The following is a 72,089-nucleotide window of genomic DNA, read 5'->3' as shown; positions in this document are numbered from 1 at the left end:
TCGACGAAGGTGTCCACTAGTCTCCTAGCACCCTAAAGATGTAGGAACAAGGGTTAAACGAACCTTACGATTAACCCTAAACTCAATCAAAAGCAACATAGGCTAAGGTGGGGAAAAACTCACCTAGGTGAAGAAATTCTCAAATAAAGCTCAAATGGATGCCAAATCCCATCCAAAGCAACCTAATCCAAGGTTCTAATTTCATTAGATTAGCTCCAAAAGCCACCAAACAAAAAGCCCCAAAATAAACCCTAAAATCCAAATCTAGGATTTCATCTTCCAAAATCCACCAAAAATAGGTCTAGAGGGGAGAAACAAGCAACTAACCTTCTAGGTAGCTCCAAACCAAGCTCAAAATGCTCTAGGGTTAAAGATTGACCCTCTATCAAGCTTCTAGCCCAAGCTCCAAGCCTCCAATGGTGAGCAAACGGAGAGGAAGATGCTCCAAAGCCTCAAGATCTTGCCCTCCTTCAACTCCTTCTTCTTCATCTTCTTCTCCTTCTCTTTCTCTCTCTAAGGTGCAAAGGAGAGTGTGAAATGAGGGAGGAAGAGAGGTGAAATGGCCATATAGGTCATCTATTGTAACAAAATCCAGAAAAACCCCTCAATAATGCATCTAGTGCACTGCCCGAACTGGGCAATTTTCGGACTGAGGGACCGGTCTCTCCCCGCGTAGACGCGCTCGGGGACCGGTCTCACCCGCCAGGGACCAGTTGCCTCAAGTCCTGCCGCAGTACTGTTCTGAGGGGACCGGTCTCTCCTATCAGGGACCGGTCCCCGAGAGTGAAAACTCTCAGGACAATGCCAAAACTCCAGGAATCGAACTTTTAGATCGGAATACTATCTACGACCTTCCACCAAGTGTGGAAAAGTTCGGAATCCACATCAAACACTCGCTCGTAATTTGCAAAGGTCCAGTGTGCTACATGCTGCGACTCCAATGCAATCGTGAAATCGGTGTTGCGCAACGCACCACACCCACCAACTGTTCGATGAAATGCTCAAGATGCATTTTTCGACGGTGAACCTAACCTCCATATAGAGAGAGAGCGATGCCCTTCTCTTTATAAAAAAAAATGTGTCATCAAAAGAGAGAGAGCGGTGCTTTTCTCTTTGTGAGGTGCTCAACTTCAATAAAAAGCATAAAAATATTTTGCTTTGTAATTGAAAAAAAAGAAGTAAATTAGTAACACAGGCGTATCCATATACATTTTTTTTTAAATATCTATATATGTATTATTATATTTATTATTTACTTTTAAAATACTATAATTAAAGTAAAAAAAGAAAAGAAAAAGTTAATATAAACAAATAAGAGGGGCTAATTTGCAAAATCATATCCATGATCCTATGACCATATAAAAGAGGCCAAAATATCTCAACCTCCCACATCTCCCACAACCCCACTATATGCACGTTCTTTAAAAAAAAAAAATCCCAAGTAACTATAACTTGGCCCATAAATATCACCCACAAAAAAAAGAGAACCTACTTTTGAACCTACTCTTGAATCTACTCTCAACCTATTCTCAACAAAAAAAAAACACCCATCCTATTACCTATTCTCTCTTCACAAAAGAGAAGAAGAAAAATATGTAATAATAATTTTTTTTCCCATTGATGCTTCATGACAAAGCTCTCTCTCTCTTCTTAAAAAAAAAAAGTTCTCTCTCACTTCTAAAATAAAAAAGTCATCTCTCTCTATCATGGTTGCATGCCATGGCCTCAATTCTCATATTACCATAATTGCATCAATCTTGTGCGAGCAAGGCGAAGATGGTTGAGCTCAACACCGCCGTCAATGGAGTGCCCTAGTCCACTGCCCTCGACACCAACCTGCATGCTTTCCAACCCCATCTCTGATGCCGTTGCGCCTCGACTTACATGTCGTGACGGCCTTCACCTTCGATATTGTCGCTGCATCAACTCTATCATAGCCGCGACCTCCAACTCTACCGTGACCTCCATCTGCAACTCTACTGTGATTCCAATGCAATCGTGAAACCGATGTTGCGCAATGCACCACGCCCACCAACTGTTCGATGAAATGCCCAAGATGCATTTTTCGACGGCGAACCTAACCTGCATATAGAGAGAGAGCGATGCCCTTCTCTTTATAAAAAAATGTGTCATCAAAAGAGAGAGAGCGGTGCTTTTCTCTTTGTGAGGTGCTCAACTTCAATAAAAGCATAAAAATATTTTGCTTTGTAATAAAAAAAAGAAGTAAATTAGTAAACACAGGCGTATCCATATACATTTTTTAAAATATATATATATATATTATTTTATTTATTATTTACTTTTAAAATACTATAACTAAAGTAAAAAAAGAAAAAGAAAAAGTTAATATAAACAAATAAGAGTTATAGCTTCCACTTCCGGCAGTGCTGTACATTCAGCTCCGCGTTGCCGTAGTCTCTACCCCAACCTTTCGTACGTCCAACCACAGCTCCCGTCACCTGATCCCGTGAGGTAACTGCCGCCACAACTCGAGTTGGTAGAAGCGGAACGAGCGTGTTCTAACTACGTTAATACCATTATACTCTTAACTCCGGTACCGTACGTTGGTACTATCTCTCTCTACTGAAAAAATAAAATCTTCACTCTCTCTTGAAAAAAAAAAATTCTTCTCTCTCTCTCGAAACAGTACTTCGTAGTTACCCTTTTTTTTAATAATAATGTATAAAAAGAAGAAGAGAAAACACTTCTCTCTTATCCATTATCCTACCCACAAAAAAAAAACAACTCTTATCCAACTCTCATCTAAGTTCTCATCCAAGTTTTCATCCAAGAGAAAAAAAACACCCACTATAAATACCCGGTTCAATATCAATGAACCCTAAAAAAAAAAAATTTCTTGCACGTATATCACCCCAACACCCTCTACACCCTCCAACTCTATAAAACCGGAGAAAATATACCAGTATCCTAGTACCTATACTAAAACGTTTAATCGGGGAGAATAAACAAATATAATTGAAAAAGAAAAGAAAAAAATGAAATTAATATCATAAAATTTTCATTTATTATTTATATTATTATGTATATATCTATAAATTTTTTTTTACATATACCTATGCGGACACAATGATTAAATGAAGAAAAAAAAGTTAATGTTTCGTTTTATAAAAATACGAAAAATAACTTCAACTCGTGGAGTGTTTCTCTTTTCGTGGCGAGAGAGAGAAAACTACTGTGTAAAAAAAAATATTTCTCTTCCCGTAGCGAGAGAGAGATATACCTCCAATCCAAGTGGCAGCTTTTTACGTAGAACTCGTAAAGTAGCTTGTCAACCACCCACACCACGCAACGCGTTGTGGCTAAAGTGCTAACGTAACCTCAGCGTCGTACATCGTGTGACCTGGAAACGTTTAATGCTCGCTCACAAACTACACCTAAGGCTTGAAAAGGTGTGAACCACCTTCCAGCATCTATCATAAGGCTAGATTTTCAAGCTAAGGACCTCAAAACCGTAACAGGACTCTCAAAAGTGAGAGCCCCTGGCCAGGGACTATCCTCTCTGGCCAGGGGAGTCTTGTCATGACGCCGTCCTGAACTCCGTTGACCAGGGACCGCCCACTCTGGCCAGGGGCTCGCGCAGATGCGCCCCTCTCTGGCCAGGGAGTCAGGCTTTTAACGGGTCAAGCCCGTCACGTGATCTACGTAATAACTCCCCAAAAAGACCTAAAACAATGTTATCTACTGGATATACCGGTAAAGTGGAGAGAAGGAGGGAGTAAAGTGTGAGAGGAAACGTGGAATCTCTCTCTTTCTCTTCCTCTTCTTCTACTTCTTCTTCCTCAACTTCCTCCCGTTCTAGAACTCCGAAACCTCGTAGAAGGAGAGGCAAACGAGTGGTAACCTCCGAACCTCGAACCCGATCTTCGAACTATCTCCCAGTTAGAAATTGGGATCTCGTAAAACTCGAACCAAACCTCGATGGATCTTCCAATCAACGAACAAAGAGGGGAGATCTGGATAAAAACCACCTAAAACCTTCTACTTTAGGATCTAAACCTAAAATCCCAAATAAAACCCCGAAAAACAAACCACCGAAAACCTCGATTAGATTACTTTAATCTTGGAACCTAATCCAACGAAACCTACCCTAAACCGTAGGTAAACTCGAAATAAACTCTTAAAGAAGTGGATCCACTCAAAAAGGGGTGGAATCGGATACAACGAAAACTAACTCAAATCCCAATTAGCATTCCAAGCAAATTGGGAACAAGGATGTAGAAATCCCACGATCCTCTGATCACCTGTGGAAGCAGCTTCGAATGCTTCCCAAAGCCATGGATGCCACCCAAACTGAAGTACTTTTACCCCGTTTTACCGGGGACACGTAATGTATGAGTAGCATTTCAGAAAAACTTACATTTAGGTACGATCTATCCTAAATACCTTTAAAATCTTGGGAACTTTACGTACACGATACACATTCTACTTATAGTGAGATATATCATCTCGATATACACATCTGTCGTACGTATACTTTCCACACGTAGAAACGTTCAACTCTTGTACAAAGAATACGATCTTTACTAATCTTAATACATAAGTACTTGTATTAATAGTACGAACCTGAGCAACTTGTTTTCACAGTATTTCCCCGTGAACTTTGATCGTTTGATACTTTAACGTTATATCTCTGTATCACTATCCGGTAACCTGTATATGATATAAGGTACAATATCTGTACTACTGTATCACTATCCGGAAACACTGTAAGCTATGTAAGGTACAAGAATCTGTATTCCTGAACTCTGAACTCTGTCTGAATATACGTACGAACGGTAACACAAGTAAGCGTGTACGAAAACTACCAGCGAGGGATGTTCGGCCGTGAGGCCTCAATCGGTAACGCTATGTATAAGCGACACGCCCTAACCCGCGGCTTCACCTAACGGTATCCTTTCCGAGTAAGGATCTCATCCCTACAACTGATGGTGCCCTGGTAATCCGTGCCGTGGCCGGTTTGTCGGATGCTCACCCAGAATGTCCGATCTGTCGGAAGCCCACCCAGAAGTACGGTCTGTCGGAAACCCACCCAGAATATTCTAATTTGAAAATTGTCAATTTCACTATTTACCTGTAATTGATCTTATCATTTATTACTGTAGAAATGATAAACGTAGCTCCTGTAGCACAACCAACGTATGGGTACAAATATGTACAGTCAGTGTGAGTACATGTATGAACAACATCAACGAAATAATGAATACGTCAAGTACGATTCATCTCTATAGTACCATCTTATCATGAGTACCAATGTATGAACAAGGAATAAAGCGAAAGCAAATATAAACATGACTGGGAGAAAACATCGAAAACCCGGACCACCGCGTAAAGTGACTTCAGTCATTAACGGGTGACCTTTTTGATAATAAATTATCAAGAGTGCGGGAGACAAAATACCAAAGAAGTCTCGGAAGCCGTGATCGTCTCCGTGCCCTAACGCCGTTCCCACAGCGGATCGATCTATCTCTCCTCGAACAAAGCGAGGATCCACCAACAAGGAAGAAAGAAAGAAAACAACAACACTCGCTCTCTAAAACTCATGGTACATATCTCTCTGGTGGATACATGAGGAATACAAAGCGAAAACACAAACCCTAAAGGAAACATGATGAAATACCGAAATAATCACCTAAAGTCAAAATATGAATAGGGAGACAACATCTTGAATCAATTAATGAAACGAGACTATAGTAATCTAGGGAAACAAGATGATGAAATAAATAGTAAAATAAAATCTGCGGAACATACAATATCTGTATACCGCCCAGAGCCGTACGCGGCCCGCCCGAAGGCGACCCGGGGCCCCGCACTGTGTCGTCTCAACGTCTACCTCCAATGTCATCTCAACCTCCGGCGCCGATACTATCTCAACTACGTCACCGTTATAGCTTCCACTTACGGCAGTGCTGTACATTCAGCTCCGCGTTGCCGTAGTCTCTACCCCAACCTTTCGTACGTCCAACCACAGCTCCCGCCACCTGATTCCGTGAGGTAACTGCCGTCACAACTCGAGTTGGTAGAAGCGGAACGAGCGTGTTTTAACTATGTTAATGCTATTATACTCTTAACTCCGGTGCCGTACGTTGGTACTATCTCTCTCTACTGAAAAAAAATCTTCACTCTCTCTTGAACAAAAAAAAAAATCTTCTCTCTCTTTCAAACAGTACTTCGTAGTTACCTTTTTTTTTATAATAATGGATAAAAAGAAGAAGAGAAAACACTTTTCTCTTATCCATTATCCTACCCACAAAAAAAAACAACTCTTATCTAATCTCTCATCCAAGTTCTCATCCAAGTTTTCATCCAAGAGAAAAAAACACCCACTATAAATACCCGGTTCAATATCAATGAACCCTAAAAAAAAATTTCTTGTACGTATATCACCCCAACACCCTCTACACCCTCCAACTCTATAAAACCGGAGAAAATATACCAGTACCCTAGTACCTATACTAAAACGTTTAATCGGGANAATGTTTTAATGATCTAAAACTAGGCTATGGTTTTATCTTTTTATTGGATAGAAAATCTTCAGAAGTTTCTTATAGCTTATTATGTGGATTTTAGCTGTTTATTATTAGTAGTACAGTTACTAATATATCTTGTATGTGCACATCTTTACATTGGCGAAAAAATCAGTAACATTTTGGGACTTCTAATTTACGTGAATGAAAGCAATATTGCCTAGTTAATATTGTAGTGTTGCACTGTTGAAGGTTTTCGACATTTATTTTATTATATTCTTTATTCTTGATATATACTGCATTAATCCAACTATATGTAGAAGATCTTAGATATAATCTTCTTTTTATGGTTGGTGCAATTAAAGTGGCAGCATATAAGTATATTGAAGAACTTCCTCTTTCACTCATCCTTAATTAATTTAGATGTTAATTTTTCAGCATTTTACAAAATCCATTTTCTGAGATTTTTTGCAGATTAATTCTTTGGTTACTGGGAGTTAGAATTAATATTCTTACTTAGAAATGATTTGTAGTGTATATTTTAAATCAAAAGTTTATATCCCTGCGCATTGTCATTTGCCACTTCATTACATTTGTTACTGCAACTACCTCATTATTTTACATTCTTGGGCATTATCTGGACTGATTCAAAAATTCTAGTTAAATCAACGTTGCAAATTTGAGTTTAATTTTAGCATTAGTTATTACCTATTAATTAACTATTAATGGTGGAAGCACTAGACCAGGTGGTCTCACCCGAGCTCACGAGGCCACACCACGTGGCGAGGAAGTTCCAGGCCCGGCCGCAGCACGAAGGAGTTGACGCCGTCGTTAAGAGGAGCATCGGAAGGTACCTTACTTACATAGCTGCCGCATCATATCATCATCCAAAGATTACAATTGTTTTCTTTTTGTTCTAAATTAAATTAATTAAATATGTAGGTTCAAGCTCAAGTACTTCGATCCATTTCTTGTTTTGGATTAGTTCTCAGGTGCGTTTTTGTTGATTAATTTTTCCAATCGGTCACTCTAATTAATGAGATCATGTTTTTATTCTTCTTCTTTTTCTTCTTTTTTATGTAGCATTATTATTTTTATTTACTTTTTTAAATTTTTTTTCCTCTTTTTAGTTAATCTTAATATCCTTTTCTCTGTCCCCCAATATGTACAGTTACTGCTCCAGCTGGATTTCCTGATCATCCCCACAGAGGTACATAAATAAATATATATATATATATATATACACATACACAATAATTATGCAAGGCCCCCACGTGGGGCCCACGAAGCAACGAAATTGCAACAAAAGCCGATCAATCACAATCATGATCACCTTCACTTCCCCGAAACAGTACCAACTACTAAATCCACACATTATACTCCGACCAATAACAACTTGTGCTTACCCAAAAATATATCCACGCATATTTTGACTCTCTTTCTGTAGGAAATTGTTGGGGAATATGTATGTTAGTGTTTTAAAGGTTTACAACGTTATAGGTATTAGTAAAGCAACTTCTTGGATTTAACTTATAATCTTGTTGCACTTGAACTCAATATTTAATTGCTTTATTGATAGATGAATTTTGTGTGTGAGACACTTGTTATATCTCATATGAAAGTCTCTTAACAATTCATTCTTTTATATTATGTTGAGTTTATAAATTTTATATTGCACTATATTGAATGCAAATGATCTTTTTATTTCAGTTATTTTTCTATAATGGATAAAAGTTGGATGACCAAACCTCGAAATAGTGATGTATATAAAAATGGAGTCTTACAATTTCTGGAATTTGCATTTTGTAATGCATCCTATAGTGGCAAAATAACGTGTCCCTGTGTACGCTGTGTTAATTGTTCATTGCAAACATATGAGGATGCGAAGATACACTTGATATGTGATGGCTTTCTAAGGGGATATACTAGATGGATTTGTCATGGAGAGGACGTTTTATCTTTTAATTCCCCAATTAATACTGCCACGTCTTCTTCAGCTTCTCAGTCTTTACATATGCAAGAAGCTTTACAAGTGCAAGAGTGCATCCCTATTACCCAAAATTTTAGAAGATCAGATGACATAGATGGACTTTTACATGATGCTATTGGCTTAGCCGGTGAACCAACTAATGAAACAAATATGCCAACTAACGAATTTGATGAAAGGGCGGGCCCAGAACAATCTACAGAAGAACCGTGCATGGAACAATCTAATGAAGAGACTAATGAAAATCATGATTTTCATAAACTACTAAAAAATGCAAATGAAGAATTATATCCGGGATGTAAGGCATTTTCAAAACTATCTTTTATACTCCATCTGTTCCATTTGAAATGTCTAAATGGTTGGTCAGGAGAATCATTTACTATGTTGCTAGAGATATTGGCTGATGCAATTCCTAAAGGTATTTCAATACCACGTTCTTCATATGAAGCAAAAAAAATTATTAAGGCCTTAGGTCTTAGTTATGAAAAAATTCATTGTTGTCCAAATGATTGCATATTATTTCACAGTGAAAAAAAAAATCAGGAAGTGTGCGATGTGTGTGGGTCATCTCGTTGGAAAACTACTAGCACGGAAATTGCTCACATTTCAAATAATGAAGAAAATACTTCTAACGCATCTGCCATACCAAAACAAAAGAGGAAGATTCCAACAAAAGTTTTGCGTTATTTTCCTCTTATACCAAGGCTGCAAAGGCTTTTTGCCTCTACGAAAACATCAAATGAGATGAGATGGCATGAGGAGGGTCGTAAGAAGGATGGGCTATTAAGACATCCCGCTGATGGTGAAGCGTGGAAAGCATTCGATGAACGATACGTAGATTTCTCCTCTGATTCCCGCAATGTGAGGCTTGCTCTTTGTAGTGATGGTTTCAATCCATTTCGAACAATGAGTACTACTTATAGTACATGGCCGGTTGTACTGGTTACATATAATTTACCACCTTGGATTTGTATGAAACAATCATCTTTTATGTTATCAATGATTATTCCAGGTGAAAAAGGTCCGGGAAATAATATTGATGTGTTTCTACAACCTTTAATTGAGGAGTTAAAAAAATTATGGGAGGGCGTTGAGACGTATGATGCTTCAAGCCAACAAAATTTTCAAATGCGGGCTGCATTATTATGGACTATAAATGACTTTCCTGCATATGCAATTTTGTCTGGTTGGAGCACTAAAGGAAAGTTTGCATGTCCTTGTTGTGCGGAGCAAACACAATCTAGGTGGTTACGCCATGGAGGGAAGTATTGTTACATGGGTCATCGTCGTTGGTTACCTGAGGGACATATATTTCGTTATCAAAAAGACTTTTTTTGACGGCACAGAGGATATAAGGAGTGCACCTATTCGGATAGCTGGCGTTGATATATTAAGGCAAATGCATGACATGCAATTCAAATTTGGTAAACCACCAACTATAAATGACAACGGAATAAATAGTAAGAGATCCAAAAAGAAGAGACAGACGAGAAATGACAATACAACAAGAAGCGAATGTCTTTCTAGTTCAGAATCTATTGGCGCATTGAGGTGGTGGAAAAAGAAAAGCATTTTCTTTGAATTACCATATTGGCAATATAATTTGTTACGTCATAATTTAGATGTGATGCACATAGAGAAAAATGTGGTTGACAATTTTATTGGCACTTTATTGAATCTTGACAACAAAACAAAAGACAATTCAAAAGCACGACTGGATTTAGTAGAATTGGGCATTAGATCTGAACTCCATCCTCAGCTACTTGCTAATGGAAAGACAAGGTTACCTCCGGCTTGTTTCACAATGTCTAAAAGGGAAAAAAGAATTCTTTGTCAAGTTCTCAAGAATATTAAAACGCCCAATGGATATGCTTCAAATATTTCAAGATGCGTGAATGTTAATGACTGTAAAATTAGTGGTCTTAAAAGTCATGATTGTCATATTTTGATTGAGGATATACTACCATTGGCATTACGAGTATCAAGCCTATCTAAGGAAGTTACCTCAATCGCAATTGAATTGGCCTTTTTCTTTAAATCATTATGTTCGAAGGTGTTGGATGTGAATGAGCTTGACAAAATACAAAGCCGCATTACACTTACTCTTTGCCACATGGAAAGAATCTTTCTACCCTCATTTTTCACCATTATAATTCACTTAATGATTCATTTAGTAGAAGAGGCAATATTAGGTGGTCCTCTACAATATCGATGGATGTATTCTTCGGAGAGGTAAAAATTAATTAATTACTTATTTCTTATTAATTTAATTATGCATAATAAAGATATAAACTGTCTTAACTTTTATATTCTCTATTATTTTAGGAACTTTGTACGAATGAAGTCATATGTACGTAATAGATCTCATCCTGAAGGGTCAATAGCTGAAGGATATATAGCCGAAGAATGCTTGACATTCTGTTCAAGATATCTAGATGGTGTTGAAACAAGATTTAATCGACCCATAAGGAATCCCGACCCACCTAAAAATGGAACAGAAGGGTTATATTTATTTTCAAGTGCTGGTAGTCATATTGGAAAGATTGAAAATATTATACTGGATGAAAAATCATGGGTTCAAGCACATCGTTATGTACTTCGTCATTATGATGACCTTGAGCCTTTTCGCCAGTAAGTCAGAGTTATCTTACTTATTCTTTTAATACTTGAAATTTATATATAAATTGAAATAAAACTAACTTTATAAATTTATAGACAATTTATTGATTCAGAGAAAAGAAAACGACACCATCATACACGCCTCAGTGGTCACGATATAGAAAAATTGGTAAATGAGAGATTTCATGAATGGTTACAAAGTAAGGTATATATTATTTACCACTTGCAATATTTTTATGAATTTAAAGTAATAGAGTATGTACTAATATTTTTTACAATATAGGTGGTGAGGATGGATGATTCAACTATTTCAGAAGAAATGCAAGTTCTGGGTAGAGGTCCTAACAAATTTGCAAGAAGATTTAGTGGATTTATTATCAATGGTTTCAGATTTCATACGCAAGCTCGTGAAGAAAATAGAAAGACCCAAAATAGTGGCGTTGTTAATACTTCCGAAATAGGCGGCATAAACTATTATGGTCGATTGAAGGACATTATTGAATTAAATTATTATGGTCATTTCAAGGTTGTCTTATTCAAATGTGATTGGGTTGATGTTCATCACAGTATGGGCGTTAAGCATGATGAATTTGGTTTTACTCTTGTAAACTTTTCTCGCTTAATACATACCGGTGCAGAGTTGAAAGATAATCCTTATGTATTTTCATCACAAGTAGAACAAGTATTTTATGTGCAAATACCAAAAGATGAGAATTGGTCTTCAGTGGTGAGAATAAAACCGAGAGATTTGTTTGATATGGGTAGAGATTTGACGGATGACACTTTTGTAGTTCCCTCACATATTCAAACTTTAGATGAGAATAAACATCCAAATTGAATCAAAGTTAATGCAAATGAAGATGACAATGATGAAGCATAATTTTTCTTAGCATATATTGAAATATGACCATTTCTTATTCATTTGATAAATTTTCTTCTCAGGTTAGATTGATGAATATACTTTCATTCGATCTATATTTGTTAATATGCTTTTATTATTTTGGATATGCTTGATTTACATGCTGATTGATTGTCCTATGTAGGAAATTACAAAATGTCCTCGAGCTCTCGAAGATTGCGCAATTGCAATATTATCACTTCTACCTCTCAAGATGACTTACAAGGTCAGGAACCAGTAGGAGAGGAGCAAGTACCATCTAACTCGGAAAGCACGACAAATTCAAGTAACACCGAGATTGAAAATAATAATCAAAATGAGTTGTTTCTTTGGATCATTGGTAATCAAAAATTTGAATTTTTTAATTATGTTGTGTGTAAGCTTGATCAACTATTGAAAATAAGATATTTAAATTTATTTTCAGGTGCAGATAAAAATCGGCATAAGAAATGAGGAAGAACAACACTGGCAGATGTGTGGAACCTTCTTGAAGGAGAAAGGATTGATGTGGAAGTTGATAAATACGGGGTTNGTTCGATTTTATTCTCCACCTTCCGGGTGTCAGAATGGGCTGAAACTTTAAATCTAGCCTCATAAAAATAATTCTGACATATCCTCCAGTTTTCATAATTTTCTGACACTGTGCATTTTCTGCTAATTTATCTGCCCCATTCCTCACAGAAAATTCTAAATCTTCGGTTTTCGCTCCGATTTCAGCACAGTCATTCCCAACTTATACTTTACTTCTATGAGTCCAATAAAATAGTATCTCACACTATTTTTATTTATATTTATTTTTATAATAAACTCCGACATACTATCCTACCGTAACTTCCTATTTTCAGAAGTTTGGTATCCTACATCTAGCCTCATAAAAATAATTCTGATATATTCCCAGATTTTTGAAATTTTCTGACACTGTGCATTTTCTGCTAAAATAACAGCCTCGATTCATACAGAAAATTCAAAATCTTCTATTCTCGCTCCGATTTCCGCACGAGCCGTTCCCGATTTATATTTTACTTCTATAAGTCCAATAAAAATAGTATCTCACACTATTTTTATTTATTTTTATCCTTATTTTAAAATCCGATATGCTACAATTACCATGTTTGAAATCAGAGTTGCGGAAAACGTGCAATTTTTTTTTCTAACTTGGCCCACGTGATGTACAGATTCGCCACAAATACAAAGTTTCTCTGTCCACTCGGATAGAGTCTCCTTTGTATTTGCACGGCGTACCAACAGCTACATCAGGATCTCAACCACAATCTACATTTACCAATCAACTATCATCATGCCATGCATTTTCATACAGCTAGCAATCCTTAGAGATGATGCATGACTCTAAGCACTCCTTAGGCGCTGGATGATGCAATGCACAATATAACAGTCATCCTATTAAAAGTGCTCCCCATTCGGAAGCTTTGCTTTTAAAACTCTAATTCAAACATTCACGAAAACCAATTCGAAAATCTTTTGAAAACTGTTTCCCACACAGAAACTCTATTTTGAAAATCGACTACCTCGAGGGGTAGAAAACGATAATGTATAAATCCGTAAATATATAAATCGAGAATCAACTATCCATAAAACCAAAACTAAGAATCCGCAAATCTCTAATCTTAGATCCACAATCTCATGCATAGGAGGAAAACCAACTCATTCAAACATTCAAACATCAGTAATGATCATCTAACTGAACCATTTATTATTAACAACTACTAAGAGCAGGAATGAAATATAACCAGGGTGACGGTTGCTATACCAGACTAGCTAGATCGTCCTCCCGTCGAGCCCAAAATCTAACTCCTCGTCCATGACACCTGGGGGGAATGGGGGGTGAGAAACCGCAACCATGGTTTCCCAGTGGATATGACAGAGCCACGAAGGCAAGCTGTAATCACCGGAAGCCAAAGGAGATACATAAACAAGTATAGATGCTGATATACGAAAACAAACTACAGTAGTTATAACAGATATGAACATGATATAAGAGCAACTACAGTAGTAATAGAAACATGATAATAACTGAGTAAGAACGAAACTACTACTGTAACAAAAACCCAACTGAACGGATGCCTCAAGAGTAAATAGTCCAAAATCAAACCCAATCTGATGCTGCTATATTGGTCCACAGACCTCAAGCGTTGCCTTTCACAGAGTAGACACTGTCAACTTATTTATACATCACCGACGACCTATTCGGATACGTACACGCCTTGGTTGGTGGCCAAACCAACCTGGTGTCTAGAATACACAGTGTTGTGACTAAATCATTCTGATATGCTCAAAACGAAAATCGGCAAAAAGAGACCGGTGCCTTGGCTGAAGCTAGGTGCGAGGGCGTACAACACCGAACCACGATCAACCAGATCGAAACACACGACAAAGGAGTCGATGTGTTGCCTGGACCCAAGGTCCACAGAGATACAATATATATGCAACCTGCTCTACATGTCTATCCACAACTATCCAAATGCAATCAATGAGATACGATAAACAAACGATAAACAATCAACTGACATGTAGAGACTACGATACTGATATGAAAGAACAGAGAAGGGTGAAACGATCTCACCGACTACCAGCTCGAAGCACCCACCTGTCATAATTGCGTCGAAAAATCTGGATGCGCACAAGTCGATCGGACCTACGAAGATCCACTAGGTCAATATCCAACCCACTAACCTGAAGTACACTATCTCACAAACCCCCACATAGATCCCCGAATCGGTTCTCCAAAATCGATCACCGTAACTCACCGGAAGTCCCGAAAACCACATCGGGACGCCGTCGGGACCCACTAAGTGTCTCGAAACTCACCGACTCATACCACGAGTTACCCGCTGCCACAAAACACGCCAATTTGAATGTCTAGGCAGCAAACACAAGGTAACCGAACCCAACAATTATCGTCGGATAATTGTTCGGATCCGGATTCCCGGAAGTGTCTATTTCGACACCGGAACCCACCGTCGCTCACTCGTCATCACCAAACCCACAATATGATGATGGTGACTAGCCAACAAGGCTCAGCGACAATTTACAGGACAACCAAACCACGTCGGAAGAAATCCAAACCGAAACAGCGTTCTTTCGGCGAATTTTGCCGAAAAATACACCGAAATCGACTCTTCGATTTCCGCAAAAGCTAACGGATCATGGACAATCAGTCCAAAGGTCACCACACATGCCTACACACTGCCCACAGTAGCCACAAGGCGCACAATTGCACAAAAGCCCCTGTATTTACATAAAATCCTAATATTTTATGTAAATCGGGCGATAACATGGCTCGTTCACGCAAACCGAGAACTTTCAAGGTCCACCAAGACACGTACTGGCAGGTCTCGATGTGCCGGAGGCCGTGCTCATGGTCCGGAGCACATCGGCTCACTGTGGGAGGCGCGGGAGCAACCCGAAGTTCTCCGAAGAGCGCACAGTCGGGGAAAATCGGGCCGAACAGGACTAACCGGACTCTGTTGATCCAAACTGAGGTGAGCACTGTGATCGGCACTGAAAAAAGATCACTGTGCTCACCTCCAGAGGCATCAGGACAGCCTCGGATCGCCGAAAAAGTGCGCGCAATCCCAAAACAGCAGCCAAAAAGGCCCTAACGGGGTGACACCGCCGAAACGGCGAAACGAAGCCTTCCCGACAGAAACTAAGGTGAGCACGATGATCATAAATTTGCCACAATCATCATGCTCCGTTCCGCAAAGATCGGGGAGGCTCGGGTTGCTCGGAACAGCAAACCGCCAAGGAATAGCCCTATTTCGGGCTTGGTCGGAGCAAGCTTGCTCCAGCCGGCTTCCGGCGGCACGGCGACATGCGCGCAGGCTAAAGGTGGGTGTGGGGAATGGGAGGAGCACAGTGCTCACCTAGATCGGCGGCGGGGAGTGGCAGCGGCGTCGGCGAAGCAAGCTAAGCCCGTACGAAGGAAGCTCGGGCTCCAGGGGCCGTTGCGGCCACGGCGGCGACCGGGGTGCTCAGGGACGGCGGAGGGGGATTGCCTGAGGCTGGCAAGAGGTGGCACGGGTGGCTTTAGACGGCGGTGGCGCGAGGAAGAAACCTCGCACAAGCCTCGGCCTAGGCTCGGCTCTAGCAGCAGCAGGGTGCAGCGACGGCCGCGGCGGTGCATGGAGGTGGCGGCGGTCGGCGGGGAGGGACGCCAGGGCTCCGGGGAAGGTGGCGGGTGCGGCCACAAGCGGCGGCTGCCCGTAGAGAGGAGCCGCATGTTGCCTCGGCTTGGGCTCGGCCTGGCAGGTTGCAAGCTGGCAGCAACAGCGCGGTGGCGCTCAGGGCGGCTCACGGTGGCAGTGACTGACCACCTAAGGTCGAAGCGATGTCGGCAGGGAGCAGGGAGGCAATGCAGCCTCAAATCCTGTCTCAAACCCTAGGGAAAGAGAGAGAGAGAGAAAGAAAGATGGAAATGGAGGAAGATGGTGGCTGCGACGGCTGTTGGCCGGCCGAGGTTTAGTCGGCGGTGGCCGCAGGTGGAGCAGCAAGGGCAGGGCAACCAAAGGAGACGGCTGGAGGGGGTTAGCTTGGGCTAGGGTTAGGGTTTTCTTAGTGCAAACCTTAAAACAAGCATATATACAAGGTGCAATTTGCGAGTTAGCCCACTAAACCTCAGTATTTAATACTAAGTCCCTCACAGCGCATGTAAAATGCGCGAATACCCCTCCACGTGCGATCTCACGCAAAACGGTATATAAAATGTCGCGACTCTTGCGAAAATACCGTTTTGCCATCACCGTCCTCTCCTCAAACAACGCGCATTCTCCACAAATCCGTCCGTCAGATTTGCGAACGAATCACATGAGTGCGATCAACACGATGGAGACAACAAAGCTACGATTTTGTTTCGCCTCGAACGATCACGAATTCGCGACGAAATCCGTTTTCTCTCCAAAAGGCCAAAATGACGCACAAATACATATAGAACATGTATTTTCAGATTTTCTCAAAATTCATGCATCAAACCCAAAATCCGTCAGCGCCATTAGTTCCAGAATAGCTGAATCGTTCGAAACGAGCTATTGGATCACTATGAAAGGAGTCCGATACGAGCCTGAAGCCAACTTCACACCGTGGCCTCTCTGGAATACCGAGTTACTATTCACTTTAAGTGAAACTTGGAGATTGCGTAGAATCTCCGTTTTAACTCGTTTTCTCCCGAAACTTGATGAGTGCTTTTGTAATTAAATTACACACAAAAATATCGTCAATTGAGAGTTTAGCTACACTGCCAAAATTTCAGTCTTTACAGATGCATTTTTCGACGGCGAACCTAACCTGCATATAGAGAGAGAGCGATGCCCTTCTCTTTATAAAAAAATGTGTCATCAAAAGAGAGAGAGCGGTGCTTTTCTCTTTGTGAGGTGCTCAACTTTAATAAAAGCATAAAAATATTTTGCTTTGTAATAAAAAAAAAAGTAAATTAGTAAACACCAGCATCATCCATATACATCTTTTTAAATATATATTATATATATATATATATATATATATATATAATATAAAATTTTTTTTATATACTTTTAAAATACTATAACTAAAGTAAAAAAAAAAGAAAAAGTTAATATAAACAAATAAGAGGGGCTAATTTGCAAAATCATATCTATGATCCCATGACCATATAAAAGAGGCCAAAATATCTCAACCTCCCACCTCTCCTATAACCTCACTATATGCACGTTCTTTAAACAAAAAAAATCCCAACTATAACTTGGCCATAAATATCACCCACAAAAAAAGAGAACCTACTTTTGAACCTACTCTTGAACCTACTCTCTAACCTATTCTCAACAACAAAAAAAACACCCATCCTATTACCTATTCTCTCTTCACAAAAGAGAAGAAGAAAAATAGGTAATAATAATTTTTTTTCCCATTGATGCTTCATGACAAAGCTCTCTCTCTCCTCTTCTAAAAAAAAAAACAAGTTCTCTCTCACTTCTAAAAAAAAAGTCATCTCTCTCTATCATGGTTGCATGCCATGGCCTCAATTCTCATATTATTGTAATTGCATCAATCTTGTGCGAGCAAGGCAAAGATGGTTGAGCTCAACACCGCCGTCAATGGAGTGCCCTAGTCCACCGCCCTCGACACCAACCTGCATGCTTTCCAACCCCATCTCTGATGCCGTTGCGCCTCGACTTACATGTCGTGACGGCCTTCACCTTCGATATTGCTGCTGCATCAACTCTGTCGTAGCCACGACCTCTAACTCTACTGTGACCTCCATCTGCAACTCTGCTGCGACTCCAATGCAATTGTGAAACCGGTGTTGCGCAACGCACCACGCCCACCAACTGTTCGATGAAATGCCCAAGATGCATTTTTCGACGGCGAACCTAACCTCCATATAGAGAGAGAGCAATGCCCTTCTCTTTATAAAAAAATGTGTCATCAAAATAGAGAGAGCGGTGCTTTTCTCTTTGTGAGGCGCTCAACTTCAATAAAAGCATAAAAATATTTCGCTTTGTAATAAAAAAAAAGAAGTAAATTAGTAAACACAGGTGTATCCATATACATTTTTTTAAATATATATATATATATATATATATATATTATTTTTTTATTATTTAACTTTAAATACTATAACTAAGTAAAAAAAAAGAAAAAGTTAATATAAACAAATAAGAGGGGCTAATTTGCAAAATCATATCCATGATCCCATGACCATATAAAAGAGGCCAAAATATATCAAACTCCCAAATCTCCCACAACCCCCCTATATGCACGTTTTTTTTTAAAAAAAAATCCCAAGTAACTATAAGTACTTGGCCCATAAATATCACCCACAAAAAAAGAGAACCTACTTTTGAACCTACTCTTGAACCTACTCTCTAACCTATTCTCAACAAAAAAAAAAAAAACACCCATCCTATTACCTATACTCTCTTCACAAAAGAGAAGAAGAAAAATAGGTAATAATAATTTTTTTCCCATTGATTCATGACATAGCTCTCTCTCTCTTCTAAAAAAAAAACAAGTTCTCTCTCAATTCTAAAAAAAAAAGTCATCTCTCTCTATCATGGTTGCATGCCATGGCCTCAATTCTCATATTATCGTAATTGCATCAATTTTGTGCGAGCAAGGCGAAGATGGTTGAGCTCAACACCGCCGTCAATGGAGTGCCCTAGTCCACCGTCCTCGACACCAACCTGCATGCTTTCCAACCCCATCTCTGATGCCGTTGCGCCTCGACTTACATGTCGTGACGGCCTTCACCTTCGATATTGCTGCTGCATCAACTCTGTCGTAGCCGCGACCTCCAACTCTACTATGACTCCAATGCAATTGTGAAACCGGTGTTGCGCAACGCACCACGCCCACCAACTGTTCGATGAAATGCCCAAGATGCATTTTTCGACGGCTAACCTAACCTCCATATAGAGAGAAAGCAATGCACTTCTCTTTATAAAAAAATATGTCATCAAAACAGAGAGAGCGGTGCTTTTCTCTTTGTGAGGCGCTCAACTTCAATAAAAGCATAAAAATATTTTGCTTTGTAATAAAAAAAAAGAAGTAAATTAGTAAACACAGGCGTATCCATATACATTTTTTAAAATATATATATATATATTATTTTTTTTATTATTTACTTTTAAAATACTATAACTAAAGTAAAAAAAAAAAGAAAAAGTTAATATAAACAAATAAGAGGGGCTAATTTGCAAAATCATATCCATGATCCCATGACCAAAGAGGCCAAAATATCTCAACCTCCCACATCTCCCACAACCCCACTATATGCACGTTCTTTAAAAAAAAAAAAAAAATCCCAAGTAACTATAACTTGGCCCATAAATATCACTCACAAAAAAAGAGAACCTACTTTTGAACCTACTCTTGAACCTACTCTCTAATCTATTCTCAACAAAAAAAAAAAACCCATCCTATTACCTATTCTCTCTTCACAAAAGAGAAGAAGAAAAATAGGTAATAATAATTTTTTTCCCATTGATGCTTCATGACATAGCTCTCTCTCTCTTCTAAAAAAAAACAAGTTCTTTCTCACTTCTAAAAAAAAAAGTCATCTCTCTCTATCATGGTTGCATGCCATGGCCTCAATTCTCATATTATCGTAATTGCATCAATCTTGTACGAGCAAAGCGAAGATGGTTGAGCTCAACACCGCCGTCAATGGAGTGCCCTAGTCCACCGCCCTCGACACCAACCTGCATGCTTTCCAACCCCATCTTTGATGCCGTTACACCTCGACTTACATGTCGTGACGGCCTTCACCTTCGATATTGCCGCTACATCAACTCTATCGTAGTCGCGACCTCCAACTCTACTGTGACCTCCATCTGCAACTCTGCTGCGACTCCAATGCAATCGTGAAACCGGTGTTGCACAACGCACCACGCCCCCCAATTGCTCGATGAAATGCCCAAGATGCATTTTTCGACGGCGAACCTAACCTGTATATAGAGAGAGAGCGATGCCCTTCTCTTTATAAAAAAATGTGTCATCAAGAGAGAGAGAGCGGTGCTTCGGATGAACTCCATGCTAATCTGCTGCACTCATAAAAAAAATGTGTCATCAAAAGAGAGAGAGCGGTGCACCCCATGCTAATCTGCTGCACTCATCAAAATCCTCCAAAAGTGGAAGCCGCTTCGGATGAACTCTATATCCGGTGGGGTTGGGAAACAGGCTAAACCCAATTTGATATAACATGTAGGAGCGTGCTGTAGCTACAAGTACTCCTTCAGGGGCATCCAAATGTATGTGATGGTAATGCTGGTATAACCAATCCAGTCTAATTTGACCAGCTCTAATGTCATCCAGCACAGTTCCTAAAAACACCTGACAAATATCTGACCACGAGTGCAGTACAGTACCAGTCATGGGCTCACCATCCACACGAAAATCAGAAATAATCGCGACATCCTGAAGTGTAATCGTCATCTCACCGTGGCGGAAGTGGAAAGTTTGTGTCTCCATGGCGGCAGCGACCAGCGAGCGCTCCAAGAGAAGGAGGGGCAGAGAGAGAGAGAGAGCGAAAGCGAGAGAGTGTGTATGAGAGAAGTCGGGACTCGGAGGAGGTGGGGTATACCAAATGAAAACGGTGAACCATTCATCGCATTCATAAAGTGGTGAACGGTTCGCCGCCTCCATAATACAGTTCACCGCCTTCTCAAGGCACTTTTCCTGTTAATCACGTATGGTCGAGGACTTAGAGAAAATCTCTTAGGAAATTTTGAGAGGGTTGCACTAAAGACGATGAATGATTCACTGCCTTCAATAAGGTGGTGAACCATTCACCATCTTAAATAGTTATATTATAAAGACAGTGAATCTTTCACCGCTTTACTGAAGACGGTGAACGATCCACCGTCTTCATAGGAAGAATCCTACTTGGCTCTTACGTGGCGAAGAGAGGGTTAGTTTACCAAATATAAATTTGGCAGGGTTATTTCGCAAATTACAAAATTTTAGGGGTTATTTTAAAAAAGTCCGCTCACTACTCTCTGGCAATGACATCGACGAGGAATCATCAGATTCACCACCTGGGTTTTTTCCCAACTAGTCATACGAAAATTTATAATTCTAAAAATTGATATCACAAACTTTTTTTAAAAAAAATAGATTTGTTTGCTCCACGAGTGCTCCATATAAATATATTTTCTTTTCAAAATCGTTCAGGGCCTCTTTGGTTCCTTAAAAAATAGTAGAAAATTATTTTCGGAGAAAAATTTTTTATAAAAAGAAAGTTAGTTTCTATTTTTTATTTCTATTGTTTGTTTCGACAAAAAAGAAAATTAGTTTTTCATGTATGCATGTTTTGATGGCAAGAAAAAACATAAAAATTATTTTTTTATTTCTATTTCATTTGTTTAGTTAGTTGAAAATTTTGGTATATAAACACCTTCTACAAAAAAAAATGTAGTACTTCAGATTTTTATTATATAAGCAAGTTCAAATAAAAATAGTATGAGATACTATTTTGATTGGACTTAACGAAGTAAAAGATAATTTGAAAATAATTTGTGGTGAAATCGAAATGAAAAGAGAAGATTTGAAATTTTTTATAAGGAAGAGGGCTTGTATTTTAGCAGAAAATTTAGTAGCGAAAAATTATGAAACCTTGAAAGTTATCTGTACTAACTTTCTGAGGCATAATTTAAAGTTTCGTGTTATTCGGATATCCGAGCAGTGAAAATAGAGCTTAACAGCAATCCGTTAGAAATTTTTGTCGACATGATTTTTTAGTGATTAGAAATGGTCCTGCTGCGAGCCGAATTCTTTGACCACTGACTCGATCAAAACCCTCCTTCGGGAAGCGTGCGAAGAGGTAAAGCGGTTGCTGTAAGTGACTCTCGAAGTGTGCGCCCATTGTCGAATCAAGCGATTTGGCTGATGAGGGATCGGATCAGCTGAGTTCAATATTACACAATATTTTCTCGGTTCGGCTGGATCAGCTGAGTACAAAGATTGCATAGGATTTTCTGGTTCGACTGAAGAGCTGAATGATGCTTGTATTGCTAAGAATTGGAAAATGTTTACAAAAGACGGTGCGCCAGTATGACGTACAATTTCAAAGAAAAATCTACCATACAGACTACTACTAGAAAGATAGTAAATGCGAAAAAAGAAAAAGGATTGCAAGTAGACTACTCCTACACTATAAAAAAAGCGCTTGTAGAGATGGTTGTTATAACCGCCTCTAAGTTATAAGGCTTGTTTGGCCTAGCTTCTGAAAAAGTGATTTTGGTTTAGAGAAGTGATTTTGGTTAAAAGCTGTAAAACATTTGGCGGAGTATAGATAAAAGTGATTTTTCTGAATTGATTTTGAAAAGCTGTTTAGCAAATTTGTTTGATGTTTGCATAAATTAATATTTTTATTAAATTTTATTTTAAAATAATTTAAAATCTAAATTTAAATTTTAATTAAAATTGAAAATTTTAAATTTCAAAATTGTACAAAATTTAAAATTTGATATTTTAATTTAAAAAATAATATAAAATTTTAAAATTTAAAATAATTATGAAATTTAAAATTTAAAAAATATAAATATAAATTTAAAAATATATATAATTATGAATTTTAAAATATAAAATTAATATATAAAAATATAAATTTAAATTTAAATTTCAAAATTTAAATTTAGCATTTAAAATTTAAAATTTAAAATTAAATGTAAAAAAATAAATATTTATGAAATATAAAATATAAAATATAAATTAAAAATATATTTAAATTTTAAATTTCAAAATTAAATTTATAAATTAAAATTGAAAATTGAAAATTTAAAATTTAAAATTTGAATATTTAAATTTAAAAGTTAAAATTTTAATTTTCAAAATTTAAAATTTAAAATTGAATGTTTTAAATTTAATTTTAAATTTAATATTAAATTTTAAATTTTGAAATTTATAATTTGAAGATTAAAAATTTTAAATTTTTGCATTTAAATTTAAAATCTAAAATGTAAATTTTAATTTTTGTCTTAAATTTAAATTTGAAAATTGAAATTTAAATTTGAAATTTGAAATTTTAAAATTCAATTTTGAGATTTGAAATTTAAAGTTAAAATTTAAAATTTAAAATTTGAATTCTATTTTTCAAAATTTTAAAAGTTAAAATTTAAAAATTCAAAAATGAATCTAAAATTTAAAAATTAAAAATTAAAATTAAATTTAAATTTAAATGTTGAAATTAAAATAAAAATAAAAATTTGAAGTTTAAATCCAAAATCAGAATCATATTTCAAGAAGTAGCTTTTTTTCTGCTTCTGATTGTGGGGCTTTTAAAATTAGTTTCTGATTTTAAAAAGTAGAATCAGATTTTAAAAGTATGTTGCCAAACGCTTTATTGAGCCGAAAATAACTTTTCAGCCCAAAAGTGCTTTTTAAAAGTTAGGCCAAAGACCCCGATAGTATGAGAGGCACAAAACCACCCATATTTTCCGAAAAATAAAAACTTTTTATTTTTTTCTTTTTCCCCCCCAACTCTTCCTTAAGACCTCGTTTGGATTGGATATAAAGGAGGATAAGGAGGTTATCCCCTCTTTTATACCCAAACAAAAATTGAGTATGGTGGGAACTATTGTTCCCACCTTACCGGGTTATAGGTATAACCCGGTAAGGTGGGAGTGGTGGAACAAGCTTGTTCCCACCCACTTGGGTAGAGAGAGAGTTTTGTTTTAAAATTTAGAATTAAAATTTTGTAATTTTAAAATTAAAATTGTAAATTATAAATTGTAAATTTTAAAGTTTAAAATTTAAATTTGATATTAATAATTTTTAAATTTTAAACTTGATATTTTATATATATTCCAAATTTAAATTTGGTCTTAAATTTAAAATTTAAAATTTAAAATTTAAAATTTATACATTTGAACATTTAAATTTTAAATTCAAATTTTAAAATTTAAAAGTTAAAATTTTCAATTTAAAATTATAAGTTTAAAATTTAAAAATTTAAATTCAATTATTTTGATAATATTATTATTTTCTATTTATAACTATCAACTATTTATTCAAATATAATTTTTTTAGTTTCAGCTTATACTTATATTTTTATTCAAATAAAAAAATATCTTTTTTCTTATAAAATTTCATTATTGTACCTATGCGGTACGACTAGTCCCGAACGAAGCCTTATAAAACCCCAAGTACCATTTTGTTTTCAACGCCTTTACTGCAAAAACCGCAAACCCTCCCGCCCTCTTCCCCCAGTTGGCAGCTGCCTTCGACCCCACCCCCCAACTCGGCGGAGGCCACTCTACCCCTGTTCTCGGGCTGTAGCTTGTCCCGCCCCCGCCTCTACTCCTGCTCAGGTGCCTCACCGCTCCCCGCTTAGGTGGCCTCGCTCCCCTTTCACTCCCTCTCAGGTCCGCCCCCATTGTCCCCCTCCCCTTCCCCACACCACCTCGAGAAAGGGCGGTTGATTAGGGTTTCCAACCCGATTTGGGAGCTGCTGTGGCTCGGCACCCTCTTCTCAGGGTCGCTTCTTCGGGAATGGTCCTCCTCCTCTCCATCCTCTTCTCCCTCTTTGAGGGACCAACAGAGAGAAGCGGAAGACGATAAGCAGGATTATTATGTTAATTTGGGATACGCGATTCGGACTCTGAGGGAGGAGTTTCCTGATATCTTCTACAAGGAGCCTAATTTTGATATCTGTAAGTATTCGTTTCATCCCATTCTTAAGCTTTTTCTTAGTAACAATTTGATTTTTGGATTGATTTTATGTGCAAATTGTTTGATTCTTTTGCCATTCTTAAACTTTTTCATACGAAATGTTCGATTTTTGGTCAATTTTATGTGCAAGTTGTTGAATTTTTTTTGTTTTGTTAGGTTTTCACTTCCATTGCATCTGTTTGAGATGAGTCGGAAATAAAATGTAAGTTTTTTTGGTGAAAAATTGAGAGTTAGGAGCTTGAGTATAGTTGTATAGATGGGCCAGTAACATTGCTTATGTTTTACCAAGGTTTTATTTTTTTGTAGTTTTGAAGAAGCTGAGATGGTTTACTATAGGTGCCAGTGATATCTAAGGTCTTAGGTATCAAAAGTGAGTAATTTATGTTATGAAACCCAGTTTAATAAGTTCATAGAGATGGGGATGTGTAAATCATGTCGATTGGCAAACTTTGGTCTGCGAGGTATTAATTTAAAGGCTTAGCCTCATCACTGTTGAAGTGGGAACTTTTCTGAGGTGAACACCTTGTAATCCACATAGATTTTTTGGAGTATGTAGTTTACCTTCATCAAGTTCCAACACCATATGCAATTACTTATTGTAGCTCCTGTTGGAAGCTCTTTTGCACCATTTGTGTTAATTATGGAGATAGAGTAATATAGAAATTCTTGCTATACTAGAATTACAAAGCACCAGCACCTATCTTCTTTTAATGAGTATGCCAAGTGATAGAACCTTATAGCTAGCAAGAATTTTTACTGCAATTATGGACTTGGTGATCCTTGGCTAGATATTTTAGGATTTATTGGATCTATGTGGATTTTTGTTCCATTTCATATTTCACTTTTGGAGTTAACGAGTCCTCTTTTTTCTTCTTCTTATCATCTGTCCAAATCGCTTTAATCTCATATTTCTCTTTTTATGTTCGAACTTAGCTGAAAGAGAGAACGAGTTAAATGATGCTCTTCAAGTTGAGGTACAGCTTTACATGAATGTTGTTTACTGCTCTAGAACCTCTATTTGGCACGTTATGTTGGTGCATATATTCAAAAAATAGAGGTTAGCTACAAAATAATATAAAAAGTGCCGACGAGTCTATCAAGCCGAGGCACGGAAATCTCGCTCTTTTTAAGGAGATTCAAGTCTTCTACTGTTGGCAAAGCCTTTGAACCAATGCAGCAAAACACTGACTTGTCCCCTCCAGAATATAACGGCTCAACCCTCGTCGTGTGGCTTCACCAACTCTACACAAGTAGATGAGCTCAAAACTCCACCGAAAGAAACACCTTTCTTTGGTCTTCTCTTTCTCACATGTAGTATGGAAATAGTTTTTTTTTTTTTGTTGTTGTATTTTGTGTTGAAGTGCATAGAAAAGGCCTTCTATATATAGGCTCATAGGATAGGAGTTACAAGAATTAAAACCATAGGTTTCATGACATTTAGTTAAAGCTCATAGTGCATTGGAGTTTACGAAAGCATAGGTTAGGGTTCAATCAAAGCAAAGCAAAGTAAGTTATAGTTATTAAAGAGAGTAACTTGCATTCCTTTATAAATGCAAAAGTTATCAAAAATTAAATATTCGTATTTAATAATAAAAATGTTACAATATTCCCCCACTCATTTTTATTATTAAAATATATGAGAGTTTGATGGCCAAAGAGGTACCGTTATACATAATGAAGGTGTGCTCTACATCAAGGTTGCCGTGGCATGGGGGCGTGCCGTTACAGCCCTGGCACGGTACGGCATGCACGTGGCACGCTTGCGTGCCGACAGATACGCACGACCTCCTACTGGCACTTTTTGGCACAGATTTTTTTCAGTTTTTTTGATTCCAATAAACTCTTATAATATTATTTTGAAAGATTTAAATAAATAATTATTTATATTTGCTATATATACCTTATTATACTCATCAATTAACATGCATGTAAGTTTTTTGTAAGTAAAATACAATTATACCTTATGTAGAATAAAAATTAAAATACAATAATAAAATTTACAAGTATAATAATTATTTAAATTTACATCTTTACATAGAGATGACTGCTTAATTCCACATAGATTGTCGCGCTTGATCATATGTCATATTGTCAGTTGCAGGTACAAGATTTATATGACAATGTTGATATAAGTATTGCTGGTATTGTGAGAAAGTCATATATTCCCGATATAGGTCATTGTATTGTCGGAGATAATTTGCATATGCAACTGGATCGTGGATATAATGGACAACAGTCATCTGCGGCATATAAACTGAAGCATCATAAGGATATGGATTGTATGGAAAAGAAGAACCATAATGTGGATATGCATGAGTGGATGTAGATTCGCCGTATGAGCTTTCACTATGTCCAGGGATGGATTGGGATTCACTCTGAGTGCCATAAATTGATGAATCATAATCAAATATCTCTCCATATAGACCATGTCGATATGAGGGATGCGATGATATTGAAGTACTATCAAACTGTGTTTGCAAAGTATCATCCCTTCGTGGAGGTCTAGTTGATATTGCCTCCAAACCTTCTCTCATCTCCCCATAATCTTGTTGTGAGGACCTCCTACCTTTTCGACGGTCATATACCATTCCGGATGTTTGACGTGGTCGAGACCCATGATCAGCATCTTGAGTGGCATGTGTGAAGTTTTGCTCTTCAGTAAATATAAGGCCACCACCACCTCCACTCTCCTGTTGTGTTGGTGGAATGAAGTCGCCACCATCCTCACTGCTATTAGTGGTATCATCATCATCACTACATTCATCTTTAGACTGTGGTAATCCAGAATCTGCTGGTGTCGATGTATCACTATCATTATCTTGTGGGAGTGCATCAGCTGCATCTAATGGATCCATCGATGTCATATTTTTTTTACTCTTACCACTTCGGACTGTCGTTGAAGGCCTTTTTGCAGTATAAAACGTTTTCTCCTTTCCAGATTGACTCTGAGTACGACGTGAACGACCATATCCAGGTCCTTGCATAAGACGTTCGAATTCCGCATCAGAGTCACGTCCAGGATTTTGGGATTCTTCGTCCAAAGCCGCTTGTTCTTGCACATTACCTTGAGAGCTTCCTATGTTCTCGTCAGCCCATCTTTCAGCATCACTAATTCCTGCTTCATCAGCAATTATTCTGAATGGTCGTGGTGGATCTCCAGGCTCATCGAGTAATGGGTCTTCTTGATTGTCTCTATCTTGTAGCCAATCAAGTACGGGGTCTGATTCATCATTGATAAAACTTGCATCCAAGGAATCATAAGTTTTTAATACCTTTTCCTTATCATACTCCTCTTGTATGCATCTTAAACGGAGCCTCATATTATAGTGGACATAAATTAGGTTCTCTAATCGAGCGTACGCTAATCGGTTACGCACTTTGGTATGTATAAGTGCGAACGTGCTCCAGTTGCGTTCACATCCACTAGACGTTGTTGTTTGTGATAAGACACGCACAACAATCTTTTTTAAGTGCTTTGCCGATCCACCATATTGTAGCCACCACTCAGCTGTACAATTAAAAGTTAAAAATATATCAAATAAGATTTATCATCAGCTGTAAACTGTCCAAATTATGAAGTTACTTACTGGGATCGGTATTGTGTCTTCCGTTAATTGCACCCGCTTCACCAAAAGTTCCAGAGGATTCACGAAATATTTTTCCCTTTATTATGGTAGTATAATAATCAGAAATCAGCATATTAACATCTAGCAAACTAATAATATATTGAAAAAATATTATACCTCACTTATGGCAAGAGCAGCATGTGTTGGATCCCTCTCCAATCTATTGATAATGTTTCGTAATGCCTTCAACAGTTCATCATCAAATCCAAGATTATAACGATGATGGTATGACGGATTAAGATAATAACCTATCATTAAGAAAGAAATCACTTCATCATCAATACAAGACTACTAATGAACAATCAGTAATAAATAATTTTGTTATAATTTATCTAACTTACTTGCTAAGTGTAGATCCCAGCTCATCTGGACGTCCCAACGTCTGTCAATAATTTTTAGAAAAGATTGGCACCGTAGTGGATTATTTTTTTTAATATTATCTTTAGCCATCCTCAGTTTATAATAAACATGTCCCATTTGAGGTATTTTTTTCTGATCCACTAAACGGAGGACCACATATAGCGGCTCCACAATATCAACAATCTCTTTCACATAATCCGAAAACTTGGTAGACATAATTATTTGCTCAATCGATTTTCCATCAGCCGTGGAGGCATAACGAGATGTTTGCCATTCATCTGATGCAAACATGGACTTTAATCCATTTTTATTTTGAAGGATACTGTTAGAGCAATAAAATTTGTTGCAAATCGTGTAATACCAGGACGTACGAGTTCTCGTCCTGTGAATTTCACCATTAAAGCATGGACCCAAAGATGATTATACAAGTATTTAGATATACGTTGTGCAGTATGTACAGTTTTTTTCACCCGATTTATCTCACCAAAGTCAGACATCATTAGGTTGATGCAATGCGCTGCACAAGGAGTCCAAAATAAATGGGGATGCCTTTGCATTAATAGTTTGTCAGCTTTCTTAAAATTTGCACCATTGTCCGATATAACTTGTACCACACATTTCTCACCAACCTCACGTAAAACTTGTTCCAATAATGCATATATATAGTCAGCATCTTCAAATCGACCGGTTGCATCGATTGATTTGTGAAATATCACCTTGCCATTACAATAAATTAAAAAATTTATAATGCTCATTTTTGTTGGTCCTGTCCAACTATCACACATCAATGTCACACCATACATCTCCCACAGTTGTTTTAAGTTTTTTACCCATTCATGAATATCATTGACCTCGGCGTCAAGATATTTGTTAGAGAGCTCATACGGTGTTGGAGGTTCAACTCCTTGACCCTCTTTTTGTATGGTAGCAATCATTGATTTATAATATGGAGTACTTGCTGCATGGGAAGGAATATGACTAAAGTGAAAAAACTTTGCTATAGCTCTACCAATTCTACCTTTTTTATCTTTTTTTAACATTGTATCTATACGTTGCTGTTGAGCATCTGAGTGTGGAATGGCCATTGGGTCTATATCTATAATATTTGGATGTCTTCCACTTTTTTCTTTTGGTCCTTTTTTAAATCTGTCGAACAAACGGCTAACAGAACCACTGCGAGCTAAACCAGATTGTGCAGACCCAGACCCAGACCCACCACCGGCATCAAACTGAGACCGTCCAAATTGTGCTCTATGTCGTTGGACTTCATCTTGCTGCCATCTTTCTTGTGCAGATGCTTCCATGGCAGCTCTAGTATCAGCATCTAATTCATCACCTATACCTTCATATGGGTCAATAGGGGGATATTCTGCCGCTCGTTTATCTAGATCATCTCGATCATCTCTTACTTTCTTTTTTGCTAATTTTGAAGATTCTAACTCAATTTTCATTGCATGACTTATTTTCTGAGGGACTTTAGGGCAGTTTGATACTTAAGAAAAACCCCCAGCAATATGTTTCTTTAGGCGAGTGACACCTCTGCCCATTCCGACCATATTACAATAATTGCACTTTCAATGAAACCTATTCGTATCAATCATTTGTCCATGTTGCCAACCATAATCTTCTAATCGTTTAGGTGCCATTATGATCTATAATTATTGACATACAAACAAATAAAATAAAATCTATTCCAGAAAAATAAGAAAAAGAACGATATGATGAAAAAAGTATCATATCTACTAAGTACCAAATTTGAAAATTCTTTTGTTTTTATTTTTATTTTTTGATAAGTTTGAAAAAATTATAACAGATAAAATTATAGAATATTATAACAGATAAAACGAAATGACAAATAAATTAAATAAACTTAAATATCAATTGATTTCATTTGGCTTTTAATTTTATCAATATTTTATATCTTATGATGCAAAAAAAGAAATTATAATTGATGTTGTTTACCCTGATTCGCCGAACGCTTCACAGTGCGAGAAATTTTGATAAAATAATTTGCTCAAAGAAAGTGGATGTCTGTGTTGGATCAGATATGTCAATTAAAAATTAGCCGCTATATTTATAAATAAAAAATTTAAATTATAATTTTTTTTGACTTACCTAATAAGCAAATCTGCGATATGAGATGTTCTTGCCTTCTTTTCAAGCGACTTCTTTTCAAGCGACGAAAGAAAGAGGACAAATAATTTTAGGAAGATATGTAAGAACTGAAAAGAAAAAAAAAAGAGAGGAGAAGATAGCTAAGGTTGCTAAGCACTGGCAAAAGAAAGAAAGGGGAAGAAAGAATACGAAGGAAAGAAAGATTCGTGCAGAGGTTTGGAGGCGGGTTTGCATGAATTTATAATCTCACACTCGGAGCCTTTGCATTATAGTTGTTTGGCCTTTGGGTTATCAAAGGCCGGCCTTTGAGTTACCCAAAGGCCAAACAAAAAGACGACAAAAGTAAATTACACGGTGGGCATGTGATATGATGTCCACAGCAACCCAATTAATCAAATGGCAAAGAAAAAGACAAAAAAAAAAAAATTTGCTTTGACCTGTGTGCATGTGACTATGGGCCACACCAAACTAATCAACCAAATGCTAAAGAAAAAGACAAAAAAAAAAAGAAAACTGGGCATGTGATAGATGCCCACAACAAAAATAGAGCCAAAGAGAAAAAAAAAAGCAAAAGCAAAAGCAAAAAAAAAAAACAAAAGCCAAAAAAAAATTTTAAAAAAAAGGTGGCACGGGGGCGGCTTAGGGGAAATAGAGAGTATTTGCTTACATATAACAATCCAGGTGTTGACATGAGCTGTACTAGCTAGCACATTACTGCCTTGTGCTAGCTGATTTTGATTTTCATGAGCATATTTGAGAATAAGCACATTCTCATAGGAAACGGCCTCACTTTCATGTTCACATAGATGAAATCCGTCAAGGGTGCTTCTGTAATTCTGATACCCTGCTCATAAGAGTCACAAATTTCATTAAGAGCAAAACCTCAACCCTTTTTTATAATTACAGGATGAATGCACCCACACTATAGGGATAGGTAAAGATACGATCACATATATTTATATATTGTGCATTCTTTACGACCACTATATAATTCGTTTTTTCCATTGAACCCAATTTTCAGGATCCCTGATCATCGGGTTGAGCATCCTCATACATGGTTCATGATATTATGGGCTTCAACTCTATCCCTCTCGATGTGCTCTAGATCCTTTCTCTTCCCAAGGCCTTGGTTAATGGATCTGCCAAATTATCAGTAGATTTAATATAATTTACACTGATAATTCCATTGTTCATATATGATCTTACAGTACTGTGTTTTCTTCTCACGGATCTAGATTTATCATTATAATAACGGTTTCTTACTCTACTAATAGTGTTAGAGATTTTGTATTGGTAAGATTCAAAATTTGAGTCGGAGTCTTGAAGGGTTCGGTTTGTGTTGTCGAAGGTTGAAGAATCCAAGATTCCGAGAAGAACTCGAAAACATCTCACAAGTTGAATCACGATGCTCAGGTATGATTTAAATTTTTTTATGGTGATTCATATTGATTTATGGCATTAGAATTATATAAGTAATGATCAATGAATTAGAAGTGGTTTTTGGAACTTTTAAATTGTATGTAACAATATTTTATATTGAGTACCGGTACCAAGTTCGAGTTCTTCAAAACCGGGTTGAAAAACCTAATATTTTATATTGAGTACTGATACCTAATATTGAGTTCCTCAGAACCCGAGAGCAATAATTCTGCGAGTTGTATTGTATACCGGTACCAGGATTTAGTACCGGTATTGCATCGGTCGAGTACCGGTACTGCATTGGCCAAGTACCGGTATTCAGCATTAAGAAGTTTCTGTTGCGTCATAGCGTACCGGTACCCACTTCCGAGTATCGATACTCAATGTATAAATTTTCTAATGACTCTAATTGATTGTAAAGTCTATAAATACGAAGGTAAGGGTTTTCTCTGACGAAGAAGCACTCAGAATACATAAGAGAGTAACCCTAGAGGCTATGTTTTTCGTTCTAAACCATTTTCCACCAAATAGCCTCTTTAGGTCAATTCGAGATATTGGAATTCAATATATGTATGTCGAATTGATCTAAGTTTTGCTTAGAGATTTTTCTCTCGTTCTTCAACGACACTCTAAGCAAAGGATCACCATAGAAATATGAATTTACTCTTCATGTGCGGTGTCGTGGATTCGGCGTGATCAAGGCGACTCGTGGATTCGGACCGTGAGTGCTCGAGGATTCGAGTGGTGTCCGTAGATTCGGACGTGAGGCGTGACGTCCGTGGATTCGGACGTGGGGCATGGACAACCAAGTGACGTGCGCGAGATCCGTAGGAGGTAAAAGAGAGGTCGAGTCTGTGGAGTCGGTAATCACCTTGTAATCTTTTTCTTTAAGTAGATTGTTTTTCGCGTGTTGGTCCTGTGAGTTTTTCTCCAAATTGGAACTTTCCCACGTAAATCTTGGTATGCTATTTTATTTTCCGCATTTACTTTTATCGTATTGAGATTTGTGTTTTTGGCTTATTCACCTATTCACCCCTTTCTAGGTGTTTGAGAGTATATAGATAGATCCTAGGGTTCCCATAACCTACAAGTGGTATCAGAGCGAGATTTAGATTTATCTTTCATTATAGGTGAAGGCGGTAACATTAATAGGTCCTCGTTATTTGATGGGACTAATTACGCCTATTGGAAGATTCGCATGAGTGCCTTTCTAATAGCCGTTGACGATCGGGTTTGGCAATCCATTGAATTTGGATGGAAACATCCTACTGAAAAAGTTGAGAATATTGAAAAGCCAAAACCTCATGATAAATGAAGTAAGGAAGAGAAAGATTTATCGTCTTACAACGGTAGGGGAATTAATGCTTTATTTAACGCTTTGTCTCAAACCGAGTTTTCACGCGTCTCGGCCTGTGAAACGGCAAAGGAAATTTGCGATACTCTTCAAGTTACGCATGAAGGAACTAGCTTGGTAAAGGGTCAAAAATTACAAATGTTAATAAGTAAATTTGTTTCAATTTGTATGGAGGAATATGAGATTTTACCGAGTACTATACTCGACTTCAAGACATAGTTAATACATGCGCGAACTTGGGAGAGAAAATTTCAGAACCTAAAGTTGTAAGAAAAATCTTGAGAACGCTTCCCGAGAGATTTCGTCTGAAGGTTGCGGCAATTGAAACCATTAAACATTCGGATGAAATGAAAATTGAGGAATTAGTAAGTGCTTTAAAAACATATGAAATGACTTTTCCTACTAATCAATCTTCTGTCAAGTCTTCTTCTAAAAGTACAGGGGTTGCACTCAAATCTACAAAGGAGGAAGACGATGACTCGGATTCCGACGGAGACATTTCGCTTGCCGACTTTGAACATCAACTGGCGCTCCTAACGAAGAAATTTCGTCGGAACTTCCGGAAGAACAAAGCCAACAAAGCCTCATCCTCAAAACATAAATCTTTTCTAAAATATCTTCAAGCTCAAACTCAAAAGACAAAAAACTTTAAAAGCTTTTTAAAGAAAAAGATGATTTCGAAGGAAAAATCCAATGTTACAAATGTAAAGGCTATGGTCATGTTTTTACGGATTGTCCTAATAAGAAATTGTACAAAAAGAAGGCTTTGCAAGCTAAAACATGGGATGATTTTACTTCTAGTGAATCGATCTCAAGTGACGAAGAAAGGAATGACGCTATTGCTTTATTTACAAATACATCTTTACCTTCATTTTTGTTGTTTGTTTATCTTTTATTGTACCTGACTCCGCTTCATTGGTTTTGCATGAAACATTGAGCGATGGTAATGGAAGCATCGAGGAGTCAGACGAGGAAGATCTCGCAGAGGCATATCAACAACTTTTCAAAGAATCAAAGAAACTGGCTAAGCACAACAAAAAGTTGAGGAAACGACTTTTGGAGCTTGAGGATGACAATAAGACTTTGAGTACTTCAAATAAAGCTCTTGAGGAGGAAAGGGAACACATATTAAAGAACAATAAGGTCCTCCAAAAGAAGCTAGATCAATCGGAAATAACGATCAAATCACATCAAGACAAGGTTGGTTTTCTAGAACAACAACATGAAGAAATTATTTCATCCAATCAAATCTTGACCAAACAAGTTCATCAACTCAAATCCGACATTCAAGAGTTTTCCTCCGGATCGAAAAAGCTAGATCATATGCTCGGATTGGGTCAAACGGACAAACTTGGGCTTGGATTTGAGCAGATATATGTTGAGATGTTTCAAAATTAAACACTCAAAGTCTCAACAAATTTGAAGGAGAAAGTTTGTCATAGATGTGGAAATAAAGGTCAAACGGACAAACTTGGGCTTGGATTTGAGCAGATATATGTTGAGATGGTTCAAAATTCAACACTCAAAGTCTCAACAAATTTGAAGGAGAAAGTTTGTCATAGATGTGGAAATAAAGGTCATATTAAGAAGACATGCCCTAAAAAGGATAAGAAGACTTCATCGGCATCTTCTAAACATCTATCGGCATTTTCCAATACTCGACAACTCCCACGGATTCAAAAGCATCATCAATCAAGTCGAGCAACCAAGATTGAACCAAAGTCTAAGTTTCAACAAAAAGCTCAAACAAAGCCGAATGCAACATGGAGACCGACGGTTGATCGGAAGTCAAAACAAGCGGCACCTAATGTTAACAAATCAAGACATCCAACAATCCGACAAGTTTGGGTTCGGAAAGGTGATATCTTTCCTTGTCTTAAATCTTAATTTGTTTTGATTCTTGTGTAGTGCTTTGGTTGGTGATTATTGCATATTTTTAATCATTGCATTACATGTTTGGATATTCGTTGATATGATTGTTGCTTGGAATTTGTCTTAGAATCTTTCATTGGGAAATTAAACTAGGAAAGTGCCTTGAACATCTCAAATTCTAATTCATTCATTTCGAGTTAAGTTCATATTAATTATCGGTTTTACTCCACTTTTATTATCTTTGAAGATAATGTATTATAGGAATTCTTAATACTTATATTAATCAAATTTATGTAATCATGTTTGATCTCTTGGCAATTAAACTATCTCGGTTGTGAGTGTTGAATATGATGAATGGTTATTCGCTAATGGACTAAAATTTGTCAAATTTTCTTTCAAATGCGAGATTGCTTAATTTAAGGGGGGTTTGTATTATTGAAAAAAAATGTGAAAAATTGATATAGAAAAAAAGGCTCCTAAATTGAAAGATGTGGAAAGAGTAACATCCCAAAGGGAGTGTGAAAACTACCATCACATGTAGGAAAGAGCTACCATTCCGGTCGTCCGGTAAGTATTTGAAGCTACCACATGGATATTGAATGTGTAACCGAAAAAGTTGAAAAAAAATGCATATTTTAAGTTTATGCGATAAATTGGTGTCATTTTTTGGTGAATTTCTATAAGTCGTTTTTCATGATCCATTACATCTTGATAGTCTTTGAGCCGCTATATTATTTTTAATGACTTAATTTTGAGGTTTATATGAATTAAGAAATCATATAATATTTTATTATCATCATGATAATTTTGGAGTACAATTCTTATTTTTTGTGAAATTAATTTGAATTGTATGAATTAGATGTGAAAATCACTTTTCAGGCACCGAGTACCGATACTAAGATTTGGGTACCGGAACAAGAGATACTGGTACTAGATTCGGGTACCGCAGAACCCAAACGTTTAAAAACAGACTTTTGTATTGAGTGCCGGTACGCGTTTTCGGGTATGAGGACTAGGTCTGCGAAACTGCGTTTTAATACCGGTATGAGAGTTTATTTTCACTTCTAAACTCAATCAAACTCTCTTTCTCTCTCTAGAATTTCCCTAACATCAATCTCGTTTGGATCTTCGAGTTTCCTCCATCGATTTATAAGTTTTCTCTCCAAATTTCGTCCTTTTATCTTCGAAACCCTAGTTTTTCAGTTTTTAATACTTTTTGTTGCGTTGAGAAGAGATCTTTGTTTTTGCTGAAATTTCTTGTGATTTTTTGTTTTGTTTGGCATTAATTACATGCATGCTTGATTCTTGTATATTTAGATTTGAGAATAATGCAATATAAATTATGAATCTAAGATCTATACTATGTTCGAATGTCAGATTTTTGAGATTTTTGTCGGAAAGTCATATTCCATGAAACAACTTGCTTGAATTTGTTAGAAAGTGTTTTTGCGAATTTTAAGTTGATTAGAAATCTTTTACACTATTTTGCATGTTTCTTGTGATTATGATTATGTTAATACATTTGCATGTTTCACTTTTTCCCAGGAGAATGGCTTTCTCGCTCTTTCTTGCTCTTGTGGTGCTCATGGCCACTGGAGGAGGTCGTGGTCGTGGTCGTGGTCGTGGATGCGGACGTCGAGAATATACTAAAAGGACACGTATTGAGGAAGACACGTCGGGATCGTATTTTGACTATTACGAAAGTTCATTTGAGGGAGAAGCTGAAATTGAGGAACGAACGACAAAAGGAAAAGGAAAAATACTTGAGACCTCAAGAAGGAAGAGAGGTGCAAGCTCTTCTCCTCGACAAAGCACAGGCGGTCCAGTCATTAGAGAACAAGGATCAAGTGAACGTGAACGACGATCTAAGCATGCTGCGGAAGCACAATCGGTTGATGCACAACGACAAAAGGCTTTTGCAAGTCGAACTTGCTTAGCGGAGCGCTTTGTGAATTTCAATGAACTCATAAGGGAGGTTTCGGATTTTGGACACTTACTACAAAGAGCTGTTATTGAACCAGTTGGGATGATCCAAGCACGTGCAGCTTTTTGCGTGGAACTTATTCGAGAATTTTATATGCGCGGGAAAGTACTTGCTGAGGATCAGGAGACAGGGACATATCTTTTTGAGACGTATGTTCGTGGAAAGAAGATACTTGTCAGTCCTCACACTCTTGGTGACATGTATGGATTAAATGTGGATACCTCAGGACTACAATATACACATGGAATGATTCAACAGTCATCCCACTGGAACACAGTGATAAATGCAATTTGCAAGTCGGGAACGTGGACGAATCGTTTATATGTGGAATCCAAGGACTTAAAGCCTGAATATCATATCCTCTCTTTGGTGATTTGTTACAATGTGCTGCCTACGATTGGGACGAAGAGGATTCGTTGGGATCGTCTCGTTCTTCTATATCTGCTTGGCCACCCGGAGCGTGCTGAAGGATTGAACGTCAACATCCCTTTCTTGATGTGGCAAAAGATGACACATGTGATTCAGTCTTCGGGACAACGTGAGCTACTCCCATTTCCTATTTTGATCACAAGGATTTTGGAAAGTAATGAGGTAGACACGACATGCAACAAATATGACTATGGCTTAGGTCCGATTGATGGAGTCACATTGGCCAAGTCAATTAGCACCTTGAAAACCTTTCAGCAAACGAAAGCCTACACGACTGCTACTTCTAGTTTAGCCGCTCGGCCAGCAGAGCGTGAGGGATCGTCCAGCTCAGGGGGAGTGATTACTATGGAATCGCTACACCATGAGGTTCGGACTATCAAGAAGCGGGTTGAACAAGGCTTTAAGAAAATGGAGGAAATGTTCAAGAAAGTGGAGGATGACGTCAAGAAAATATTGGAGATGCTTGGTTGTCGCCATGATAATATTGCTGCAGTCACACCCGATTGAGCCATCTACTACAGGAGCACATGGAGATGTTAAATAAGGAGAAGATGATGGCGATGATGGAGACAATGAGTGATATTTTAGCTCTCTTATGTACTGTAGTTTATTTCTCGTGTCTTTGCTTGTAGGACGTAACAACTTATTGTTCTGTTTTGGTCGTGTAATTATGGACTAACTGCTACTCTTTTCATAGTATGTGTTCTCTTTATGTTTTATTTTTTGCAATTTTTGACAAAAAGGCGGAAAACATAGGTAGATAAGAGTTGAACAAAGGGAGAGAGATTTGCACTTCGAGGACACTGTTGACGATGAAGGAGGAGATGTCTGGAGATGTTTGGCAAAGAACCAGAACCGAAGGGGAAAGAGATATGAAATTACTTTGATTTGAACTTCGTTTTTGGAGAATTTGTTTTGCAGGGAACACGACTTCAACACTCCTAGTTGTGTCTAAGTCATAGAGCCTATCTTAGGAGTTCGTTTGTAATTTTGTTTTGGATCTTACATGCGAGGGGTTTGATGGTTTGGTAATGACATTGAACTTCATTTTTCACTTTTCATCTGTTTTTGGGTTTTGCCACGAAATTGCCAAAGGGGGAGATTGTTAGGGATTTTGTATTGGCAAGTTTTGTTATTTGAGTCGGAGTTTTGAAGGGTTCGGTTCGTGTTGTCGAAGGTTGAAGAATCCAAGATTCCGAGAAGAACTCGAAAACATCTCATAGGTTGAATCACGATGCTCAGGTATGATTTAAATGTTTTTTATGGTGATTCATATCGATTTATGACATTAGAATTATATAACTAATGATCAATGGATTAGAAGTGGTTTTTGAATCTTTTAAATTGTATGTAACAATATTTTATATTGAGTATCGGTACCAGGTTTCAGTTCCTCAAAACCAGGTTGAAAAACCTGATTTTTTATATTGAGTACCGGTGCCCAGTATTGAGTTCCTCAAAACCCGAGAGCAACAATTCTGCGAATTGTATTGTGTACCGGTAAGGATTTAGTACCGGTACTGCATCGGCCGAGTACCGGTACTGCATTGGCCGAGTATCGGTACTCAGTATTAGGAAGTTTTTGTTTCGTCATGGCGTACTGGTACCCACTTCTGAGTACCGGTACTCAATGTATAAATTTCCTAATATGACTCTAATCCGGCTCTAATTGATTGTAAAGTCTATAAATACGAAGGTAAGGGTTCTCTATGACAAAGAACCACCCAAAATACATGAGAGAGTAACCCTAGAGGCTAGGTTTTTCGTTCTAAACCATTTTTCACCAAATAGCCTCTTTAGGTCAATTCGAGATATTGGAATTCAATGTGTATTTCGAATTGATCTAAGTTTTGCTTAGAGATTTTTCACTGGTTTTTCAACGACATTCTAAGCAAAGGATCACCATATAAATATGAATTTACTCTTCATGTGCGGTGTCGTGAATTCGGCGTGATCAAGGCGACTCGTGGATTCGAATCGTGAGTGCTCGAGGATTCGAGTGGCGTCCGTGGATTCGGACGTGAGGCGTGCGTCCGTGGATTCGGACGTGGGGCATGGATAACCTGGTGACGTGCGCGAAATCTGTAGGAGGTAAAAGAGAGGTCGAGCCTGTGGAGTTGGTAATCACCTTGTAATCTCTTTCTCTTAGTGGATTGTTTTTTTGCGTGTTGGTGGTTTTTCTCCAAATTAGAGTTTTCTCACGTAAATCTTGGTGTGCTGTTTTATTTTCCGCATAACTTTTATCGCATTGAGATTTGTGTTTTTGGCCTATTAATCTATTCACCCCCCTCTAGGTGTTTGAGAGTATTTAGATAGATCCTAGGGTTTTCATAACCTACAAATAGCAACAGTGCTATTATAGTGTATTAACACAGATGGAATTAGTTTTTCCACAAATGGAATCGCAAACAATAAATCTCTTAACCAACTAGCTTTCTCGCTAGCTGAAGCTAAGGCAATAAGTTCGGTTTCCATAGTTGAGTTAGCAATGATAGTTTACTTTTAAGATTTCCAACATATAGCACCACTTGCTAAAGTAAAAATATAACCAGTGGTAGAGAGAGAATCACCTGATAGGGTATTCTAGTCAGCATCACTGTAACCCTCAATTACAGCAGGATACCTCCTATAAAACAAGCCATAAGTTTTGGTACCAAAGCGATATCTCATCACACGTTTCATGGCATGCCAATGCTTTGTACCTGCTTGTTTGTAAATCTACAAAGTATCCCTATTGCGTATGCAATATCAGATCTCGTACAATCAGTCGCAAATCGCAAGCTCCCAATCATACTAGCATGTTTCTTTTGATTCAAAATTTTATTTTCACTTTCAATAGGAAATAAGTGAACACTCGAATCAAAAGGTATAATCATATGCTTGCAATTAAGAAAGTTGTACTTTCTTAAAATTTTCTCAACATAATGCGACTGATCAAGAAAGATTCCATCTAGTGTTTTGGTAATTTTCATTCCCAAAATAAAGTTTGCCTTACTAAGATTCTTCATTTCAAAATAATGATTTAGTATAATTTGTCTCATTGGTAACATTTAAGTCAGAGCCAAAAATTAGCAAATCATTTACATAAAGGCTAATAATAACATACAACTTTTCAAAAGTTTTGTAATAGATGCACTTATCACACGTTTAATTTAAAGCCATTCTCAATCATGCAAGAATCAAATTTTTCATGCCACTGTCTAGGTGCCTGCTTTAAGCCATAAATGTATTTATTCAGCTTGCACACTTTGTTTTCTTGCCTAGGCTCAATGAGCCCCTCAGGTTGGTCCATATAAATTTTTTCATCTAGGTCACCATTCAGAAAGGCAGTTTTTACATCCATCTGATGAATTTGTTAGTCATGAATTGCAGCAATAGCAATCGGAACTCTGATGGATGTCACTCTAGTAAACGGAGAAAAGGTATCAAAGAAGTTTAGTTCTTTTTTTGTTTATAACTTTTTGTGACAAGTCTTGCTTTATACTTGTCTACACTTCCATCCGGTTTCAATTTCTTTCTAAGAACCTATTTACAACCAACTGTTGTACAGCCTGGAGGCAAATGCACTAATTTATATATTTTATTAGAAATTAGGGATTCCATCTCATCAGTCACAACATCTTTTCAAAAAATTGCATCATTTGACGACAAAGCTTCTTGTAAAAAAAGTGGATTTTCTTCAATATTCAGAACAACATAATCAGGCCAAAATTTTTTTCTATTATATTTCGTTTGCTTCTTCTAAGTTCAAAAATATTTTCTTCTTGATTTTGTAAAAAAGTGTTTGAAGTACTCAGTTTATTTGAAACACTTTTAAAATCTTGACCCCCTCAATTTTTCGATTTATAAGAAAACTTTTGTTCATGAAAAATAGCATATCTTGATTCAAAAATCACATTATTTTCAATGTCTAAAAATTTATAGGCTGTACTGTTCAAAGCATATTCAAGAAATACACAAATGGCAGCTCGGACAGCCAATTTGGATCTTTTAGATCCTGGTAGCCTCACATATACTAGACAACCCACACTTTAAGATATTCCAAATTTGGCTTATACCCTTTCCACAATTCAAAAGGTGTCACCTTAGACTTCTTATATGGTATGCTATTCAAGACATAACATGCAGTTAAAATGGCTTCACCCCAAAGATTTAAGGGTACACCAGTGTCAACTATCATAGCATTTGTTAGCTCAATAAGTGTTCTGTTTTTTCTCTCAGCCACTCCATTAGAGGCAGGCGAATATGAAGCAGTAGTCTCATGGATAATTCCTAAAGACTGAACAAAAGAGTTGAATCCCGTAGATTCATACCCACGACCTCGATCACTTCTAATTCTCTTAATTTTTTTACCGAATTGGTTTTCTACTTTATAGAGGAAATCTTTAAAGTGATAGAATATCTATTTTCTCCACGAGAGTACTTTCAAATTCACAAATATCACTGTGAATTAGCTCAAATAATTTGGTACTTCTTTCAATATTCTTATGAGGTCGTTTAGTGATTTTAGACTTACTACATGTCTCACATTTGTCAAAATCACTATTCAGTCTGGGAATTAATCCTAAACTACTTGTCAAGCTAACATATCTGCTATTAATATGACACAAACGAGCATGCCAAAAATTCACAGAAGAAAGCATGTAAGCAGAAGTAGATAATGTTTTATTCTCAATGTTCAGTTTAAACATTCCATCGCATGCATAACCTTTACCTATAAACTTTTCATTCTTAAAAATCACATACTGATCAGACTCGATGGTCCGTTTGAAGCCAGCTTTATTAAGAAGAAAACATGAAATCAAGTTCTTCCTACTCGAGGGTGTATGCAACACATTTTTCAAGATAAGCACCCTTCCAAAAAAATTTTAACCCGACCTCACCACTTCCTAAAACTTCAGAAGTATGTGAATCATCAAGCATAATATTTCTTGGTTGTTCATAGGGAATATATACTTTGTACCAAGTCTTATCATGACAGACATAGCTGTTGGCACTAGAGTCTGCTCACCATCCTTCAACATTTTTTATTAAGCATATGTCTGTTATCATCGCCACAAGTGGCTCCTCGGTAACATTAGCTTGAGGTAAAGCTTTATGTTTCCGGAATTTGCAATTCGAACAATATGCCCACTTTTGCCACAAACATAACAAACTATAGAATTTCTCATATGAGAAGAAGGTCCTTGGTCATTTTTTAAAAAAATTGAGATCTACTCCTATTCTTTTCAATTTTCTTCTTAGGCTTCAAGTATGCATTTCTACAACGATTGTTAATAGGTAAAAAATTAGAAGATACTAAGTTTACCTAAGTGGCGCTAGTATCATTCTCTTGCTTCAAGTGCATCTACTTGCCTCCTCTTCCACGCGAATCTGTGCAGTTAATGTCTTGAGAGACATCTCTTTTTGCTTGTGCCGAAGGGTTTTTTGGAATTCCCTCCATGATGGTGGTAGCTTGTCGATGATCCCTAGTAAGATCAAGTTATCTCCAAACTTGACTCCTTCATATTGAACTTCATGGGTGATCATATGAAAATCTTGAACTTGCTCCACCATAGACTTTCCTTCGACCACCTGGCAGCGAAAGAAGCAGCTAGCAGCACACTTCTTTGCACCAGCTTGCTCTGTATCATACTTAAGCTGCAATGCTTTCCAAATCTTCTTTGCAGAGGAGTAAGTATTTTCATAATAATCATAAAACTGATCTGAAGGGCAGTTGAGAAGATAATACCGACAATTGTACTCATCTTTCTCGTATTTTTCAGTTTTCTTGTAGTGTTCGAGAAGTTCATCTTCGTTTATATCATCGGTATTTATTTTCTTTGGATGTTTCTCCGTGAGGACGTATGCAACTTTAAGTAAATTGAGGTAGAATAACACTTTCTCTTTCCACCTCTTGAAGTCGCTTTTGTTGAAGCGGAAGGGCTTGTTGAGATCTCCGGTGGTCTTGTTGAACTTTTCGCGTGTAGCCTCCAATTTTGAATCTCCTTAAAATTGTTGGTGTATATATTTAAAAAATAGAGGTTAGCTACAAAATAATATAAAAAGTGCCGACGAGTCTATCAAGCCGAGGCATGGAAATCTCGCTCTCTTTAAGGAGATTCAAGTCTTCTACTGTTGGCAAAGCCTTTGAACCAATGCAGCAGAACACTGACTTGTCCCCTCCAGGATACAACGGCTCGACCCTCGTCGTGTGGTTTCACCAACTCTACACAAGTAGATGAGCTCAAAGCTCCACCAATAGAAACACCTTTCTTTGGTCTTCTCTCTCTCACAAGTAGTATAGAAATAGTTTTTTTTTTTTTTTTCGTTGTTGTATTGTGTGTTGAGGTGCATAGAAAAGGCCTTTTATATATAGGCTCATAGGATAGGAGTTACAAGAATTAAAACCATAGGTTTCATGACATTTAGTTAAAGTTCATAGTGCATTGGAGTTTACGAAAGCATAGGTTAGATTTCAATCAAAGCAAAGGAAAGTAAGTTATACATACTAAAGAGAGTAACTTGTATTTCTTTATAAGTGCAAGAATTATCAAAAATTAAATATTCATATTTAATAATAAAAATGTCACAACATTATAACGGATCATGACCTGCAGGCAAGTATCAAAATGGAAATCGAGAAGCAGAAGAAGATCATTTCTTCTTTGAAGATTGTAATTTTTTTGTGTACATATCATGTTTTTACCAAATAAGTGGAATTTTTTTAGTTACTATTCATCTTTCCTTGATTCCATTTTAATTGCCTTAGTTATTTTTGTTTTGATGTATGTTTTACTCAGAATTTTTATTTTACAGAAGAAAAATGAGGTGTTGGCTAAAGGAACTTAATAAGGATAAACAAGGCCTTTTAAAACAGATAAAGTATCTTAAATCAAGTACCAGTTGCTAATTTTTTTTGGCATAATCCGTTATTCATTTTTGCTTTTTCCTCTTTTGGTCCTAATTAATCATGGTTAGCAAGCAGGAAGAACTTAAATGAAAATTAATTTGATTGATCAGGCCGCTAAGGAAAAGGATATAAGGATTCAAATTTGAATCTGCAATACTGCTGGATTTTTTTTTCGGAGAGGGAGAGACACAATCACGATCTGCAGAAGGAGAGGGATGACAACTGGAAAGAGAAATTAAAACGGCAAAAGACTGAGAAGACAATGCTAGATCTTATTTAGACGGTCAACAAGGTTTCTCCAAAAGTTTGAGCATCAATATTTTTTCCAAATATGTTGATTGATAGTTATTTGACCTACCTTTATGCCGTAGTAGTTCGATGAATCTGTCTTATCATCTATCATACTGTCTGGTTGTGATGTGCTAACCTTATTTCCTCATTGTTTGATGGACAAGAAGAAGGTTGAAGAAGATCTTGCAAAGCATAAATAGGCTATCATCATCATGTTGGAGGTATGACTAGAGTTTAGTTTTATAATTTATCCTTCAGTTTATGTCCTATGGGTGAAGCTAACTGTGTTTTAGAGACAAGGGGACCATCGCCTTCTCGCAAACATATGGCGTCTTCATTACTCTCGGAGCCAAAAGAAGAATCGGTAGCACAAGATGAGGCTGGCACTGAAACTGTTCCTTCTTCAAAGAAATCCCAAGATGCAGATTTTGATGTACAATCTTCTGAAATCCTAGCTATAGCACAAGAGTCAGCAGGCCCATCAGCTGACAACTTTGATGCAAAATCGCCTATGGAAGACGTGGATGCTGATGAGATTGTAGAGGCAGCGGGGGAGGAAGAGATGGCAAACAAGGATGAAGTAGCGGAGCATCAAAGTGTACCAGTCGATAGCACGAATCAAGAAAACAAGGCTCAATCTGAAGTAGATGTGACTATGGAGGAGGTTAGAGATAAGTCAAAAGATGTGGTGGAGTTGATTGATGAGGGCCCATTGATTGAAGTAGATATTGAATGAGATCATGTAATTTGGATTATATGTTATCTTGAATTATGAAATTTTTAATGATATTGAGGATTATTTTGCTTCTTGTGTTGTTAGTGTATGTTTTAGATTAAATGTTAAATTTTTTGTGCATTGATATTGAAGGTAATATATTTGTCAATGAAACTGTAATGTTATGTGTGTAAATGCCGATCAAAATAATTATTTTAATATAATTTTTCATATTATTTTTAATGTAGAGGCAGTTCAAACCGCCTATATTTAATGAGAATTTTCTTATTTGTAGAGGTCGTTCTGCATAGAGGCGGTTTAAAATGACATTATAAAATAATATATGTAGAGGCGGTTTAACGGTACAACATTCGTAGAGGCAGTATAAACCGCCTCTATATTATTATAAAATGAATAAAAAAATATAAAAAATTAAATAAAAAATTTCATTGAGGAGGTTGAAACCGCCCCTACCGGACTGCCACTAGTATTCCTCGGCGGTCATTCAAACCGCGTCTACATTATAGAGGCGGTGTCTATGTTGGCGCTCTAGAGGCGGTCGTTGGAACCGCCTCTACGGTTCGTAGAGGCGGTTTAAATTGCCTCTACAATAACTAAAAACTACCTCTATGAGCGCCTTTTCTTGTAGTGCTAGAAAGCAATAAAATTGCAAGGAAAATGAAGATTGGTCTTCTTGTTCATGGGGAAAAAGGCCCCTCTATTAGGCGTTCTCTGTTTATTTATAGCTCCGCCTTTTGCTTATTCAGTTATTTTTCACTATCGGCCGTGTTCCAGTTTCTATGGATCACTTTCGGACGAGTAACTAAGTCAGTTATAACCGCTCTTTAGTTTAGATGCATCTTTTTCCAATTCCGGTTGCACCATATGTGGTCTAATTGTTAGCTTTAGGGATCGCTCTCGTGGTGCACTTGGTCCACCACATGGTGCAATTTTTGTAGCATAAGCAATTGTTCCCCCGACAACTTCCAAATAACCAATTCGGTGGCTGGCGTAATCTCCTTTGAGGGTTCGGATTCCAAGATCGTCGCTTTGAATTGCCTTGCACTGTCTCTTAGCCATCCTTTCAACTTTTGACGATTGTGATCTTCCTCATTCCTTTTGTCTTATCTGAGCATTAATTAGGTCATTTATGACCGTCGTCTCGTCATCATTAAGGCTAGTTTTTCAAATCCTCTCAACGGCTTTGTTGCTTCTTGCGCTTAATCGCCTTCTCCCTTCTTCAACATCCTTTTCTTATTTGCCTCTATCTGAGATTTCTCCTTTTTACTTTTCTCCTTTTAACTTCTAATGGCTCCGCTTCCTCCGCTTCCTCCTCTTCCTTCATCTTCTCCCCTCGATTACACTCTCCTTCGCCAATATGTCGAAAAGGATCTTTCTCAGTTTATACTAGGTCCTTCGTTTGTGGACGATCCTATCCCAGAAGATTTTTCTTTTTTGACTGAGGGCCTTCCCTTGATGGCTGATGCCATTCACTTATCTTCTTGGTATATTTCAAGTACCTCAAAATCATTTAGGAAAAGCCTCTGGACTTGGTCGAATGTTTTAGACGTTTCCTTTGCTTAGTTTGATCGTGTCGAAGAATCCTATGTCGACCTCTAGCGCGAAGTCGGGATTTATGAAGCCATTCAGCTCTCGAAAACTCATTCTATAGCCGACAATCTTTTTTTAGCTGCGGCTCTCTATTTCTCGTCTTCTGTTTCTAATACCTTTCTTTTTAGAGGGGGACCCTTCACTCCAACTCTTCTTGATATGGCAGTGATAGTCGGTCTTTGCCCTCACGACATTATTTTTTCTATGGCCTACAACCCTGACGGCGTAAATGATTTTGAGGCCTATCTTGATCCAAAGGCTGCTCTCGCCTACACCAAATTAATTCGCCGGTTTGCAGGTCAGTCCCCCTACTCCGGTTACAAGGAAGAAGCATACAACCTTTCTTCTTTATTGGCTCTGTCACAATCCCTTCTGTACTCATTCATAGAAGATTAATTGAGATTTTGTTCCGATCGCCGTTGCCCTAGCCAATGGTGAGAAACTGGCTCTAGGTACATATTTTCTTTTATTCATGTATAGAGAAATTTTTGAATCCATTAAACTATTACCATTAAGGGCGGTGCGGTAATCAGTTCTGGATGCGGTGTCTTGTGGGGTTTGGCAAATGTGTTTGCAAATTTACTTTTCCTACTTGTGCCGAGCCCCTTTGGATTTGGAATCAGCTCCTCATTTCGACACCTATGGCTTGGCTCTCGATTGTCCAGAGCCTTTGACCCTGGGTCAACTCTCCAAGTATTTTAAGGTTTTTTTATGAAAAGAGTTAGCGTCTTCTCATTAGATGGTCTCCTTTTAGAGAACGCCTTACCGGCCCATCTTGGCTTCTCACTTGGTTTGAAGCCATTCAAGACCAGCTGGCCTCTTCTCACGCCTGTGAATACTCCGACATATGGTTTTCTCTGCTAGCCGCTCGAGACTTGCTCATCAGATTGAAGACTCGCTCCAAATTGACGCCTAGTACAGAAGTGTATTCTTCCCAATATGTAGCACGTCAGTTCAAATTCGTCCAAGCCCTTCTAGCCCCAGCCAAATTCTTTACGGCAAACACTGCCCGTGGCCGTCCTCCTACAAAGAGTGTAGCCGAAGCCGATCGGTTCTCGACTATAGGGAATTGTCTTTGACGTTTCTTCAAACTCGTCAGCTTTCGGCCAAATCACTCGGGGGTATTAGATTTTTGCTTTACCAGGGCCTGGGAAGCTTTTTGTGAACAACATTTTTCAAGAATCATGTTTTCTGTCATCTGTAAAATTTTTCATGCAGAAAGTATGCTATCTTTCAGTCGATTTGATTTCGTTCTTTTTTTTTTTTTCTTGATTCATTCTATTTTTAATTGATTTTATAGGTAAGGAAATTTTACCCGTTCTCCTAGAACAAGATGTTTCGGGGGTAAATTTAGACGAAGCGCGGATTGTGGCTCAGCCGAGAGGGTTTGTTGGCAATAGCACTTGAGCATTGCTAATGTGAAGCGGGCCATGGACTGTTCATAAGGCTGGCGATTCGCACTAGGTGCTTAGGAGTCGATAGAGGTACGTGTTGCTCGGTAGAGCGTGTTGTGTGTGACAACGATGGCGGGCATTGCTTGGGGACGATTCGTGCCTGGACCATATGTGGACTGTGGAGTCTGGGGCCATGTGGACAGGTGCAGTCAGCTGTGTGTGACAGCGATCTGAAACCTACGGGTAGGGCAGAGGTTTTCGGTCGGGATGGTAGTCCGAGCTTTGACCTGGGAATGTGGGATGCCCTGTGTTGGACCGTGTGATAGTTAGTACACCGAGGGTGTAGGGGACCAACCCCGAGGACTGGTAGTGGTTTGGGGTCTTAGTTACTCCTGGTTGGAGTGTGTGCGAAGTCTCAAATGAGGACTTCGCCTAGTGATGATTGGGTCTGCGCTTGCGAGCGAGAGACGTTTCGCGTTATCGAGATAGATTTAGGCAGTAGGCCTACGTAGGATTGGTGGCCTATGGACCACCCATGATAATTGAGATAAGCGGTTTGGCCGATAGCTCTGGTAATAGGAGAGTGTTGATCATATCCAGGTGGACTGAGGGTAGTGACCATAGGAGCGAAGGCTCGGTCATACTGCTCACCTATTGGGAATCGCTGAGTCTGGCGTTGTTGATAAGATGAAATCAGATTCACGAACAAAGAGTTCGTGTGGACTACCCATGGCAGGTGAAGTGATGTGCTTTTTACGAGACATTGGGATAGTGGAAAGCCACGTGAGGTTGGGGACTATGCTGTCAGGTGAACTGGAATTTGGGGATGTGCTGAAGTTTGCCATCTCGCTGTAGAGCTAAAAGTCCATGCATGGTTAGAGCACTCGTGATTGAGCGATGCACCCGTGATATTGCTTCTAAGCAATACCGGTGATTGAATCAGAGTGAGTTCCATAGTGGAACGGTAGGTGTAAGAAAAGTCGTACATGGTGACGAAGACTCCTGAATGGCAGGGGTGGTAGAGTGCCACTATGTGGACTCTTGTGAGAATTGAGGAGGCCTACCCGTATGCATATGTAGTGGTGGTGGATCATTTCACTAGTTGGTGTCTTCTATCCGATCCATACCACGAGGGTGAAGTGATTTGGCACATAAGGCAAGATAAGATCTTCATATGCCGGATTGTGAGAGGCGTTGGAGCTGCAGAGTCGTTGAGTATCGACTTGCGCTGCCCCTAGAATCTGCGGGAATTCCTAATGCACTTGTGTATCACATTCCACAAATGTGTTTGTGATTGGACCCGCATCTACTGAGCCGCTTAAACAACCACAAAAGCATGAAGCTGCTCTGGAGTGCGGGAATGTGTTAACGCTCTCATTTATTCGACAAGTCGAATTGAGGTGTGACTGAGTGGGGGAGAGTGAAATACGAACTTCTACAATTATGAAGTTCCTGTGGGGATTAGCTTAAAAAGCTAATTAAATAAGTTCTAGCAAGTTTTGCAGAGTATTCGAGTGTTTTCGGCACAAACTGGATGTGAAAACGAACTCGGAAAGCTAAAATCTGCCTAAGTGGCAGATTTTGTATTAAGTATCGGTACTGGGAAGTGAGTACTGGTATGCAATACAAAAGATGGAAAAGCATGCTCTCGGGAATTGAGGTACCGAGGCTTGGGTATCGGTATAAGATCTGTGGATCTTGTATTGGATACCAGTACGCGGGATTGAGTACCGGTACGCAATGTAAATGCTAGAAATAAGCTCTCGAGTTTTGAGGTACTCGAAGCCAAGTACCGGTACTGGATGCCGAGTACCGGTACTCCAACCCGAGTACCCGTACTCAGCCTAGCAGAGTGTAGTTTTTGAAAGGTAATATGGTAATTTCATTGGGGGCTTATAAAAGGGGGTCCCTAGCCCCTTCTCTGCAGAACGCACACACACACACGCGCATGGAGAGAGAGAGAGGGGGAGAAGCTCATCTCTCTCACTCTCTTCATCCTCTCCAACTTGGAGGTCTTGGTGGAGATCGAACTCGGGAAGCCCGGAGGAGCGGTGAATCGAGCTCTCGGACGCTTGGTGGCTCGGGACGCTTCCGACTCGAGGTTTGTTTTGGGTTAAAAGATTAGGGTTTTGGGTATAAACCTTCTAAACGGATTTCTAGCAAACTCTAGGCTAATCTAGGCTACAAATTGTAGAGATTAGGAAATGGAATTAGGTTTTACCACAAAGTTTGGAAAACCCTAGGTTAAAAGAGAGGTTTGCTTGTGGAGGGTTCTAAGAATATTTTAATCCTTTAAAACCCTAATTGAGGATTAGGAAATCAAGTGGGGCAACTTGATTTCAAAAGTAAAAGTCATTTTGAGGTTCGAAAGTGGCAACAGATGGGTCCCTTGTATAGGGCAAGGAAAGTTTGGGAGCAAGCTTGGAGATCCAAGAGGTTAGCCTAATTGCAAGTCTCTACAAGCAATTAGAAAGCTTTGTAAGGTGGGTGGTGCTCTCCGGAATGTTTGAATTTCTCCCTATGTCTAATTCTCTTTGTTGAGCATATATATGTATTAAATATATATGATAGGGTTCAAGTATTTTCTTGTGATAGAAACTAGCAAGCCTCCTATGATGTATATATGAATAATTGTGGTGATAACTTGGAACTTAGGATGCATGAATTTAGCGGCATATGAACCCTAGCGACATGATGAACTAGTAGAGGAAAACTAGTGCATTGGACATAGAAAACAAGCAGTGGGCATTGAAACAAGTGAGATACTAGATGTCATTGTGATTGTCACACCCCGAGGACCTGCCGCTTTGGTCGGATTCGGGTACGTTGACAGACCGCCAAACGGACAGTCTCCCCTGTACGTCCTAGGCGTCACAATCCATACAATTCACGAGGTTCCAACCAGGAACAGAATTCATTCATGATTGCATAAGGAAGGTATCAATAACATAAAAACAACTATGCTATTACAAGCATTCACACTATATGCATTTTACATATTACATTAAGTTTACAATCACTTGCTTCCGAATACAATCCATTATTACAATTGTTTCTTTCATTTCATTCCTAAATCCCTAAGCTATACTAACTCGAGGCACTGCTATCTCTAGTCTCAGTGGTAGGGCACTATTTACTGAGCTACGCTCTTGCCTCGCGTCGCCGCGCCGCTCATGTGTGGACCTGAAAAACGTGGGATGAGAACTATATAAATAGTCCCAGTGGGTACGGCCACCTTAGGGAAGAGCTCGACCCACCAGGTCCAAAGGAGGCAAAACAACATGTTAGTCGAACAAATATACAAATATCTTTATGCAAAAAATAAATCATGCTATTGCCTCAACAAATACGATAATGAAATGTAACGCACTGGACTTTTGCAAATTGCGAGGTTCGAGTGTTTGATCAGTGTTCTGAGTTTTTTCAGATATTCTGGAGGGTCGTTGATAGTGTTCCGACCTATGACTCGTATCCCGAGAATTGTAGTATTTAAAGTAGCGCTAAGGTCGCCAAAATGGACTTAGGCTGCTCTCGGGTTGCATTTTGGGGGCCTGTGTACCGGCATACCTTGATGGTTGTACCGGTACAGAAAGTATACCGGTGACAACTCGATGGTTGTACCGGTACAGATAGATTTTTCTGCGAACCCGAGCCTCGGGTTCGCGCGTACGCTGGGTTTGTACCGGTACACTTTCCCGTATACCGGTACACTTTGCAGAAAAGGCTGATTTTGTTCGGAGTTGTATTTGCAATTGTTTCAACTCTATATATACCACCCCAGCCCCCTTAGAGAGCCCTTTTGAGCCCTATTTCGTGGAGAACCCTGGTGAGGACTTCTCCCTTGGATTTTTACCCCATTTTGCTTGGTTTATATGATTTTGATCTCTCTTTCCTCCTTCTCCTTGCTTCATGTTGGGTTTCCTCCATTAGAGAAGCTTAGAGATTTTTGTTGGAGCTTGTTTGGAGGGAGAACTTCAGCCCTAGTACCTTCCTAGCTAGGTTTGGGATTTCAAGAGAGGTGAGTAAACTTGATCTCTTATTTAGATCATGTTTTTATAGATTCCACTTGTTGAAACCCTAAATTTGAGATTTAGGGTTAGAACTGGGGATTTGTGGTTTGAGGCTTTTTTATCTCAATTGATGGGTTTAGAATCTTTGTTTAAGTTGGATTGGAAGGACTCTAACTCCCATTTGGAGATCGAGAGAGTTTCCTTCGCATTCGGTGAGTTTTTGCCCTTTTGCTTAAGTTGCTTAAAGATCGAACTTAGGATTATTTGTAACGTTCGTGTATCTCTCTTTTCTTTACCTTTAGAGTGCTAAGAGAGTAGCGTGTTAGAAACTTTATAAGAAACTAGATCGTACCTTCTGCCATGATTTCAATTTTTGTGTCCGATTTGTAAGCGGCAATCCTTACTCGTGGTTCGTCCTCTTTCGTGATCTGCAAGAAGACGGGACGTTTCGAGTCTAATTCCCTTATCCCCGGAGATGGAGCCGTCACAGACAATTAGATTAGGGTTAGACCGGGACTCCTGTATGTTACATATTTATATATAACTTGATATAAGGATGTTAAATCACGTCCGTCCATCAAGGACGTGTCCAGATACATCCTAACCGTAAGATCTAAAATATCTTTATAGATCGACTTAAATAGATTGACCGTATCTTTATGGATCGCCTTGAACATATCACGTGGGACACATCCAACATTCTCCCACTTGGCCTAATGATATATTTATTACTGTATAGGCGATACAAAAACTTTATTAGGTACCAACTAAATTATATAGTCAAAATCTCCCACTCGACCAAGAAATCACAATACTTTGATCATAGCGGTTATGCCCCAAAAGATGAACACTTCCTTCTATGTATCAAAAGTACGAATTCCTTAATCAAATAACTTTATGAGTTACAACCGTATGAACTTATTATAAGTTCAACTCAGAGTCCCACTTTAGTGCACAATAAAACTTTAATGTACAAAAATAACTTTATGCGCATATGTGCAAAAACCAAAATGTGTTCTTATTCAAATAAAAATAGTCTTTAAAGTCTTTATACAAGAAGAAAACACTTAAACTGTAAATGGACTCAAGATACCCATATGATGAATATGATCCTTGAATTTGTTTGCCGGCAATGCTTTAGTCATAGGATCAGCAATCATCCTCTCGGTCCCAATGTGTTGGATATCCACCTTCTTCTTGTCGTATTCCTTCACAGCAAGGTACTTTATATCGATATGTTTGCTGCGATCTGTAACTCGACTATTCTTGGCAAAGAACACTGCAGCAGAGTTGTCGCAATAAATCTTAATTGGCCTTGAGATAGAATCGACAACTCTTAAACCTGAGATAAAATTTCTCAGCCATAAAGCCTGTGACGAAGCCTCATAGCAAGCGATGAACTCTGCCTCCATAGTGGATGTAGCAACTGTATCTTGCTTAGTGCTCCTCCAAGATATAGCACCTTGAGCAAGTAAGAAAATATATCCTGATGTGGACTTTCTAGAATCCACGCATCCAGCAAAATCAGAGTCCGAATATCCAACCACCTCAAGATGGTCAGAATGTCTGTAGGTGAGCATATAATCCTTTGTTCCTTGTAAATATCTCATAACCTTCTTTGCAGCTTTCCAATGATCAAGGCCAGGGTTGCTTTGGTATCTACCCAACATCCCCACTGCATAAGCTATATCAGGTCTGGTACAGACCTGCGCATACATCAAGCTCCCTACTGCAGAGGCATAGGGTATGCTCTTCATATGTTCTCGTTCTAAATCATTCTGAGGACACTGTTTCTGATTGAATTTATCACCTTTTATAATAGGCGCAGCTGTAGGTGCACAGTTTGCCATATTAAATCTTTCTAGAACTCTTTCGATGTAGGCTTTCTGAGATAGACCCAAAATCCTTTGAGATCTATTTCTGTGAATCTTTATGCCAATGACAAAAGAGGCTTCACCCATATCCTTCATCTCAAAATTCTTAGAAAGAAAAACTTTAGTCTCTTTAAGCAAATTCAAATCACTACTTGCAAGCAGAATATCATCTACATACAGAACTAAGAAAATATACTTACTCCCACTAACCTTAAGGTATATCCACTGGTCCACAATATTTTCTACAAAACCGAATGTAGTAATTACATTATGGAACTTGATATACCACTGACGGGAAGCCTGTTTAAGTCCGTATATAGATTTCTTTAGTCTGCAAACAAGGTGATTACTTTCATCTGTGCTAAAACCTTCGGGTTGTTGTATATAAACTATCTCCTCTATATCCCCATTTAGAAATGTCGTTTTCATATCCATCTGATATAGCTCTAAATCGAAATGAGCTACCAAAACCATGATAATTTTTAATGAATCCTTCTTTGATACCGGAGAGAAGGTTTCATGATAATCAATGCCTTCCTTTTGAGTGAAACTTTTGGTAACAAGTCTGGCCTTATATCGTTCTATGTTACCTAAAGAGTACCTTTTGGTCTTGAAGACTGATTTACAGCCAATGACTTTGACTCCTTATGGTAACTCAACGAGATCCCAAACTTTGTTATCCGTCGTAGATTTCATCTCTTCCTTCATGGCATCATACCATAGGGAGGATTTATCTCCCTGCATGGCTTCTGAAAACGTCCATGGGTCTTTATGGTGTCCAACATCAAAGTCAGACTCCTGAAGATAGGCTACATAATCATTAGGAATCGTCGGTCTCCTTTGTCTTGAGGATCTTCTTAAGCCAACCTCTTCTTGCAGATTTTTATTATTCTGTGCAGCTGGCTCTATAATTATCTGTTCCTCTTGGGACAGCTCTTCATGGGGAGGTTCAACTGGTTCAGCATTTTCATGGCCTAAAATTAGTTGATCTCCATTATAGTCAAATTGACCTCCTAGAGGAGCAACTAAATTATTATCTGTTAATGGATAATCAATTGAATCCCTTATTTCCTCAAAATCCATCTTTTGAAGAACAACACTCCCACTAGTTTCAGAATCCTCAAGAAATTTAGCATTCCTGGCCTCAACTATCTTGGATGGGTGATTAGGACAATAAAACCTGAATCCTTTGGAGTTTGCCGCATAGCCAATGAAATATCCACTGACTGTTCGAGTGTCCAATTTCCTTATGTGTGGATTATAAACCCTCACCTCAGCTGGACATCCCTATACGTGCAGGTGATTTAAACTAGGTTTCCATCCTTTCCATAACTCAAAAGGAGTTTTGGAAGGAGCCTTCGATGGAATCCTATTTAAAACATACACCGCTGTCTTTAGTGTTTCACTTCAAAGAGAAGATGGAAGACAAGAGCTGCTAATCATGCTCCTTACCATGTCCATGAGTGTTCTATTCCTCCTTTCGGCAACGCCATTTTGCTGGGGCGTGCCAGACCGCCGCCGTCGCCGAGCGCCGTCGCTGCTGGCCCTGCTGCGCGCAGCCGCCCCAGCCCTAGCCCAGGCCGAGGCCTGTGTGCGGCCTTTCCTCCGGGCCGCCACCATCTTGGACCACCCCTGCCACCTCCACCGGAGCCCCGGCAACCCCCGCGTGCCGTCGCCGTCGTCCCGGCGCGCCGCCGCCGCTGTCTCGGCCAACCCGCGTCGCCCAGACCTGCTCGGGCCGAGGTCTGGGTGCAACCTCTTCCCCGCGCCGCCACCACCTTGGGCCACCCCGTGGCAACCCCTCCGGCCTCTGGGGACCCGCCGCCGACGCCCCCGACCTGCCCCGGCCACCGCCATGACTGCAGCAACCTTTGGAACCGTGCCCTAGCTCGTGCGGGTTTGGGTTGTTCCACCGCTGCCGCCGCCGCTTCCAGTCGCCACCTGAGGTGAGCACCATGCTCCTTCCCTCCCCCGCACCCATCCCTGGCCCCCGCGCGCGCCGCCGTGCCGCCGGAAGCCGGCCGGAGCAAGCTTGCTCCGGCCAAGCCCGAAATAGAGCTGTTTGTGGGTTGTTTGTTGTTCTGAGCGATCCGAGGCTCACCGATCTCTCCGGAAGGGAGCATGGTGATTATAGCAAGTTTCTGATCATCGTGCTCACATTGGTTTCTGTCGGGAAGGCCCCGTTTCGCTGTTTCGGCGATGTCGACCCTGTTGAGCCTTTTTGGCTGCTGTTCTGTGTTTGTGCGTGCTTTTTCGGCGATCCGAGACTGTTCCGATGCCTCCGGAGGTGAGTATAGTGATCGCTGGTCAGTGCTGATCATAGTGCTCACCTTACCTTGGATCAGCAGTGTCTGGTTAGTCCTGTTCGGCGCGTTTCTCCGTGGCTCCGCGCTTTTCGCTGAACCTTCGGGTTGCTCCCGCGCTTCCCACAGTGAGCCGTTGTGCTCTGGATCGTGAGCACGGCCTCCAGTACGTCGAGACCAAGCTGTACATGTCTCTGCGGACCTTGGAAGTCCTCGGTTTGCGTGAACGAGCCACTTGATCGCTCAATTTACATAAAATGATAGGATTTTATGTAAATTGAGGGGCTTTTATGCATTTGTGCATCATGTGGTTACTGTGGGCAGTGCACGTGTGTGTGTGGTAACCTCTGGACTGACTGTCCATGATCCGTTAACTCTCGTGAAAATCGAAAAGTCGATTTGGTGCGTTTTTTGGCGAAATTCGCCGAAATAACGCGATTTCGATTCGGATTTCTTCCGACGTCGTTTAGTTGCTTTGTTAGTTGTCGCTGAGCCTTGTTGGCTGGTCATGTTGACCGATTAAGATGGTATCAGAGCGTGAAACAACTACAACTGCATTTACATATTTCTAATTGAACCACTGGTTAGGTTGACCATAGGATGACCATAAAATCGTAGGCACGTACGAGCGCGGGGTATATGAGATTTAGTCTCGAGGTTATCGAGCTGGTAGGTTCGAGGGTTGATTTGTGTTTATTACCTCGTGTTCTTGTGCTACAGGTTATGGCATGTGCTTGTTTTGGTGTTAGGAGTGGGGACAGTGAGCGGACTAGTTCTGAGCAGTGAGGTGTCATCAGACTGCTACTGGTATTGTTACCGCCCCACCTCCAACATGGGACATGGAAGTTGTTGCTGGTCAATCCGCAAGCACTGGGTGCATTCTTTTGAGTTTTGTTAGGTGGTTTTTGCTAGTGGAGTTACCAAGGCGGATGTTTCGACCTTTGTGGTTTCCTTGTCAGTGTGGTGTGTCTGATCTGGGTAATATATAGTCGTGATGTCGGATCTCTGTTCATGCATTCTAAGAGCATTATAGGGTTATTGGTCGATTGGTTCTTGTGTCTCGTCTCCAACTTGTTGTTGGCATCGGATCAGTGGGTACCTTACCTTTCTTTTGATAATTACATTGGCTGCAGACAACGTAGTGTTGAAAGTTAGGATAAGATACTCTACCCCTTTTTGGAGAATATCTGGATTGGGTCGATATTTCTTTTCTCTTGTATGAGAGGTGTTAGTCTTCTTTGATCATCTAGTGAGCCTGGTGTTTGGCTCTGATGTAGCAGCTTGTATTGTTGTACGAGGTATACGTTTTGATTTTTGGGGATACCTTGGAATGGATTGGGTTGCTGTTCGGTCACTTGGTGAGAGATATGTTGGAGTCTCGATAAGACGGGCATTTAGTGTTGCTAGGAACATCGATCGCTAGGGTCCCTTGGGGACGACAGCGATAAGGTCTCGTAGAGAGAGGTGTTTGGCATCACTGGTGGTTTTGATCGCTTGTTGCGAGTGGCAACTCTGTTCACCTAGTGACGGACATGCATTGGTTGTACGTTTGAGTGTTGAGCAAGCTAAATTGTTGGCTCAACTGGTACTGGCAGCCTTAGACCTTTTTGGTCTAGACAAATGGTTAGGTCTTGGACCTAAGAGTGTCGGGTGCCATCGATGGGTTCCGATGGTTAAGTTTTGGCTTTGTCAGATTGTAGTTCGGTTCTTTGGGAAGTTGTAGCCTCCGAGATGAGTGTTGGTTCTCTAGCGTTGGATCACCCCTATCTGTTAGCAAGTTTCGGGGACGAAACTTCCTTTAAGGGAGGGATGATGTAAGGACTGAGACTTTTGCAGTGTAGCTAAACTCTCAATTGACGATATTTTTGTGTGTAATTTAATTACAAAAGCACTCGTCAAGTTTCGGGCGAAAATGAGTTAAAACGAAAATTCTACGCGATTTCCAAGTTTCACTTAAAGTGAATAGTAACTCGATTTTCCGGAGAAGCCACGGTGGGAAGTTGGCTTCTGGCTCGTATCAGACTCCGTTCATAGCGGCCCAATAGCTCGTTTCGACCGGTTCAGTTGTTCTGGAACTAGTGGCGCTGACGGATTTTGAGTTTGATGCACGGATTTCGAGAAAATCCAAAAATACATGTTTTATATGTATTTTCGTGTTGTTTCCTCTGTTGGCGAGAAAGTTTGGACTTTGTCGTGAATCCGTGGTCGATCGAGGTGAAACGAAATCGTAGCTTTGTTGCCTCCGTCGTGCTGATCGCACTAGTGCGATCCGTTAGCAAATCTGACGAACGGATCTGCGGAGATTGCGCGTTGACCGAGGAGAGGTCGGTAATGGCAAAACGGTAATTTCGCAAAAGTCGCGACATTTTATGTAGCGTTTCGTGTGAGATCGCACGTGGAGGGGTATTCACGTGTTTTACACGTGCTGTGGAGGACTTAGTTCAAATGTCTAAGTTTTGGCGGACTTATTTGCAAAGTTGCACCTTTGTATATAAGCTTGTTCTAGGGTTTCACCTTGGAAACCCTAGCCTTGCTGCCCTAGCCGCCCCCCTGCCACCTCCATCCCTCTTCCCTGCCCTACTGCGCACGCCCAGGCTGCCGCCGACTGAGCCCCGGCCGGCAAGCCGCCGCCAGAGCCATCTTCTTCCTCTCTCTCCATCTCTCTCTCTCTCTCCCTCTCTCGGGTTGGAGCCAGGCCGAGGCTGCCTTGCCTCCAGGCCCTTGCCGGTGTTGCCCCTGTCCCCCGGCGAGCCTCCCCGCCGACCGCCGCCGCCTCCTCGCACCGCCGCGGCTGCCGCTGCTCCTTACAGCCTGCTTGGCCGAGCTCTGGCCGAGGTAGCCCTAGCTCCCTCCCCGTGCGCCGCCGCCGCCTGTGACCCCTTCAACAGCTTTTCCCGGAGCCTCGGCAACCTCCCCCGCCGACCGCCGCCGTCGCCGAGCGTCGTCACTGCTGGCCCTGCTGCGCACGGCCGCCCCAGCCCTCGCCCAGGCCGAGGCCTGTGTGCGGCCTTTCCTCCGGGCCGCCGCCACCTTGGACCACCCCTGCCGCCTCCACCGGAGCCCCGGCAACCCCCGCGTGCCGTTGCCGTCGTCACGGCGTGCCGCCGCCGCTGCCTCGGCCAACCCGCGTCGCCCAGACTTACTCGGGCCGAGGTCTGGGTGCGACCTCTTCCCCGCGCCGCCGCCACCTTGGGCCACCCCGTGGCAACCCCTTCGGCCTCTGGGGACCCGCCGCCAACGCCCCCAACCTGCCCCGGCCACCGCCATGACTGCAGCAACCTTTGGAACCGTGCCCTAGCTCGTGCGGGTTTGGGTTGTTCCACCGCTGCCGCCGCCGCTTCTAATCGCCACCTGAGGTGAGCACCATGCTCCTTCCCTCCCCCTCACCCATCTCTGGCCCCCGCGCGCGCTGCCGTGCCGCCGGAAGCCGGCCGGAGCAAGCTTGCTCCGGCCAAGTCCGAAATAGGGCTGTTTGTGGGTTGTTTGTTGTTCTGAGCGATCCGAGGCTCCCCGATCTCTCCGGAAGGGAGCATGGTGATTGTAGCAAGTTTCTGATCATCGTGCTCACCTTGGTTTCTGTTGGGAAGGCCTCGTTTCGCTGTTTCGGCGATATCGACCCTGCTGAACCTTTTTGGCTGCTGTTCTGTGTTTATGCGTGCTTTTCCGGCGATCCGAGGCTGTTCCGATGCCTCCGGAGGTGAGCACTGTGATCGCTGGTCGGTGCTGATCACAGTGCTCACCTTACCTTGGATCAGCAGTGTTTGGTTAGTCCTGTTCAGCGCGTTTCTCCGTGGCTGCGCGCTTTTCGCTGAACCTTCGGGTTGCTCCCGCGCTTCCCACAGTGAGCCGTTGTGCTCTGGATCGTGAGCACGGCCTCCGGTACGTCGAGACCAAGCTGTACGTGTCTCTGCGGACCTTGGAAGTCCTTGGTTTGCGTGAACGAGCCACTTGATCGCTCAATTTACATAAAATGATAGGATTTTATGTAAATTGAGGGGCTTCATGTGAAAATGATAGGATTTTATGCATTTGTGCATCATGTGGTTACTGTGGGCAGTGCACGTGTGTGTGTGGTAACCTCTGGACTGATTGTCCATGATCCGTTAACTCTCGCGGAAATCGAAAAGTCGATTTCGGTGCGTTTTTCGGCGAAATTCGCCGAAATAACGCGATCTCGATTCGGATTTCTTCCGACGTCGTTTAGTTACTTTGTTAGTTGTCGCTGAGCCTTGTTGGTTGGTCACCATCATCATTTTGTGGGTTTGGTGATGATGGGTGAGCGACGGTGGGTTCCGGTGTCGAAATAGACACTTCCGGGAACCCGAATTCGTACAATTATCCGGCGATAATTATGTAGTGGTGTTATTTTGTGTTTGCTGCCAAAATATCCAAATCGGAGTGTTTTGGGGCAGCGGGTGACTCGCGACACAAGTCGGTGAGTTCGGGACACTTAGTGGGTCCCAATAGCATCTTGGTGTGACTTTCGGGACTTCCGGTGAGTTACGGTGATCGGTTTCGGGAAACCGATTACGGGGTTCTTTTGTGGGGGGTTTGTGAGTCTCGTATTTTGGGTTAGTGGGTTGGTTACTGACCCGGTGGATCTTCGTAGGTCCGGTCAATTTGTGCGTACCCTGTGTTCCGACGCGACAGTGACAGGTGGGTGCTTCGAGCTGGTAGTCGGTGAGATCGTTTCACCCTTCCTCTGTTCTTTCATATCAGTATCGTTGTCTCTACATGTCAGCTCTTTGTTTATCGTTTGTTTATCGTATATCGTTGATTGCATTTGAAAGTTGTGGATAGACATGTAGAGTAGGTTGCATATATATTGTATCTCTGTGGACCTTGGGTCCATGCAACACATCGACTCCTTTGTCGTGTGTTCCGATCTGGTTGATCATAGTTCGGCGTGGTACGCCCTTGCAGCTGGCTTCGGCCAAGGCACCAGTCTCTTTTTGCCGGTTTTCGTTTGAGCATATCAGCATGATTTAGTCACAGCACTGTGTATTCTAGACACCAGGTTGGTTTGGCCACCAACGAGGGGTGTACGTATCCGGATAGGTCGTCGGTGACGCATGAATATGTGGACAGTGTCTGCTCTGTGACAGGCAACGCTTGAGATCTGTGGACCAATATAGCAGCATCAGATTGGGTTTGATTTGGACTATTTACCCTTGAGGCATCCGTGCAGTTGAGTTTTGTTACAGTAGTGGTTTCGTTCTTGCTCAGTTATTATCCTGTTTCTGTTACTACTGTAGTTGCTCTTATATCATATCATGTTCATATCTGTTATAGCTACTGTAGCTTCCTTTTCGCATCACAGTATCTATATATCTTGTTTATCTATCTTCTTTGGTTTCCGGTGATTACGGCTTGCCTTCGTAGCTCTGTCGTACCCATTGGGAAACCATGGTTGCGGTTTCTCACCCCCCATTTCCCCAGGTGACTCGGGCTTGGAGTTGGCGTTGGGCATGACGAGAGGACGATCTAGCTAGCTTGCCGTAGCATCCGTCACCCCTGGTTATTTCTCCCTGCATTTAATAGTTATTTGAATAAATGGTTCAGTTAGATGATCTTATGTTTGTTTGAATGTTGGTGATTTGGATTCAGTGGATCTATGATNTTGCCGTAGCATCCGTCACCCCTGGTTATTTCTCCCTGCATTTAATAGTTATTTGAATAAATGGTTCAGTTAGATGATCTTATGTTTGTTTGAATGTTGGTGATTTGGATTCAGTGGATCTATGATGTTTTCCTTATGCACATGATTTTAGATTGTGGACTTGTGTATGTATCGAATTTATATACATCGTGATTTTCTACCCCTCGAGATAGTCGGTTATCAAAATAGAGATTTCGAGTGGGAAACAATTTTAAAAAGGTTTTTGAATGATTTTCTTGGATGACTGAAATAGATTTCAAAAACAAAGCTTCCGGGTATGGAGCACTTTTAAATAAGATGATTGTTGTACTGTGCATTGTATCATCCAGCGCCTAAGGAGTGCTTAGATGCATGCATCATCTCTAAGGATCGTTAGCTCTATGGAAATGCATATCATGAATTGATTGTTGATTGGTAAATGTGGGTTGTGGTTGAGATCCTGTTGTATAGTTGGTACGCCGTACAAATACAAAGGAGACTCTGTTCGAGTGGACAGAGGAACTTTGTATTTGTGGTGGATCAGTACGTCACGTGGGCCAGGTTGAAAAAAAAAAAATGGCACGTTTTCCGCAACTCTGAATTTCAAAATGGAATGGATTTTAAAAAGGCTTTTAAAATCGGCCCCGGGGTGTGACAGCTCGACATGGGTATAAAAAAAAATCGTGCGGTCATCTTCGCGATAGGCTCGACATGGTCAAAATAATTGATCGAATCGGAGGTTTTATTACGTAAGCCGTGCGGCCATCTTCGTGATAGGCTCGACATGGGTATAAAAAAAATCGTGCGGCCGTCTTCGCGATAGGCTCGACACGATTAAACTCCACGTACTTGAACAAAACGCGATAAAATAATAATAATAATAATAATAATAATAATAAAAATGAACGGGTTCTGTTTCGATTCGCCATCCTCGTTCGATCCGATTGTATGACTTGACGTGATCAACTTCGTTTATTTGGACAAAACAAAAAAAAAGAAAGAAAGAAAAAGAGGAGAGCAACCCTCTCTCTCTCTGTTTCTCAGTGTCGTACAGAGAGAGAGAGTTGGGTTGCAACTCTTTCCCTCTCTCTCTCTCTGTCGGACTTCAAAAAAAAAAAGAAAAGAAAGGGGAAACACAACAAGTAAAAAACAAAAGAAAAAAAAAAGAAAAAAGGAAAAGAAAAAGAATCAACAGAAAAGAAAAGAAAAGGAAAAACAAAAAAACAAAATTTGAAGAATTGAGTTTGAATTATTTTGAAAATGATTCAACCCATTATGGACCCAATGATGAAACTCTATAAGCAGTTAAAAAAAAAAAGAGGCATCAAGCCCACATGCAAATTCGGATCCACAACTTGCAGAGCCCGAAATCCAACCCACATACAGATCTGGGCCCAGAATATTAAAGCCCGAACCCGTTTCAGCCTACATATAGAATTGGGCCCATAATATATAAAATCCAAAATCTATTTCAGTCCACCTGCAGATTTGGGTCCAAGGCCCAAAACGTGTAAAGTCCAAAACTAATCCAAATCCACATACAGATTTGGGTCCATGGCCCAAACCCTGTAAAGCCCACAGCCTAGCTCAACCCACATTCAGATTTGGGTCCAAAACCAATAAAAATTCATATGAATGAATTTCTTAACCCAAAACCCAAAGATCCAAAACCCAAAGTCTAAAAAATCCCAAAGTCCACAAATAAAATCCCAAAAATCCAAAAGTCCACAAATAAAATCCAAAAAAAATTCCAAAGTCCACAAATAAAATCACAAAGATCCCAAAGTCCACAAATAAAATTCCAAAAATCCCAAAGCCCACAAATAAAAATTCCAAAACCCAGAGTTCACAAATAAAATCCCAAACCCAAAGTTCACAAACAAACTCCCAAAAAATCCAAAGTCTACAAATAAAGATCCAAAACCCAAAGATCCAAAATCTAAAGTCCATAAATAACACCCAACCAAATCTACCAAACCTATGTCTCGAATTAATTTCTTGGGCTTTCTAAATGGGCCTCTTATCATAAAATCAATTCTACAAATTAATTTCATAGGTTTCCCTCATAGGCCCTTCTATCACGAATTAATTCTGTGAATTAATTTCATGGGCCTCTTTGTCATAAATTAACTTCATGAACTAACGGGCCTTCCAATTCAATGGGCTCTCCAAATGCCCCCTATCATGAATTAATTTCATCAATTAATTCAATGGACTTTATAAATGGGCTCCGAGCATAAATTAATTTCATGAACCAATTTCATGATATTTAACTCAAACGACCGAAACGTCGCTAAACTAAACCCAAATTTCAAACGACCGAAAAGTCGTTAAACTAAACCCAAATTTCAAACGACCGAAAAGTCGTTAAACTAAATCCAAATCCAAACGACCGAAAAGTCGTTAAACTAAACCCAAATTTCTTGAACCATGAACCAAGTCCGTACACCAAATCCATGAACCATATCCAAGTTCATGAACCAAGTCTGTACACCAAATCCATGAACCATATCCAAGTTCATAAACCAAGTCCATACACCAAATTCATGAACCATATCCAAATTCATGAACCAAATCTCATGAGCCAATACTCAAATCTCATGAACCAATACCCAAATCTCATCGTGAACCTTTTTTTTACTCTGGCACATATACCTAGAGTAAAAATTAAATATCGACTACCCCTAATACATATACTTAGGGCTAAGTCAATCGCCTTAGCACATATAACTAAGGCAAAACATCTCCAAATCGACAGAGTTCTAAGTCATATACTTAGAATTCAGTCAAATGATATCAAGTTTATTCGAACTCTAACATATATACTTAGAGTTCATTCGACTAACCCTAACACATATACTTAGGGTCTAGTCAGTCTTTTGCTCTAGCACATATACCTAGAGTGGAAGTCAAACCGTGCTCGACTAGTCCTAACCCATATACTTAGGGTCTAGTCAGCCTTTTGCTCTAGCACATATACCTAGAGTGAAATCCTTACCCGATCGAGCTCTAATACATATACTTAGAGTTCAAATCCGACTACCCCTAATACATATACTTAGGGCTTAGTCAGACCTTCATTCTAGCACATATAACTAGAGTGAAACTCGGTTAATCCTGATACATATACTCGGGAATTAGCCACTCTCCACTTTCGGGTAATTCGACCCACCTCAATACATATACTTGAGGTCTGGTCACATCTCCACCTTGGAACATACAACCAAGGTGAATATAATCGGACTCTAAGACATATACTTAGAGCCAATTAGACTCTAATACATAAAGTCTAAGATCGACTAGGTCTTAACACATATACTTAGGATCTAGTCAATCTCAAATCCAACTGAATCCTAATACATATACTTAGGATTCAATAAATCAAAACTTCTTCGCTAGATTGGACATTTAGTCTGATAAAATTCATATACAGTGGGGGAATGCCCCTGCTTAAGCCATGTAAACGGCAAATCATATCAATAAAATTTTATTTGCCTGTTTTGTCTCTTTTATTATCAGCATTTATATTTGGTCTCTTAATCGAGGGTTCCTTAACACCGAAAGTGTGGGGTAATTAACAACAGATTCTTGAGTCTGTTGGAAGCCATGAACCTATAATTCTGATTTCAAAATAAAACATAAACAAATTTTACCTCTACCATGAATGACCACTCGTCTTAGAAACAACCTACGGCGGGACCGGTTCGTTCGTGGCAGACACCATTGCTGGTGGATCATTCTCATATTACTATGCAAAAATTAATCTAACCGAAAACTCTTTATGTTTAGAGATTTTACCATGGACCAGTTAAGGTCTCTTGATCTACTGTACGGTTGAAACTGAATGTGACGAATAGAGTTGCACTCTTTGGATAAAAATTGCACTCTTTAAATCGAAGTTGTACTCTTTGACAAAAAAATTACACTGCTTGAGACAAAATTTGCACTCTTTGAGCGAAAGTTATACTGTTTGAGATGAAAGTTTCGCTCTTCGAGCAAAAATTAGAGCATTTAAAATTATTTGAGACGAAATGGCACCACACAAAATAAAAGTTATATCGTTTGAGACTAAGTTGCATTATTTGAGACTAATTAACACGGTTTGAGACTTACATCATTTAAAATATTTAAAACTAAGTCTCAAATAATGTAACTTAGTCTCAAATAATTTTAAATAGTGTAATTTAGTCTAAAAAAGTATAAGTTCTATTTTATATAGTGCAACTTTCGTTCAAAAACTGTAATTTTCGTCTCAAACTGTGCAACTTTCGCTTAAATAGTATAACTTTCGCTCAAAGAATCTAACTTTGGTCTCAAATAGTATAGCTTTCGCTCAAAGAGTGCAAGTTTTATCCAATGTAATTTTTACTCAAAGAGTGCAACTTGTCTCAAGAAGTACAATTTTATTTTCAAACAGTACAACTTTTGTTTAAAAAGTGCAATTTTCGCTCAAAGAATGTGCCCTTGAATTAAACAATGCAACTTCACTTAAATAATACAACTTTCATCTAAAATAGTATAATTGTTGCTTAAAAGAGTGCAATTTTTGCCTGAAAGAGTGCAAGTTTCGCCTGAAAGAGTGTAATTTTCATCTTAAACAGTGCAATTTTGTCTCAAACTGTGTGACTTCATCTTCTTCTTCTCTTAGTAGCGATGACACATAATGGTCTTCACAAGAGAAAAAAAATTCCTTTATTCTTTCTCTTTTTTTTCACCCTCTTATTTTTTTGGATCGCGCCCGCTCCCTTACCCTCGGCTACAGCCACACCCAACGTGCTCTCCCTTTCCGTCGCCTTTAAATATATCTTTGTCGCCGTCGCCATCCGTGGCCATACGCTCCGTTGTAAACTCACCTCCGTGATCTATATCATATCCAAGCTAGTGTAGATAGATATGTGGGCGGAGTAAGAGAACGAAGCATGGCGTCAATGTAGGGGCTGTGGAGGAGGAAGAGAAGGAGAGAAAGCAGGAGAAGAAGTGGAGGAAGAAACAATGAGAAGGAGATGAACCGGAGCGGAAGAAAGAAACGATTGAGCATACCAAAAAAAATAAAAAAAGGACAGAACACGACATCAATGTAGGGGCGACGAAGGAGGAGAGGAAGAAACGATAAAAACAGGCGGACTGACAAGTAAAAAATAAGGAAAGAGAAAAAAGAATAAAAATATTTTAATCAGTTTACTAAAAATTTGGGCTGCATCTGTAAAATCTAAAATAGTGGTCAATTTTATAAAAACTCAAAAAGTAGTGAACTTTTTATGCAAAAAGGCCTTTATTTTACTAAAAATTTTCGCATTAAAATCATATGTATATTTTATTAAAATATTAAATTTTATTGAATAAACTATCTATTCCTTATCATTATTCCTCATAATCTTGCCACGTGGCGTCATTTCCTTTGTTTGGTTTTTCTCATAATCTTGAACCAGGTTGTTGAGTGTAGGCACCAATTCGAACCGGCTCAAATCCTTCACATCTATTCCTAACTTGAACCGAACCGGCTCAAATCCTTCACATCTATTTCTTATTTGAACCGAACCGGATTGTTTAATATGGGTGCCAACCCGAACCGGCTCAAATCCTTCACATATTTTATCTTTTCTTACTTGAACCGAACCGAATTGTTTAGTGTGCGTGCCAACTAGAACCGCTCAAGTTTCCTATCTATTTCTATCTTTTTTGACTGAACCGGGTCAACATGCTCGAACCGGCTAGAGTTTTGCGCTTTTTTGGTTTGAATCGAACTGAGTTTCCTCTTCTTTGTTTTTGGGTCAACATGTTCGAACTAGCTCAAATTTTGCTTTTTTCGGCTTGAACTGAACCGGGTTCTCCTTTTTGTTTGAATTGAACCAGGTTTCTTTTTCTCTTTTTGAACCAAACCAAGAGAACCTGCCCGAACCGGCTAATTTTTTTTTTCTTTGCTTGAACCTAACCCGGTTCACTTTTTCTTTGCACGAATCGAAACCCTGGACTGTAACTTTCTGCCGAACATCCCTCTTCCTCTTCCCACGATTGGTCCTTTCCCTCGGTGCCACTTCTTCTTTCGCCGTTTCCTCTTCCGTTTCAGCCGTTTTCGTCGCCGAAATCAAAGGATGGATCTCTCTCCCCGCTGCGGTTTCTTACATCGTTGTTTCGTCTTCCTTCATCGCCGTTTTCGATTTTGGATTAATCCATCATGGGTTGAACGTTTTGCAGCGCCGCTCTCCGATCCCTTCATCTTCCCGCTCGCCTTCCCCATCCGCGTTCCCCCAACTCCCTCTCTTTCTCTCTCTCTCTCTCCTGCCCCCCGCACCAAAAAAAAAATCCCGCTCGCGTTCCCCATCCGCGTCCTCTCCCCAACCTCGCGCAGACGCACGCCCTCCTCACCTCCCTCTACGCTCTGCCACCAAACTATGTATAGATTAGAGCATAAGAACCTACACATCTTGGTCCTCTCCTTAGTCAAATTGCTCAATCATCTCGATTGCCTCGACAAGGTAACCTCTCACAAATTAAGATACATTAAAGCTATAAATTTAACAATTAGAGGTAAATATAGGATTTTTTTTTATAATACCTTGCTTAGTGTTTGTGGTATGTGATACCTTATTATCTCTGGATTTTGCGTCGACATCGACATGGCGGATCTTAACGGAGTTGCAAAGAAGCTCGAGGATTTTGCAGATTATTGATTCTCAAATAAAAGAATAAGTTGCAGGTAATTGTATTTTGTTTTTTCATTTTCTTAAATTTTTTACTAAAAAAGTTACTTAATTCATTGAATGGTCTTCATATAAGCTCTTTTTCATTATTATTTTTTAATCCTTATTTTAGACTAAACTATTTTAGTTTAATTAAGGAAAAGAAATGCTCTGGGACTTGGTGAACTGTAGGTCATATTGAAATAGTCCTTTAATTTTAACTCTTTGTATTGAGCCCTCTTAAATTTTATTTTTTTAAATTAAGTATTTTTAATTAGTTAAGTATTTTAAATTGAATAAATAAAAAATTACATCAAACTCATGACAATTTGATACAAATTTTGGCCATTTTTAAATCAAAATTAATAGTTTTATTTTTTTAAGTAGACAAAATTGGAATAATAACAGGTAATAGGTAATCCATCCATTAAATTTAATAAGAATAAATTAATTAAAGTTAAAAGGAACATCAATTAGAAAAAACTAAATTAAAAGTGGGCTATTTCAAAATGCCATTCCTGATCAGTTCGTACATTGGGATTCTTCAAAATAATGTGATGACATTTAAGATGTTAACCTTTTTTGATTCTTTAGTAGTTGGAAGAACTGAAGTGGAGGACCAGTTGCGATGTGAAGCTTCACAATATTTTTTTTCCCCTTTGCATGTTTAAGATAATGGATTAATTGGATATGAAAATGGAGAGAAAATTGTCGAGAGAGTCGTAACCTCGAACCCTCACATATGAGCAACTTAGATTTGCAAAGGTATGTCCTCTATAATTATACAAGTTATATTTTCTTAATATATAATTAGTTTATAAAGAATTACCTTTTCATATTCTGACTGAGGGTTAATTCTTAATTAATTAGTTTTTGTGTGTTTTAGGTGACAGCTTTGTATGTGTTTGCAAAATAGGCTTTTAGAATATTCACATGGGTTAGTTATTATGATATTGTGTGACTAATTGAAGGCATATTACTAGTCTCTACTTCTATATTACTTTGTTTTACTTTTGCAAAAACTAAAATAGAAACTAATGCTATTAAAGTTTTTCTTTTTGTTCTGAACTTAAAATGAAACTATGTTACTACCCTCATCATTTCCTTTGCCAATTTTATTGTTTAATGTTACGTAATGTTTCACTAACCTGATGTAATGTTTCATAATTTATTTATTTTTGTTTTGCTGTGTGAAAAACACATCCTCTTATCTGTTCGTCAATGATTAAATACAAAATTGTGGTTGAGAATTGTTATGTTATGTTGTCGCAGTGATAAACACACCTTTTGACAAGAGAGTATATATCTTCTCTAAAATAATTTGTTTTTGTTTATGGTGATTTTTAATAGGTTTGAAAGAAGGGTTGGAGCTGCAATGGGTTTAAAGCCTTCAAATTTTTAGTTGACCTTTTTTTAATTTCTTCTTCAAATTGCTATTCACATTTATCGTTTTATTGCTGTTACTATTCATTGTTGTTGCTTTTGTTTGTTTTCTGATCAGTGAACTTTAAAGCTGGTCTTGATATTATTTTATGCGGTTGAGAATTAATATTTTCTTCAAAATTTTTTAATGGAAACTAACAATTCTGAGGTCCTTAGTCATTTTTGTATCATTTATTTTGTTATCTTTTCAGTCTTAGTTTATATTGTGAAATGCAAATATGATTAATTTTTTTTTCCTTTCTCTATATAGAATGGGCATATTGGATTGCATGACAATTTTCAGTTAAGTTTATTTTAGAAGCTTTGCTTATTTCTATAGAATTCATCAATTGAACTTTAGAATGTTACAACATTCCAACATTTTCACTATTCTTGCTATGAGTATAAGATTAAGAGAAGGTATGAACTTGCAATCGTTCTTAGAGAATCTTTGAGGTTTGCCTGATGTGCCCGGTGTGCAGTTTGCTCCCTCTGTTTTCTAATCTTTGCTGTACTTTGGTTGAGGTTTACACTTCAATTGAATTTACTATATTGACATGGTTGCATTGATCTAATGTTGGTTTGTTTCGATTTGCTTTGTTGTGTTTTCTATGTTTGTTTCAATATAGTTACATTATTTCTCCTTATTATGGTGTTGCAATAGTTTTCTAATTTTGTGCTTGGTTTCACTTTAAAAATTAATTTTTCTTCTTTTTTTTTAGCCAAGTGTTCATCTAAAATTATGGTTTATAGAAAAAGAAAAGAAGAGTTAGTTGTCAAAGAAATAGCGGCCCACAACTTACTCACGGACCTTTTATAAAGCAACTTTTGTGTTTCCCCATAGTTATTAGCTTCTTTTTCCTTATCAAGTTTTGCTGAAAAAAAAAGAATATTAATGATTTTTTCTTTTTTTTATCTTTTTGTTTTATCTTTTTTTTTGCCCTTTTCTT

General features: G+C 39.1%; 2 protein-coding genes across 4 annotated transcripts; one reads left to right on the top strand and one right to left on the bottom strand.

Annotated features, from left to right (window-relative positions):
* On the bottom strand, positions 27,161-29,291 carry LOC109722422. Its single transcript, XM_020250483.1, has 4 exons — positions 29,118-29,291; positions 28,894-29,024; positions 28,738-28,813; positions 27,161-28,658 (listed from the first exon to the last, which is right to left on the bottom strand). The coding sequence occupies exons 1-4, from the start codon at positions 29,251-29,253 to the stop codon at positions 27,199-27,201; spliced, it is 1,803 nt and encodes a 600-aa protein (XP_020106072.1). The 5' UTR covers positions 29,254-29,291; the 3' UTR covers positions 27,161-27,198.
* On the top strand, positions 31,879-39,363 carry LOC109722423. 3 transcript variants are annotated; one of them, XM_020250484.1, is made up of 2 exons: positions 31,879-32,664; positions 37,442-39,363. In XM_020250484.1, the coding sequence occupies exons 1-2, from the start codon at positions 32,657-32,659 to the stop codon at positions 38,814-38,816; spliced, it is 1,383 nt and encodes a 460-aa protein (XP_020106073.1). In that variant the 5' UTR covers positions 31,879-32,656; the 3' UTR covers positions 38,817-39,363. The 3 variants fall into 3 exon arrangements, with proteins under 3 accessions (XP_020106073.1, XP_020106075.1, XP_020106074.1); XM_020250486.1 differs by lacking the exon at positions 31,879-32,664 and adding an exon at positions 32,688-35,882; XM_020250485.1 differs by lacking the exon at positions 31,879-32,664 and adding an exon at positions 36,523-36,938.

This window comes from Ananas comosus, linkage group 16 (assembly GCF_001540865.1).
Source record: "Ananas comosus cultivar F153 linkage group 16, ASM154086v1, whole genome shotgun sequence".
NCBI classification, from domain to species: domain Eukaryota; kingdom Viridiplantae; phylum Streptophyta; class Magnoliopsida; order Poales; family Bromeliaceae; genus Ananas; species Ananas comosus.
Note: the sequence above shows the minus strand (reverse complement) of the source record. Positions and strands in the feature narration are given on the sequence as shown.

What these genes read in the sequence shown, in the direction of transcription:
- LOC109722422 (XM_020250483.1), bottom strand. Translation starts at nt 29,253, where the DNA reads ATGGGACATGTTTATTATAAACTGAGGATGGCTAAAGATAATATTAAA. An exon ending in CTGGGATCTACACTTAGCAA is followed by an intron (nt 29,025 to 29,117) that starts GTAAGTTAGATA and finishes TCTTAATGATAG; the next exon opens with GTTATTATCTTAATCCGTCA. An exon ending in AAGACACAATACCGATCCCA is followed by an intron (nt 28,659 to 28,737) that starts GTAAGTAACTTC and finishes TTAATTGTACAG; the next exon opens with CTGAGTGGTGGCTACAATAT.